The 72,089-nt window shown below is 39.1% G+C and overlaps 1 protein-coding gene across 2 annotated transcripts; it reads left to right on the plus strand.

Moving 5' to 3' along the window:
- The first annotated feature begins 3,890 nt into the window (after positions 1-3,890).
- On the plus strand, positions 3,891-35,203 carry TNFSF15 (TNF superfamily member 15). Of its 2 annotated transcripts, XM_020990620.2 has the most exons (4): positions 3,891-4,242; positions 20,198-20,240; positions 22,088-22,135; positions 29,633-35,203. In XM_020990620.2, the coding sequence occupies exons 1-4, from the start codon at positions 4,018-4,020 to the stop codon at positions 30,085-30,087; spliced, it is 771 nt and encodes a 256-aa protein (XP_020846279.1). In that variant the 5' UTR covers positions 3,891-4,017; the 3' UTR covers positions 30,088-35,203. The 2 variants fall into 2 exon arrangements, with proteins under 2 accessions (XP_020846279.1, XP_020846280.1); XM_020990621.2 differs by lacking the exon at positions 22,088-22,135.
- The last annotated feature ends 36,886 nt before the right edge of the window (positions 35,204-72,089 follow it).

A 72,089-nucleotide genomic window follows, 5' to 3' on the forward strand; every position in this document is an offset into this window, starting at 1 on the left:
AAACAAGCTATATATACAGGATAAATAGGAATAAATAAAAGAGGGAAGGTACTTGGTTGGGAAAGGCTTCCTGTAGAATATGGGATTTTAGTTGACTTAAAGAAAGCCAGGGAAGCCAGAGACAGAGATGAGGAGGGAGAGCATTCCAGGCATGGGGGACAGCCAGAGAAGATACCTGGAGCCAAGAGATAGAGTGTCATGTAGTTAAAACAGCAAGGAGGGCAGTGTTGCTAGTTTGAAGAGTAGATGGCAGAAGTGGGGAAGCAAGGTATAAAAAGACTGCAAAAACAGGGAAGACTAGGTCATGAAGGGTTTTGAATGCCAAATAGAGTATTTTGTATTTGCTCCTAAAGCAGACAGGGAATCACTGGAATTTACTGAGTAAGGAAGTGACATGTTCAAATGACTTTAGGAAAATCACTTTGGTGACTGACTGGAAAATGGGTCGGAGTGGGGAGAAACTGAGGCAAGCAGCTTTCCCCTTCCCAACAGGCTATTGTAGTAGTCCAAACATGAGGGAATGAGGGCCTGCACCAGAGTGGTAGCAGCATCAGAGGAGAGACAAAAGTGTATTCCATGTTGTAAAGAGGAAATCAATAGGTCTTGCTAATAGATGGAATATGAGAGTAAGAGATAGTGAGGAATCTAGAGTGACACTTGGGTTGCAAACCTGAGGAACTCTGAGGATGATGTTACCCAGGATTTAAGGGGAAAAGATTATGAGTTCTGTCTTGGACACATTGCACTTAAGATGTCTACTATACATCCAGTTCCAGGTGTCTGAAAGACAATTGGAGATGTGAGATTGGAGGTCAGAGAAGTTAGGTCAGGATAGTCATATTTGCAAATTGTTAGCCTAGAGATGGTAATCAAATCTATGGGAACTGATGAGATCACTAAGTGAACTAGTATAGAGGAAGAAGAGAAGAGGTACCAGGACAGAACCCTGAGGAATTCCTATAGTTAAAGAGTATGATCTGGATGAGAATCCAGTAAAGGAGACAGAGAAGGAGCCAGATAGGTGGGAGGAGTACCAGGAGAGAAGGGTATCCCAAAAACACAGAAAGAAGAGAGTATCAGGGAGGAGAAAGTGACCAATAGCGTCAAAGGCTGCAAAGAGGTCAAGAAGAATGAAAACTGAGAAAAGGCCATTGAATTTGGTGTCTAAAAGACCACTGGTAACTTTGGAAAGAGCAATTTTAATGAAATGTTGGGGGTTGGAAGCCAGATTGTAAAAGGTTAAGAAGAGAGAGAGGAAAGAAAGTGTTTTCTTTTGTGTGTTGTCTTCACCCATTAGATTGTAAGCTCCTTGAGGACCGGGATTATCTTTGTTTTTTCATATTTGTATCTCCATTGCTTAACATAGTGCCTGGCACATAGTAGGTATTTAATAAATGTTTACTAACTGACTGCTGGCATAATCATTGATAATTCAAGCTCCCCTCCCCACCATAATGAGACATTGAAGGAGGAAGAGGAGAGAAAGACTTTAACAGAAGACAGGATTACAAAAGAAGAAATGCCAAAAACTTTAAGCACCTGATTCACACACTTGAGTTTCACAGATCATGAGCTCCCTGAGTGCAGGGCCTGGGTCTTACTTCAGCTTTACATGCCTATCACCTCACAGAATGCCTTCCTTGCACATAGCAGGTGCTTAACAACTTGTTTGACCCCAACTTTCTAAATACAACTTTGTCAGACAGATCAAAGGTAGAGATCGATCAGAGACCATTTAGTCCTCCAAAACCTCCTCATTTTACAGATATGGAAAATTAGACCCATTATGACATGAAGTAGATTGCCAAAGTGATATAGAAAGTCAGCAAAAGAGGCACAGTTTGAACCCAGGTCCTCTGATTCCAGTATTCTTTCACTGTACCATGTTGCCTCCCCAACTTTAAATCACAATAAATAGAGTGCTGAGCCTGGAGTCAGGAAGACCTGAGTTCGAATCCAACTTCAGATACTTACTAGCTATGTGATCCTGGGCAAGTCACAAGTTTGCCTTAGTTTCCTAAACTGTAAAATAGAGATGATAATAATAGTGCCTACCTCCCTGGGTTGCTGAGATGATCAAATGAGATAATATCTATAAAGTGCTGGCACATTGTAGGCATTTAATAAATGCTTGTTCCTCTTGTCCCTTCCCTTCCCTTGTGTGGTGATTCTACATAAGCAGAATTGTTGAGTTGGGATATTTCTAAAGGCACGATAGTGCAGCACTACCTGCACACACTATCCTGTCTGTAAGGAGGAAGTATGGTACAGTGGGAAGAAATTATAGACTTGAGAAAAGAAGACCTGGGTTCCAGTTTGGGTCCTGGTGATTGTTAGTGGGCAATTTGTTTTCACCTACCTGGACCTCAACTGCTTGATCTGTCATAGTACTTGCCTGGTCTATTTCACAGGCCATAGTGAGGTTCCAATGAGATCTGACTCCAAATTCAGTGCTTTTCCTATCATGCTATCATGCAGCTTCTCTTAGCAGACCAAAGAAATTCATGAAGTGCTTTGTGATTACAAAGAGCTATGTAAATGTGAAATACTCATATTGGCATGTAACCCAGTCTCAAAGCACTTTGGTATCAAAACCTTTCCTTTCTGGTAGAAACCGAAACCCTGCACCTGCAAGAGGGACATGGAGGGGTTGTCAAGAATAGGAAAGAGCGAGAATCCTAGATCTTGCCCAAGGGGAAGTTCCATGGAGTCGCTAGAGTAATAAGCTGACTATAGAGACATGTTGGAGACTGGCTGCTCCTCTCATGTTTACGTCTTCCCAGACAGAGTCTTTTCCTTGAACTTGAAATGGTGTTGGCATCTTCCATCTTCTGTCTATAAGCTTGAAGCCAGAAGCCCCCAGTGCAATAGCTGAACCCAAAGAGTCTAAAGAAATTCCAAGAATCCAAAGAAAATTGAAGAGTTCTCTCTTAGGCTCTCACCAACTCTACCTCACCCCTCACATAGTCAAGAAGCATTGATCTCCACCAATAAGGAGAGAGGCTAAACCAAGTAGGCTTTGGGACTGGGGTTACAATAGCATTAGTAGAGGAAGTGGTTTGAGATTAAATGCCTTCCTCCACTCAGAATTTTGCTTTACCCAATCAACCAACAAGAATTTATCAGGTACCTACTATATGCCAGGAGCTGTTCCAGGCACTAAAGGACAAAAAAAAAACCCATCCCTGCCCTTAAGAAGTTTATATTTTGTCATGGAAGCCATCACTCTGTAGAGACGGCAGATAATAGGGGCAGGAAATTATCTCCCTCAATTGTTTTAGATGACTGAGCAGCCATGAAGTTGGAGTTACAGGACCCAGGTTCAAATCCCAAGTCTTCTCTTTTCCAGTTCTGTGCCTCTTGTCTAATCACTTAACTCCTCTGGGATCCTGAACCAGGCAATCTCTAATGTCTTTTCTAGATCTAAATTGTCTAATCTGCAGTTAGGCCATTCCTCTCCTTCCCTGACCTTCTTACCTTCTCTGGGCAGCTCCACCTTCCTAGTGAGAGGAGTAATTTCCTGTCCTTTTACTCCCACAAGTAACAAGTTCTCTCCTCTTGCTCACATGAAGCAATAGGGTAATCAGCTCAAGGGCTGACACAAGCTGGTGCCTTTTCATTTGACCAGCCTCCTGGGCCGGACTGATCCTCTTTCTCCTCCCTCAGGGACTTTCCTAACTTCCTTCTGTAAACTAAGGAAGCAGCACACACATGCCAGTCCTCTAACAAATATGCTTGGAAAGGCTTTTTTTTTTTAAAGCCTAACCTTGGTTTCTGTTGTAGGCGGTACATTCCCCAGCAGAGGGGGGAGGGTGTGTGTGTGTGTGTGTGTGTGTGTGTGTGTGTGTGTGTGTGGTGTGTGTGTGTGCTGTCAAAGGGGTGGAGGGAAGTGGGAAAATGGGAGGGAAGAAAAGGGGGAGGAGCAGGGAGATTCATTCATCCACTTTCACAAGTTGTTGGTATATAATGGGGGAGAAGCCAGAAGTTTCAGAGTGAAGGCTGCTGTAGGGGAAAGCCATGCCAAAGGGAGAAGGCCCAGCCCTGGAACCAGAAACAGGCATGGGAATGCTACAGGAAGGAGGCAGTGACTACAGGACCAATCACAGCGCCAGAAGAGACCTAAGGAAGATGAACTCGGCTGTCACTTTCTGTGCACTCTTGGCTTTCATTCTTGCTATACTCATGGCCTATCTTCTTGTAGACAACTTCAGATCACAACAGGACATGTGTGCAACGGGTCAGGTAAGGCAATCGATGCCTCTGACAGCAGTGTCAGATGGGGAGTCGGTCGGTACATTCAAAGCCCAGAGAGAGGTCCAGTTTGCCAGCTGTGGCCCTGGACAAGAAATTAAGAGTTGTAATATTGTGGAGAAGCAAACATTAATGCCACCTGATGGCCCTGAGCATGCCCACTACCTCTGGCTTCTTTTGTTAGTTCATGAAAGGAACTAGACTGCAGGAGAGTTTCTGGCTTGTGAAGCTTTTCAAGGTTATGGGGTTTTTTTGGGTTTTGGGGGGTATTTTTTGCTCCTTTACCTTGTATCCATGGGGGAAAAAATAATATCAAGTCCTTCAGCAGTTTGGGGAATCCATTGCTTTTAAATGTTTTCTGAGTCCCTTCCATATCTGATTCTGTGAGCTTATCTCTCTGTGTCCAAAAATTAAATAATTTCTCCTACTATGTCAATCTTTCTGGTTTCCCTTAAACCCAACCTAAAGTAAAGGAAGAGAAGAATCCACATTTAGGTGTGCAAATAGCAAAATCATGTCCCAACTCCAGAAAAAAAAAATGTTGTCATTTAAGAAATTTTGATCTTGAAAAGAAAAAAAAAAGCTCAACAGAAAAAAAAATGAAGTCAGCATGTTCAGGTGATGATTGATCTCATAACTGTTAAAAGCAGTAAATCTTGGTGGCAAACAATAAGGTTCAAAGAATTTAGAGATGGATAGGGTATCATTTAGAGTCCAATCCCTGGAATCTTCTTTTGCCACTTAATTGCTATGCAACCCTGGGCAAATAATTTTACCTCTTTTGTCCTCAGTTGAAAAATGGGATACATCATTCCTATAATACCTCCCCTCACATGATTGCTATGGAATTCAAATGGGAAAATGTACGCAAATAATTCTGCAAACTTTAAAAACCCATGTAAAAGTCATTATTATTATTATTATTATTATTATTATTATTATTATTATTATTATTGCATATAATGAAATTGAAGTCTGGAAAAAGAGTATGACTTCCTAGTCACATTGTGACCACAGCACAGGGATCCAAATCCACATCCCTTGTCTACTGTGTTGCATGTCCATGAATTTTCTCTTCTGAAAATTGGTCAGTTCTAGCTAAGCCTGTAAAACTTCAAAGCCAAGAAATGGAGGGCAAAAGCATCATTTGTTTGTGACTGCACCAGCCCAGACAGTGAAAGCAGAGAAAAGGCAGACAGAAAACCTGTGTCAAGTTCTTGTGTGTCAACCCAACACCCCCATTCACACTGATCATAACACCAGAATCAAACTTGAGATAAACCCAGTCTATGTTAAACAATAGACCCTATATATGGCAGGTCGGTTTCTGAGATGGCAAAAAAAAAAAAGAAACTGTCATTATATGAGCCATATCTGTATCCAGAAGCAATACTATAGTTAAATATTAACTTCTCAAACACTACACAAAAAGACACTGAGCTCATCCTGTAAAAAAAAAAAAAACAGATTGTAATACCTATATTATCCACCTCAGAGGGTTTCATGATAAATTTAATGAAGGGCATGTACAAACCTTTGGACATGCAGGGTGTCCCAAAAGTCTTTGTACGGTTTTAAGGTTTAGCGGCTTAATGTCAACAGTTATTATTATTTTATGATTATTATCATTATTATTATTATTATTATCAAGAAAAATAGTTTTCCCTCTACTCAGTTTGTCCATTGAAACTGAAAAGAGACACTGTTACATACAGCCTGAAGCAGACACCAACAGAAAGTTGAGCTAGAAGGGACCTGGCTGAAGACTATTTAGTTCATCCTTAGAGAAGAAGAAACTGAGGCCCAGAGTAGGCAAGGGCACATCAAGAGTTAGTGTTTAGTGGAAGAGTTGAGGGTAGGACCAAGTCTCTTGGTTCCCAATCTAGAGCTCTTTCTTAATATTAGCTTTACTTAGATGATGGGTGGGGAACCTGGGGCCTCGAGGCTACATGTGGCCTCCTGACTTCAACTGTGCACAAAACGGACTTGATGAGGTATATGCAGATTCTAACTATACTGATATGCTGTGATGCTGGCCAGTCCTTCATCCATAGCCCAAATCTCTACAAGGTTGAGTTGGGTGCTTTGGTTTGAAGGAAAAGGCAAGTGACAGCAGTGTTCATTGTGTGTTGGCAATGACCAGGGAGAGGAGGATCTATGAGGAAAGGTACCCAGGACTAGCACCTAGAAAAGTGACAGCATAGGGAAATTTTCAGGCTTTGGTTAAGCCAAGGAATATGACTGACTCTCCCTGAGAAAGGAAAAGTGAAAAAGACTTAGAGAGTTGACATATAGAAATGAAAGAGATCTTAGAGATCACCCAGTCCAACCTTCTCATTGCGGGGGGGGGGGGGGCGGGAGATAGCATCCTTCAAAGGGGAAGGGAATTACCCATATCTGAAAGCAGGAAGAGAGTCTGGAAAATGAAACTAGGTAAACAATACCATCTTCACAAATCCAAATCATTCCGAGAGAATTTGAACCAAAGCCTATTTGCCCATGTGCTGTGCACTTTGTTCTCAGACACATCACATAAATAAACTTATTTGATTTTCCCAACGATTGTGTGAGGTTGTTGTTATCGTTCAGTCATTTTCAATCGCATCCAACCCTTTGTAATCCCATTTGGGGCTTTCTTGGCAAAGATACTCCAGTGGTTTGCCATTTCCAGCTCATTTTACAGATGAGGAAACTGAGGCAAAGAAGGCTGTTACTTGCTCAACGTCACAGACCTAGTAAGCATCTGAGGCTAGATTTGAACTCAGGAAAGTAAGTCTTCCTGACGTCAGGCTCAGCACTCTCACCACTGTGCCACCTAGCTACCCATGAGGTAGGTGATATTATCCCTACTTTACACATGAGGAAACTGAGGCTAAGAGAAGTTAAATGACTTGCTAAGGGTCACACAGCTAGGCCAAATTTGAAATAAGATCTTCTTGATTCCAAGACCAACATTCTAATTCAGTTCGACACCCAGTTGCCTTCAATCAGTCACTACAATCAAAAGAAACCATTTATGCTTTGAACAAACACTGAACCTAAGAGTTAAAAGGACTAGGTTAGAACCCATCAACTCACTTCATTTCTCTTTGTCTTGGTTTCCTCATCCATAAAAATGGGAATAATCCCTGCATTGCCCTGGTTTGTCACAAAGATCAAACGTAATTTACTATGTAGACATGAGCTATCGTTACCTCATCAAAGACGGAGCCGGAAAGTCAACCGTCCAAATGTTGCCACTTACATGTGGGCAAAATGTGTGACCTTTGTTTCCCTGAGAACCTGATAAGGAAGCACACAGTCACAGCTCCAATTTCCACAGAGCCCTAAGGTTTGCAAAGAGCTCTCTTACAATAACCCTCGGAGATAAGTACTGCAAAGATGATTTTCGCCACATTACAGAAGAGGAAATTGAGGCCCACGGAGATTGAGAGGTTTACCCAAAATTATGCAGCTGGAAAGCAGCAGAGCCAAGATGTGAATGCCAAATTCTCTTTTATTAGCATTTTATCCATGCATAAATATTTATGTATGTTACTACAACATTAACGCTTGATCAGAATTATAGCTGCTGCTTCTCTCTGAGCTTCAACTTCCTCAACTGAAAAATGAAGATAATACTTTGCACTCCCTGCCTCTCAAGGTTACTGGGAGGAAAATAATTTGTCAAGTTCAGGAGCTACAGAAAAAATGCTGTCGCTGTTATTGTTATTGTTGTTGTTGTTGTTGTTGTTGTTTTAAATTTAGAAAGTGAGCTATAGAGATCAGCTAGGTGGCGCAATGAGTATAGCACTGGCCCCGGAGCCAAGAGGACCTGAGTTCAAATCCAGCCTTAGATGCTTACTAGCTTGTGTGACCCTGGACAAGTCACTTAAGCCAGATTGCCTCAAAAAAAAAAAAAGGGAATACACTTGGACTACAAAAGGCCTTTTTTTTGAATCCTGCTCCAGGTGTTTAGTGTCTAAGTGATCTTGAGTCTCTTAACTTTTCTAGGACTCAGTTTCCTCATCTCTAAAAGGAGGCTGTTGGACTCCATGACCTCTAAGGTCCCCTCTGGCTCTAAATCTATGAACCTATGATTTTGTAACTCTCTACTTGCTATTCTAGGTTTAAAACAATAACAACATAACTCCCAGTCATGCATCCTTTGCACTATGTTACACAGCCCCATTCCCCATCTTTCAGCAGATAGGAGCTGCCAAAGACAGCAAGTGGGCAAGAACTAGAGATGTCTACCAAGTCAGTGTCTCAGTTGTTTTTCCAAGCTAATTTTCACTCCAAGCCCCAAGGCAAGCCAACTCAAGCATCTGCAGAATCCAAACGGGGAGCTCATGCTTCAAAACCAAGGCTAAGATTTTGAGAGCCAGCTAGCGATTAGAATCATATCTCTTGATCACTCAGGGTACTTCCAGCATTAGGAAGTTTTATTTTCAGTCTAAATGAATGAACAGGAAAGAAATCTTCCTGCCCTTTCCTTCTTCTCTACTCCTCCCCACTATGCGTAGGTGGGGATTTAAATGTACAGTCATATTAATTTCTAAGGTAGGGGTTTTTTTAGTATCTAACTTGTGATTTCATAGTCTTGGGAAAATTGCCTGGGGCACTAACAAATAATGAACAGTAAAAGTAATTTCATGAGGCAGCATGACTATGTGTTAAGCACTGGATTATATCTTAGGAGACTTATTAAGTGCCTACTCTGAATCAGGCACTGCTAAGCACTTTGTAGATCTTATCTCATTGGATCTTCACCACAACCCTGGGAAATAGATTCTTATCCCCATTTTACAGTCGAGGAAACTGAGGCAGATGATGATCAAATGACTTGCCCAGGGTCACACAACTAGTAAGTGTCTGAAGCTGGATCTGAACTCAGGCTTTCCTGACTCCAGGCCAAGTTTTCTATCCACTGCACCACCCAACTGCCTCTCATATACAAACTGTATCCTCTAATCGAACATATACAGTGACTTTCATTTTTGCATTTGTATCTCCAACATCTAGCTCAGTGCCTGATGCGTTTCAAGTACTTAATACATGTCTGTTGATTAACTGATGACCTGATAAAACTCAAGTGGATATCAAAGAAGGAGCAGCAGGCTATATCTGTGGCAGAGGTTTATTGCCAAGAGTCTGACCCCACTCTCCGCTACACGATTAAAAAGTCAAGTTAATTGTGCCTTTCCTGTAAGTCCAGTGAAGTAAAACTTCACATCTTAGCTAGCCAGCCACCCACGTGAGATCAAAACAACGTCCAACTGCCTGACGTTCCCATATGATGGGCAAAGCCTGCTCCCTGTACGTGATGTTCTCATTCAGATAACTACGTTCCAGGGAGAAGCTAAGTTGGGGGGGAGAAGCCTTTAGTATCTTTAACCTACTTATTTGGCTTTTAAGTGAAATGACAGAACTCATCCTGTTGGACCTGTTGACGCATTTTAGCTAAGACTTCTTTATGTTGCAAATTATTGTATCATGCTTCATCTTACTAAATCAAAACAAAACAGCAAATAGATACCTGAATGGAAGGAATTTTAGTACATAGAATGCTGGAACACAGATCAGAAAATATTAGAGTGCAAAATGAAGAATGTAAGAAGAATGAGAAGGAACCCTACACTATAGGATGATAAAACTAGAAAGGACTTAGAACACAGGTTAGAACAAAAAGGAATCTTAGAATATAGAATGTCAAACATAGAACATTAGAACTAGAAGGGCTTTAGAATATAGAACATAGCATGTAAGATCAAGAAAGGATCTGAGAACGTAGAATGTTTGAACTAAAAAGGACTTAGAACACAGAATGTTATAACTAGAAGGGACCTTAGAACATAAAATGTCATCAGAGCTATAACTAGCAATTCTGGCATCTAGAGGAAACACCACAAGATGGTGAGCTGGGGGAAGCATGGTGTCAAATGGTGTCTGAAATTGACTTTTTAAAGACAAATTCAGTTGGGGGTGGGGGAAAACACTGGAACATAAGACCTTAGGGGAAGAGACCTCAGGATGCAGAGTCCATCCACTTAGGGATGTGGGCAGGGGAATGGGAGAAGATCTGTTGCTAAAGGAGGAAGAAGGGTGGAGGCAGACCAGAAAGGAACTTTCCTGGGATGTAGCAGCTTGGGGGACGAGGCACAGGAAGCATACCATCTGGAGGCTTCCTATTTTAGCTCATAATTTTTGCTAGCCGGATGCTAAATTCCTTTGTGGCTAACCTGATAAAAGAGAACAAGTGCTGCATACACTCTAAATTTTAGTATCTGTCCACCTTGATTATGGCTTTGAATGTCAAAACATCGGTTATTAGAACCATGAGGGCCCTAAGAGAAAGTGGAGCAGAGCATGTAGAGACCTGGCCTCGGAGTCAGGAAGACCTGAGCTCTAATATCACCTCTGGCACCTACTGGCTGTGTGACAGTGTCCCAGGCAGGTTGTAATCTACATTGGTGGAAAGAGATCCCTATATCAATGAAACCAGAGGTACAGTCCAAAAGGGGGGGCAAAGGAGGGTGAGGGAAGGGCAAGAACATACACTGTTAGACACCAACTACACAGCACATACCTTCAGTGGCACATACCTATAATCTCTGCTACCAGGGAGTCTGAAGCTGATGCATCTCTTGAGCTCAGGAGGTCTGGGTTTCTTAGGCTAAGGCAGCCAGTCAGGCATCTGCACTAATTTTAGCATTAATATGGTGGGCCTTTGAGAAGAAAGGCCCATAAAGTTTCCTGAGGAATGAACATGCCCAAGTTGAAAACAGAGCAAGTCAAAGCTCCCATGTCTATTAGAGTGGAATTGGGCCCCCACATTTCCAACACACACACACACACACACACACACACACACACACACACATGCCTATTACAACAGAACTTAAAAAGAATCTAATACTGTAGAATAGTAGAACACAAAACATTAGAGCTGGAAGGGACCTTAAGATATAGGATATTAGACCTGGATGAAACTTAACAATATAGAATGATAAATTTGGAAGGAAGTCAGAGATCATTTTGTCCAACCCCTTCATTTTAAAGATGAGAGATGGTAACTTGACCAAAGTGATACAGCACATTAGTCCAAGTCTCCTCATTTGCTGGCCTCTTGTTCTTCCCTATACCATCCTGTCTTTTCTCCCATATTCTGGGAAAAACTCACTAGAGGGAAATCAAGAACTCAATGACCAGAACAACCAAACTTTTTATCAAAAGCCTGATTTCTAAGTAGTAATAAACAGAGATAAAATGACATGGGTGAGGGAGGGAGAGGAAGAGAAAGAAAGAGAAGAGCAGGCTTTAAGGCAAAGGATAAACCAAGGTGCATTGAACATTTCCTCTTGGAATAGTCCATTCATAATTTAAAGGCAATGAATATGTGATCTATTAAGCTGACATATATCAGTCAGTTCATTGACCCCCATAAACACAGACAGCTCAAGAAGGCAGAATCACAACAATATTTACGCAACAATGAGTGTTTATCTCCTTAGCATACGACTCTATACAAAGGCATGGCATATGATTGGAGGGTGAGCCCAAACAATCCAATAAAATCATGTCTGGATTCCCACAGTCGTGTTCTGAGACAGCACAACGTCTATGAACAATTGCTTAACTGAAATGACTATTTAAATGCCTTGTGGTGGAAAGAAGTTAAATAATGTCCTTGATAGATTTAAATCTATCTTGAATGTAAACAGAAAAGATCACGCAGAATTTAGAAAGCTAAATTGCAAAGCTGAAGCCAAAGCATCAGATTCTTCCATCTTGTCTTTGTTCTAAAGCCAAATACAAAAAGAAAACAAAACAAAAACAAAAACAATTTAAAAAAAAAACTCAGACTCTGTGAACATGGAGAAGAATATTAGCAGTAATAAAAACTCATATCCTTGTCAATTTATCCTGCAGTGAAGTAGAAAAGGGACCTCAGAAGCCATCTAGCCCAATCCCTTAATTTTTTTAGATGAGGATACTGAGGTTCAGTATCTTCACAGAGCTTCAGTACTTTGCATACTGGTAGTAAAAATCAAAAGTGAGATGTGAACCCAGACCCTCTGATCCCTGAGCCAACGTTCATTTCACTCTACTACATGAAGTCAGAGGCCCAGGGTTTGAGTTCTGATTCTGCCATTTGTTGGCTGAATGACCTTGGGGTCATTCATGGGGGTTGGACTAAATCTAAAGTCGTTTGAGCTCTGATCTCCTGTGATTATGCTGTCAGTCCAGCTCATCAAATATTTATTGAGTTTATGCAAGCATATCCAAGGTTTTTGAGATTAACACTGGAGATATGACAGAGTCCTTAATTCCTAAATCTAATAATTCATTAATCTATTTTCTTTTTAATGAGTAATAAGCAAACATGAAGGACAGATTAAAGAGTACGTTGCTACTTAAAAACTAAATGAGAAAGAGTTCCTTGAAAAAATTAAGGTCAACTGCATCTCTGCACTAATCTAATGATTAATAACCAACCCAAAAGAGCAGAGATCATTTAATTATTCAATTAATAAACATTTATTAAGCCTCTACTATGAGCCAGGCATTGTACTTACTAAGCACTGGGACGTTTGATAGAAGTGAGTAGTGAAAATGCTAGTGCTGATTGAGGGACAAGGTTATTCTGAATTATTAAGCAGCAGTCAGCAAGAACCAAATAAGAAAAAAAAAGAGATTAAAAGTAAAGCAATGAGTGCCTAGATTGTTGGAATTAGTGGGTCAGGGAGTCCAAGCTATGTCTACTTGAGCTAATTAATCCTGACAATTAAGCAGATCTTGTGGATCCATTTCATGATGATTGCAACCTATCCTTGACCTTATAGAAGTGAAGTGAATGGGGGCAAGAGGGTTAGCATCCAGCCTGCTGGACTATCACTGACCATCAACAGAGCATGACCAATGGCAAACTCATGGTTGATATTCTCCCCCTAGGCCACTGGACATTAACCAGGTACTCATTCTTCTAGAACTCTCTACTGTGAGGTATGGCAGTACAAGAGACAAAAGAAGGAGAGACAGAGAGACACAGAGACAGAGACAGACAGAGAAACACAGAGAGAGACAGAGGGACAGAGACAAAGAGATAGAGACAGAGACAGAGAGAGGAAGGAGGAGGAGGCAGAGAGAAAGTCAGAGAGAAAAGAGAGGCTGAGAGACTGAGACAGAGAGAGATAGAGAAAAGTAGAGAGACAGAATGACAGAGAAAGGAAAAGACAGAAAGAAAGAGGGGAGAGAGAGAGAGAGAGAGAGAGAGAGAGAGAGAGAGAGAGAGACAGAAAAGGAGAGAGACTGAGAGAGAAAGGGAGAGAAACAGGTTGAGAGAATGAAAGGAAAAAGAAAGAAAGAGGGAGAGAGAGACAGAGAGACAGAGAGAGAGAGAGAGAGAGAGAGAGAGAGAGAGAGAGAGAGAGAGAGAGAGAGAGAGCGCGCATTATGGTTAATAGAAATTGGAGTGAAAGGATTTGGGTTCCAGTCCTGACTCAGTTATCTTATTTTACATGTGATCTTGATTAAGTCACTTCCTTCCTATGTACCTCAGTTTTCCTATGTATAAAGTAAGAAGGTTGAAGCCTTTCCTTATCCTCCTAATTGCCAGTGTTCTCCTTCTCCTTAAAATACCTTACATAAAAGCCAATATTTAGCACAACGTTTAGAATTCAGATCTATCAGCAACGCATATTTATTAGTTTTATCAAGTAATTAGCTATCTGGCACTGAGTCCTCTTAAAAGTCAAGAATTCCAGTGTAGGAGAGGCAGTCTCAGATTTATATCCATTATCAAGGAGCTTTCAGAGAATTTGAGGCAATTACCTCAAACCACAAAGCTTACATAATACATGGCAGCTCAAAAACATTGTTTATCTAACAGGAAGGGAAAATAAGTCAAAGACATATCTGCAGCATTAAATCATGACAAAGTAGTAACATATACCCTTGAGGACTCCAGGGTATAATAAAGATTTTGCAGATCATAGAGATTCCAAACAATAATAAATTATGAGAATAGGTTAATTCTATCTGGTCACATCCCAAGGATTATCTTCACCTCCTGATACCTTGAAACATATGCCAGTAATGGTACCTGGCAATTTATCTTGATCAAGAGTTAGTTGTTTAATTTAGCGGCCTCATTAATTCCATTACTGCATTAAGGCCTTTTAATTCTATTTATAAGCTTGAGACTTTCATTTTCCTCTTCTTCACCTGTATCGTGTACATTTGTCTACTCACTGTCCCCCAGTAGAATATGACCCCTTTGAGTGCAAAGACAGTTTTCTTTCTTTTATGTCTTCATATTTCCCTCAGGGCCTTGCACATAGTAGGCATTTCTACCTACCTCTCAGGGTTGATGTGAGGTACAAATGGGATAATAATTATAAATAATAAACACTACATAAATATTAGCCATTATTGTTAACTATTATTTCAGACCATTCAGGAGCAATGCTTGATGCTACACAAGTATCCGCATTAGTGGTACAGCATTTGTTTTCATCTTTGTAATGTCCTGACTTGTACAAAACTCTTCAATAGCATTAAATAATAATATTTAGCATTTACATAGCGCTTACTATATGCCAGCTACCATGCTAAGAGCTTTATAATTATTATGTCATTTGATCGACACAGAAGCAAGGTAGGTTCTATTGTTATCTCTATCTTACAAATGAGGAAACTGAGCCAAACAGATTTTTTTTTCTTCGAGTGACTTGCCCAAGGTCAAACAGCTGGTAAGTGTCCGAGGCTGAATTTGAACTCAGATCTTCCCGACTCCAGGCCCAGTGTCCTATCTATGTCACTCCCTACCTTACTCAGCAAAGTAACAGAGAAGAAATTAAGGCTCTGGTCTTAAGGAATTCATATCGGATTGTGGAGATATACAATGTTAGGTTTTTCTATTGAGCACCCATAGACAAAAAACTTTTAGAAGACTGATTGATTGAACTTTTCCCCCTTTTTCATTGGAACACTATGAGAGTCAAGCACAGGATGCTGGAAGTAAATTTCCACACCTACCACACACACACACACACACACACACACACACAACACACACACACACACACACACTTCAAAAAAAAGGAACCAAGGGGAAGAGGGAAGAAGGCATAGTTACAGAAGCTTGGTCCTTTTCCAAAAGTATTGTTCTGCTTCGTTTTTATCGTTGTGCCAGTGGAATGAGAATTCTGAGGTTAGAGAGGGAATAAAAGAAAGAGGAACTGGAAATGGGTGGAACGTCAAGATGAGAAGGAAGAGGACTAGAAAAGGGAGAGAATCCCAACCCATTAAGTGGTTATTAAACACCCACTGTGGAAAACACTGTGTTCAACAGTGGGATGAATGAAAAACAATTCCTTCTCAAGCTTATGATGTGCTGTTGGGTGGAGTTAAGAAGGAAGAGAAAGCTTTGAGTAACCAAAACTTAGAAATGAAGTTGACAATTCAAATGCTGCTTTGTTCCCATGGTTTAGACACAGGTTTTTCCAATTTTCAAAAATCATGAAACATTTTTTATTCATTTTCCAAATTGTGGAACCTTAATCCATGGTAAAACTGTACTATTTATCTTCTCAATAAGTCACTGACTGAACTGGGGAACAAATACACCAAAGAAAAGAAGAGAGTATGATTTGGAGGTAAAATAACAGGATTGAATTCAGATATATAAAACAAAATGAGAAACAGTCCTTACCTTCAAGAAGCTCATAGTCCACATTTCTTAAGTGTAGGTCTCGCTGTGTCACTTCCCTATTCAATACATGCTGGTGGTTCCTTAATACTTCTCTGTTTGGATTTTAAAGCTCTTTACAATCTGGCCTTGATTTCCCTTTCCAGACTCATTCTCCTTTACTCTCCTTCCTATACTCTACAGTTGGGGCAAATTGGCCATCTTACTATTCTTCACACAGAGCACTCCATTTCCCTGTGCTTGCATTGGCCAATCTTGGAATGCTCTCCCTCCTTACCCCTGCTCAGAGAATTCTCACTTTCTTGATGACTCAGCGCAAGCACTAACCGCCTTCTATGCTCTATGGGAGTGCAGTGAGCCCTCTAACTCCTCCCTCCCTAGCCACCTTGTATTTATTTTGATTTTATATATACATATATATGTATATATGTATATATATGTGCATATATATATGTATATATACATATACACACACACACACACACACACACACACACACATACACACACAGGTCTTCCCAACAAAATGTAACCACCTTAAAAGCATGTACTTTGCTTTTTGTCTTTATAGCCCCAGCATCTAGTGCCGAGTTCATAGTAGATACTTAATAAATTCTTACTGATTATTGACTGATTGATGGAACTGAACTCCATTTGTGAAATATCCTTATCAGAACTCTACACAAGAGTTAGGTAGACCTTTGTCTAGATGATCAACTTTTAAGCTTACTCTTTCAGACTTGGTAAGATGCATTCTAGAACTTGTTTTGGTTTATTGTTGGAATGATTTATTTATAATTTTAAATAAGAATTGAATATCATCTCATTGTTATTTTATCCAAGGCAGATTCATTCTGAGAAGTGCAATTCAATTGGACAAGCTTTTCCTAAGCACAGGCAAGACACTGTGTTCTAGGTTAGAAATACAAAGATGAAAAACATCATGGAGCCTCCTCTCAAAGAGTTTACACAGTCATAGAAAGGGTGCTGGTCAGTGAATGCCTATGATACATGGTAGATTGTGATAAGAACCACAGAGAGATGCAAAGTAGGGAAATTTGTGGGTGAAGAGAATATTTTCATTTGGGTTGGAGAAGGCAGGGATCAGAAAATTATTCCTAGAGTAAGTGGCACCTCAGCTAAGCCCTGAAGGAAGAAAAGGATTTTTAGGAGAAGATAAAGTGATGGGGAGCAAGGAGGGGCAGCCATGTGGAGTGTTTGTTTTCATTGTCAAAACAATAAATGGAGTCTGCGAGTGACTGGGTTTCACAAAGTGGTTCTATGGAACAGAGGTTTCACAGTCCCTTTTCTGGACCATGTAGATAGGCCCTAATTGGACATGCCTTACACATGGTATATAATGTAGTATGTAATGAATGTTGAATGAATGGGTACCTTTGAATCTACGTCTGTTTTGTCTTCATGATCAATTTAGAACAGTGGCTACTATAGGTAAAGCTGAGTACCACAGCAGCATTTTCTATAGGGTATTGTCAGTGCTTAACTCTGCCCAGGAAGACAGAACATAGCCACGTGGGAGGCAGGTGCTGATAACTCCAATCACTTCTGCATGAAGAGCACCAGTTCCAACACAGTGAGCCACCCAATTAAAAAAATATGAGGTTGGAGGAGCAAAAAGAAAAATCACCAAGATAAACCCAACTATAAATGTAACTCCAGAGATTTTTAATTCTCAAGCATATAGCTATAGTTTGGATCTAAGCACTGCTAGGCAGTTACCAAATAGAGCTGTCCAAAAACGAGAATGGCAGGCTTACTGTGGTGTACTTCATTTCCCAACACTGGAGATATTTAAACAGAAACCAGATTACTACTTAGCAGAGATATTGTAGAGGAAATACACAGGGCAAAGTAGGTTAAACAAAATGACCTCTGAGGTGCCTTATAACTCATGATCAAATGAGATATATACAAAGCATTTTGCAAAGCTAAAAGGACTTTCTAAATATTGGTTGTTGTTATTTGTTATTATTATCATTATTTTATGACTATCTCTCCCTAAATGATCAATAGAGGAGGAGTTAGAGGCAATATATGGGTGGATATGGCAAGATCATACCTCATGAGGATTAATTGAAGAAACCAGAGATATCTATCCTAGGGAAGATGAGCGCGGGGGCATGATATTTGTCTCAGAGTATTTGAAGGGCCATCATACAGAAGAGAGACTGACCTTACTCTGCTTAGCCTCAGAGGTCAGAAGTAGGAGCAATGTGTAAAAGTTGCAAAGAAGCAAATTTTGGTTTGATGGAAGGAAAATCACCCTAGCAAGGAGTGCAGTGGAGAAGTGGAATGGGCTGATTCCAGAAGCAGTTGTTTCTTATCTCTGGAAATCCTCGAGCAAAGGCTGGTTGAGCACTTTGTGGGTATGATGCGGAGGGAATGCTTGTTCAGGAACAGGTCGGACTAGATGATCACTGCTGATATTCTCTAACAAAGCTGGTGTTTGAAGGAAAACTGCAATACCTGTTATCTAAAGTGTGCCGCATCCAAAAGCAAGCCTTAGCAGGAAAAAGAAAGATGGGTGTAGTTCATGCTTTACTTTGTGACAAGGGTTGGGAGGAATTGAGACTTATCTGGAAACAACTGTGATATGAGAACAAAAGTCTTCAACCAAATTAAAAAGAAACACTTTGTTTACAAACTTTCAGGCACATTCAGTTTTCCACCAGTAGCCAAATGGAAGCAGGATTGAAATCTGGGGGTGTCTCAAAAATATGATTGCCTCTGGTTCACCCAACACATGGCTCTATCAGGTATAGAGGTTGTGGGGAGCTGAGCCATTTGTATTTAACAATGAATCTGCCTCCTCACCAATAAAGGAAGATCAAAAACACATTGATTAAGGTGGCTACTCCTTATTACCTGAGACCACAAGCAAGTTATTCAACTATTATATTTCCTCATCATTAAAATGAATGGGTTGGACCATCCTATGAATTCTATTTTGTTCAAAGTAACATATAAGATATTAGAAGAGATTCAAAGGAAACCTGTTTGCATGGAGCTTATAGTGTAGTAGGGGAGAATATATCTGAGTAGACTGGCATCAGGGACAGGTGAAAAAAGTTACATTACAAAGATACTGAAGATAAATTATGTCATGCTAAATTTGTGTTAATTTTTTTCCATAAGAAATTAATGTGAGCCCGTATTTCTCATAAAATATCTATAGCCTTTAGGAACAGTTAGTATTATGGTATTATCACCATTTATTTGGAATCGTGAGATCCAGGTTCAAATCCTAGGTCCAATTCTTGCTATTCCAGGAGCAAGTCAGCTCTCCTTTCTGAGCTTCATTTTCTCTATCTGCAAAAGGGAAATGATACTTGCACTACCTCACAGGATGATTAGGAGAAAAGCACTTTTGTCAACCCTAAAGCAGAATATGTCTGTGTTTTAAGGAGCTGTTTATCAGACAAGGAAAATAAATCAAATAAAGACAGGTCAAGTGATTTGCCTAACAGTTATCAGAACACACAGGTTCTGAAGTCTTGGTTTAAGTTACCTTCACTGCTAAATGATTCTGTCACTTACTGCCACAAGGAAGTACCAGGGTATTAGCTATAGAGACCATCATGCCTTTAAAAATTTACAGATGCACTGATTAAGTGCTTCTTGAATCTAAGTTGGTGGGATAAGTTAGGTAATAGATTGGATAAAGAACTCTGTAGTCAGGAAGATATGAATTCAAAAAGTTAAGTCAAAAAGTTAAAGCTATTATTATCCCCATTTTACTGGTGAGAAACTGAGGCAAACAGAGTTAAGTGACTTGCTCAGGGTCAAACAGCTAATACATATCTAAAGAAGGGTTTGAACTGAATCTTTGTGACTCCAGGACTCATGCCATATCCATTGTGTCCTCTACCCATTTAGAAAGATACACATACAACTATAAATCAGAATTAATCTAGCTTCATTACAGAATGTTTTAAAGAGTCGGAGGAATTATCAATCTAAATAAGAAAAAGAAAGCCAAGCTTACAACCAATGATCCCTACAGATGTGACTTCAAAGTCAGAAATCTAAGGTGCCAAAAAATACAGGCAAGTCATTTAAAGAGGAAGTTTAGAATTATTTACAGTTTGTAGAAGGGGAAGATCTGGGCACTCAGTGCTAACCAGGAACAACCTTTTAGTTATAACTGCCCGCACGCCATTGTAGCCAACCTGAACAGCAGCAGCATTTCTTTGTAGCTGAGAATAACTTTAATCACATCTGTCTTTTCCAACAGTTTCTGAGGGCAAGGGAATCTGACCGGTTACGCCAACGAGCTTGTAAGTCTATTTATCTTCTTTTTTCTTTTCTTATGCTTAAAAAAAATTATGGAGACAGCTAGGTTGCGCATGGATAGAGCACTGGCCCTGGAATCAGAAGGGTCTGAGTTCAAATCCAGCCTCAGACACATGACGCTTACTAGCTGTGTGACTCTGGGCAAGAAACTTAATCCCAATTGCCTCACCAAAAAAAAAAAATATGACAGTAGTAGCTTCGAGGCTGTTCCTCAAATATAGGGCATACACAGGGGGAAAAAAATTAGCAAATCCCCATCCCAGGTATTAGGACCAATGAAAATGTTTGTTGAGTGGATTCTGGTGGGCTTCATGCCCAAACTACCTTTGCTTCAATTTCACCAGGGGTCTGCACCAAAGAAATGATCTGCCCTATTCCCTATTCCCAGGAGGCATAGCCAGGGCATTGCTAGATACAGAGGACTAAAACAAGTGTCTAAGAGGTGGGCCTTTGCAAAAAGGGCAGCCGAATACAGAGGACAGAGCACTGGAGTAAGCATCAGAAAACCTGGGTTTGACTCTCAGCTCTGCAACTCGTCAAGTCACCACAGACAAATCTACAAAGCTTTATGAACCTCATTCTCTTTATCTATAAGGCAATTTGGCCTAAGAAGTAAAGTGACATAAAGAGCCATGGACTTTAGGAGTCACAGGTCCTGGGTTCAAATCCAAACCCTGCCACTTACTATCTGTCTGACCATGGACAAATCACTTACCCTCTCTCTGGACCTTAGGATCTTTATCTATAATATGAGGGTGTTGGGCTAGATGGTCTCTAAGTTCCTTTCCAGCTTTAAGTCTATGACTCTATTCAGATAAGTGGTTCAAGTGCGGTCAGGGGACCCTTTCAGGGTATCCACAAGGTCAAAACTATTTTCATAAGAATACTAAGACATTTTAATTTCCAACATGGCCAATATCACAAATATATAACAAAAATATAACAAAAACTCTTGTGGGGAGGGGTTCCCAATAATTTTTTATGAGTGCAAAGGGGTCCTGAGACCAAAAACTTTGTGAACCAAAAGGTTAAATGTGCTCCAAGTCCTATGATGTCTAAATTTTGCCCAAAGACCCTTTTTGGAAGAAAGGGTGGAGGGTTTATGAGTTGAGTCACCTCTCAGGACAATCAGAAAAGAGGTCACTCAGAGTAAAAGGTGTGCACAACGACCTTGATTCTGCTCAGCCAACGATACCTCATCTTTTTAGTGTCGTGAACTCCTCAGCATTCTGGTGAAACCCATGGACCACTCTCAGAACAATGCTTTTAAATACATAAAATAAAATGCACAGGATTACAAAGGCTATCAATGATATTGGTATTAACTTATCAAAACACTTTTTAGAAAGGTCATAGGCCTGAGGGAAAAAATTGGACTAGGCCTTCTGTGCCACAATGCCTAGAATTAAAGGAATCACAGGGTTAACAACAGAGGGAAACAACTCCTCTGAGGATCAGCAGGTACAGACCACTGAAATTCTCCATCATTGCCTCAAGCATACCACTCCTAGGTCACCCACCAAGTTGTCCAGTCATTTTTCAGTTGTGTCTGACTGTCTGTGACCCTATTTGGGGTTTTCTTGGCAAAGATACTAGAGTGGTTTGCCATTCCCTTCTCCAGCTTATTTGACAGGTGAGGAAATTGAGGCAAACAGGTTTAAGTCACTTGCCCAGGGTGACACAGCTAGATTTTAATTAAGAAAGATGACTGTTCCTGACTCCAAGCCCGGTGTCCTCCTATCATCACACTTCCAGGCAGAGCTACAAACCTCTACTGTTAGCCTAAGGTAAACTAGGACATGCATAAATTATGTTTTGTCTTCTGTTGCAGATATACCCCCCAGGTTTAATACAGATAAGCCGAGAGCACACCTGACAGGTAATTTTTCTTCGTTGGCAATAAGTCATTCCCTAGAAAACAATCAACTGAGATACATGGCCAGAGAGAAGAAATTTGGGGGTACTAAGCATTGAACATTCCCTGTGATTGGGACAGTATGACTTTCTTTGAGGGTTTAGGAGCAGAAGCCAGGTTTCAGAACTACAACATATCATCAGTGGAAAGGGGCTCCTCTGGGAGGACATACCCTCTATCAGTGGAAATCTACAACTACTCTGCATCTTACAGGCTCAGACAGTTGGCTTGTACATTGAGGTTAAGTGATTTGCCCAGAGTCGTACAGACAGTATGAAAGGTTTGGAAAGGACCTAAGAGGATATCAAATCCTACTCCTCCTTTCCACGGGGTTTAGGGAGGAGTCCTCTCTACATCTGCTCTTTGATGCCCAGGGCAAGCAAAAATATTTTAACTGCCCACAAATGTTTCTATTTTGCAAAAGGACCCCAGGGGAACCCTCTGAGTGTATCAGGGGCAGAATATGAAACCAGCTTTCCTGCCTTCGAGTTTCCTTTCTCATCATCTCACCAAACTGCCTCACATATGGTATAAATTAGGATGGAAAAATAGCCACGCCCTGAAATAGCCTCAATGTTTCATTTTAAGGATTTTCCAAAGTTGTAGGATATGAAGGATATCGGCTTCAAACTGAGAATCACATCTCTTCAGAAAAAAATCTTTCAAGTCTGGGATTTCCAGTTCTTCTGTCTTATGAATGAACAGGACAAAAGTGTTACACGAGAAAAACCCTTAGCATTTAAACTCTCAGGGCTTTGAGCAAATTATTAGTAGTAGTAGTAGTATTACCAAATGCAGAAGGGCAGAGGGATTTCCTGAGGGACTGAAGGGTACGGTTTTCCTATCCAATTCCAAGAAGTGGAAGTATGGGAAAATTAAAGCAATAGCCTTGGTTCTGCTAAGCACCACTTCACAAAGGCTAGGACCATGGCTTCTCTTCCTAAGTCCTTGGCACAGGGTTCTGTGCACAGTAGATAAATACATATCTAGTGAATTAGGGGGGAAAAAATCAAAATAACCTTAATACATATATGTACATATAGACACACATATAGACACATACTGTTACAAAATCAGCTTTTTTCCAGACACAAAAAAAATCAGGATTATTGGTATAGAGGCACAGTGCCTGCCCTTCATTGTGTTCTGCAATTCAGGACTCCAAATTTTGTCCCCAGCTTAGAAAGGTATCTTTCCAAAATCTTTCATTCTTGCTGAGCTATGAGGGTACATCTAACTTAGTGACTGTCACTTATTTCAATATAATAATAATAATAAAATATTATAATAATAATAATTAACAATTACACAGTGCCAACGTAGCACACAACAAGAGTTTATATAGTGCTTACTATGTACTAAGCACTATACTAAGTGCTTTACAATTATTATCTAATCCTCAGGATAACCTTAGGAGGTATTATCCCCATTTTACAGTTGAGGAAACTGAGGCAAACAGAGATTAAGTGACTTGCCCAGGGTCATACGGCATAATAAGTGCCTGAGTATAGATTTGAACTAGTCTTCCTAACTCTAGACTCAGTGCTCTAACCATGTTAATATGTTAACAAGCTATAACATCAGGGGCTTGGTAATGCTTCCACCCACACAGATTGCAAGCCACTGCAATTTAACCTAAATTCTTCAAGAATTACTACAGTCAAAAAACTCATCACCCTGAATCCCTGGTGAAAAGTCTCTCCAAAGTCAATGAGATTGTTCTCATACTCAAAGTCTTTAGTACTTGGAAGGAAGGACCACCACAAGTATAGACTTTAAGAGCCTAGCATGCCTTCCTCATCACAACAAGGCCTCACTGACCAGTGGGAAATTCTTTACTTCCACACCAATCAGCTGTTCTTCTGCAGACTACCCACATAGTGCCTGAGATGGAGAGCACAAAAAAAAAAAAACAGTAATAACTTGCCTCAGAAACACACCAGAGAAGGTTTTGAGTCCAAGCAAGACATGCAAAAACACATTCAACAACATCTACTTCCTCTCCAATTAATTTTGGGTTTGTTGGGGGTTTTTGCTTTGTTTTTGAGGATTGTGGTTGTTGAGTTGTTTCAGTCACGTCTGACTCTTTGTGATCCCATTTGGGGTTTTCTTGGCAAAGATATTGGAGCGGTTTGCCATTTCCTCCTCCAGCTCATTTTACAGATGAGGAAACTAAGGCAAACAGGGTTGAGTGACTCGCCCAAGGTCACACAGCTAGCATGTGTCTGAAGCTGAATTTGAACTCATGTCTTCCTGACTCTAGGCCTTGCACTCTATCCACTGGGCCACCCAGCTGCCTCTTATAGCGTTGCTTGAGGTTAAATAACTTGATGAAAAATCACAGAGCATTTATAAGAGGCCAAAGTTGAAGTCAGACTTCTCTGACTCTGAGACAGGATCTTTAGCCACCATACCATATTGCCTCTCAATGAATTTTGTTCATTTAGGACAATTTTTTTTATTTTTTAAGATCTAAGTAATTAGCTTTTGTATAGAATATTTTGTAACCAAAATATCCCTAAGGCCTCCCTGTGACCTTTTTCTGTGATCCTTCCTGGATGCCTTATCAAGGGGTGCATTCCTTCAGAATGAAAATCAGACACATTTAAATATACATGGTTGTTGCCACCTGCCAGAAGGAACGATTGAAATTGAGTAGCTTAGACACCATTACACATTAACCCGACCAATTCAAAGGCGATCTCAAGAAGCTAGTTACTTGTATTCAACGCTCTGACCTTCCTTCTGTGATTACTTTATAAGCATTAACTTTACTAAGCAACTGAGAGTCAGATGAAAAATATCACAGACAAAGAAAAAGGAGACTCCTATAGTAGCTAATAAGAATGCGTTCCTATTTTTTGTCGGACATCTCTTCTTTTGCAGGAGAGATATCCACAGATCACTTATCACAAGGGAAGACCCTCTCACACTTTGTGAGAATGTGTGTGTTTGTGCATGGGCATACGCATGCATGTCTGTTGGCTAATGACCAAATGTCAAATTGTCCCTGCAGAAGGAGAGCTGGCAAACAAGTGGAATAAGAGCTCTCTTTAAATTTCTCTGGTGAAGAATAATCAGTCACTTTAGGGAAGATTCATTGTGGATGTCAGTACATGAAAGTGTCAACTAAGCCTGGCTGCCTTTTACAAAATTGAAACATTCTTGTGGGAAGTTAAAATGTTTCTGCTTGTCCTGGGCCTTAAAGGCCAGATGTTGGGCATCTCAGGCCACATGTCATAGAGGGGATTCCTCCACAACCCCCATAGAGGAGATGGGTGGTGCCTCTAACTGAGGTTTAATGAGCTTGTGGTTCTGGTCATTTGGCTTCTATTAGAAGACCCACAATGAGGGAAAACACACAACCCTTGAAGCAGGCCATCCCCCTTTGGGACAGCTGTCATTTTTAGGAAGGCTGTCCTCACACTGAGCTCAAATCTTCCGCTCTGACTCCTACTCATTGCTCCTCACGCTTCTTCCATATAATAGCCCTACAAGTATCTGAAGACAGTCATCACGTCCCCTCCAGCTCACCCCTTCTCCCGCCGAACATTCCCATTTCCTTCAACCAATACTTCTAACACTCTCTCTCCAGTCCTCTCATCTTTCTGGCCCCTCTCTTATGGATGCACTGCAGACTTTCATTGTCTTTTTTAAACTGTGGTGCCAAGATTTGAACATTGCACTCCAGTTGTGGTATAATCAAGGTGGAGTACAGGGAAACTGGGAGTGTGCCGGAGCCAACTCATCCTCAGCTTTCAAGAGCTGATTGTTAAATTTTCAGTGTGAGCATTTGCTGATCAGAAACCAGCAACACTACAAATCAGAGCTTGATTTGTTTTCTTGATTTTCTGTATTTAAGAAAAGTTAGCCAGGTGGCATAGTGGATAGAGTGCCAGGCCTGGAGTCAGGAAGAATCATCTTCCTGAGTTCAAATCTGGCCTCAGACATTTCCTAGCTGTGTGACCCTGGGCAAGTCACTTAACCCTATTTGCCTTAGTTCCTTGCCTGTAAAATGAGCTAGAAAAGGAAATGGCAAACCACTGAAGTATCCTTGCCAAGAAAACCCTAAATGGGGTCATGAAGAGTCAGACATAACTGGAACAACTGAACAACAACAAAAAATTAAGAAAGCAATGCCAAAAATCTTAATAATGCAGATTTCACTTTAAAATATCATGGGTAGACTTATTTTTTTCAGAGACATACTTATTAAACATTTCCCAGCATACCACTGAATAGAAGTACTACCTCCCTTCTCTTTGCCCCACTTCATGTAACTATGGGGATTATAATTGTCCAACCTACAATAAAAGAAACTGAGACAGAACTCTGAGCCAATGGTACTTTATTGGTCCATGGTCCCCTCTAATGAAGTGAACCTCAGATCTTCCTCATGATCTGAGATGCTCCCTTCTTCCAGGGCCTGATTTTTATAAGGCTTGATGCCTGAACATTCTAAAGAGACACTCTACCCACTGAACCACTTATGAGTACCAAAAAGTCTCCCAGTCATCATGTTCAGTATCTCAGTCAAGAAGACATCCAAATTTATTGTCTTAGGATTACTCAGGGTTTTAACCCTGCCCTAGTTCTGCTAATTAGGGCAGATGCATTGGAAGCCTCAAAACACCAGATAATTGTGAGTCTCCAACTCTGAATCAAAAATCTACAACTTGAGGGGCAGCTAGGTGGTGCAGTGGATAGAGCACCAGCCCTGAAGGCAGGAGGACCTGAGTTCAAATCCAGCCTCAGACCAAACATTTGACACTTATTAGCTGTGTGACCTTGGGCAAGTCATTTAACCCCAATTGCCTTAAAAAAAATAATAATAATCTACAACTTGGTAAAACCTGCCCCAGCCCATGTTCCCCTGACACATCATTCAAGAAGCCAGAGTCACCTCCATGCCATAATGGGGGCAACAGAGGAGGATTTTGGTTAACAAAAGTGCTGTATATGTGTTATTGTTGTTGTTACTATTCTTATCATTACCTTATTTTTCATCTTATTCAATGGAGATCAGATGGAAAAAGTCCCAGCACTGATCACTATGCTGCTGGCATTCTTTTATATTGAATATTCTATAGAGTCTTGCAGAAGTAGGGAAAATGGCTGCTTTTTGTAATGAAATAGAAGTATTAGGATGTAGGCTCGCTAAAAACATCCTTAATGCAACTCCAGTAGCAAAGAAGAAGAGGAAGGGTAGGAGTAAGCACCTCATCTTTTTCCCACAAGTTTGATTTTTCCTATTTTAAAAGATTTTTATTCCATGTGGCTTTGAGATTATGAGTATTTATGTGACAATATCTAATAAAATCATTCATTTTTATTGAATTGATGTGATATCCAAGTGATTGTGGGCAGCAGCTCCATCTATAATAGCTCTATCTATGCTCTGATTCCAGTAAGTTTCTTGGTTAAATTCTCAAGGATATTTTGACATCTATATTTGTAGCATGTGTATTTATCATCATGACAACTCAATGAAAGATAGAAAGTTTCTGATATACAATTTGAACCACTGGGTCACATCTTGCTGGCATTCTTTTATTATTTGTACTTACATTTAGCACCCAGTTACGTGGTAGGTACTAAATCTTTGCAGCCTGCAGGGACGTGCTGTATAGTTTCTTCTGTTCCCTTGTATAATCTGCATTGATCACCAATGCAGGCTCCTTAAGGATAACTCTTCTGTAGTATCTGGTGGTGAAAATCTGGTCCTAAATTCCCATCATAAACAATTCTGTTTCCAGAAACATATCCACATCTCTCAGTGAACTATTTCACTCTTCTTTGTCAACATATATTTGACTGAGTTCATGGGCATGTCACTTAGGGAAGGATTTTTGATGACACTTAGATTTTAGCTTTTTCATCATCTCCCTAGGTAACTACTTCTGGTTACATTCAACAAATCCAATGCTGCGTACTAGTTCTCAACATTTACTATTGCTTGACAAAATAATGTCTGTCGGTCTATTCTAAAAACATTTCTATAGGTTTTGGACATGTTAATCATGTGCTCTGAGAATCCCTGTCTATCCTCTTCCTCCTTTTGTGTAAGAATTAGTCATTATTCCATAGTTGCGCTGCCTCACAATAATGAGTCCTGTGTTTTATTAATATTGTATGAGCTTTTATTAGGATATTTTTCAAATCAGCTATAGTCCATTTTATTGTTCAGAAGGCATACATTAAGACTTACATTGCCTAAGTATCATTGCTTTCAATATAATCTTCCTATTTATGATGAAGGAAGGAAGGAAGGAAATAAGAATTTTTTTTAAGTGTCTACTACAGTTAGCCCTTCCACATCGCAGGGGTTGGGGTGTGGCACCCCACAACCTGGAAAATCCGCATAAAATTTTTTTTGCCTTCCCTTCGTACCAGAGAAAAAGTCTGAATTTTTTTTCTTTTTCCTTTATGGAATATTTACAGTGCCTTACTATAAAACTGGGGTTGATATTATACAATACTATACACATATTTTATGCATTTCTGAATTTCTAAATTTTTTTCTGTGATATGTGTGGGCCTTCATGTGTTGTTTCCGGCTTCCGCAAAACTCCCCAAAATTTCCCATTTAATTTCTTATGCTGACCTGCGATATACTGAGATCACAATAGGGAAAGTTATGATATGGAAGGGACAACTGTATTTCTAGGTACTGTGCTAAGTACTTTACAAACATGATTTCATTTGATCCTCACAACAACCCTGGGAGGTAGTTGCTATTATTGTCCCCACTTTATAGTCGAGGAAACTGAAAGAAACAAAAGTTAAGTGTCTTGCCCAAGGCAGTGTCACACAGCTAGTAAGTGCTCAAGTCTAGATTTGAACTCAGGTTTTCCTGCCTTCAGATCCAAAGCTCTATCTACGGTGCCACCTAGCATATCTGATGAAAATGGTGATGAGTGTAGTTTTCTGAAAGCTGAACGATGTTGGTGCTATAGAAGAGGTGAGATGTACTTCCCTCTTTTCTTTGTAGTTTTGGGGGATTCTGGGTATAAAATATTTCCTATACTTTCAGACATAGTAGATGTGTTGGTTGGATTTGGTTTTTTTGTGTGTTTGTTTTGTTTTTGGTGAGGCAATTGGGGTCAAGTGACTTGCCCAGAGTCACACAGCTAGTGACTGTTATGTGTCTGAGACTGAATTTGAACTCAGGTCCTCTTGACTCTAAGGGCAGAGCCCCATGTGGATTTGTTTAACTGCTCTTTTCACCTTCTTTCTTTTTTATTCTTTCTTTCAAAGGATGGGTCCCTGGATGTGGGAGGGGGAGGAATATATTTGAAAATTAAGGCAGCATAAAATCAAAAGATGCCACTAAAAAATGAAAAAAAAAAAGAGTAAAGGTTCATTGAAAGGAAGGCTTTGTCCTTAATGACCTGTCATTTATTTTACAGGGGTCTGTTGATCCCATGTGAGTAAAGTGACCTTATTTTGGTTTCTCTCTAGCTGTTCGACAGAAGTCTATGACTCCCATGAAAGATTCATGGCCGGCGCTCCAGTGGGAACATAAACTTGGCTCTGCCTTCATCAAAAACCAAATGAATTACACCAACAACTTCCTGGTGATCCCAGAGTCGGGAGACTACTTTGTTTATTCACAAGTTACTTTCCGAGGCAGCACGCCAGAGTGCGGTAAAATCAACCAAAAGAATCGGTCCACCAAGCCCAATTACGTAACCCAGATCATCACCAGAGTTACTGACAGATACCCGGAGCCAACACAGCTTTTAACAGGGACCAAGTCAATCTGTGAGATAGGCAGCACGTGGTTTATTCCAATTTACCTGGGGGCTGTCTTTCCTATGCAGGAGGGGGATAAGCTGATGGTGAATGTCAGTGACATTTCTCTTGTGGATTATACCAAAGAAGACAAAACATTCTTTGGGGCTTTCCTGTTATAAGGACTAAGGAAGTTGTCGCTGTGAAAGAATATTCTGTTTTCATTGAATATTTCCAATTCCTAATTTTAATCATTTGTTTGTACTTAAACCCAGAATACTTCATGAAGGGGGAGGGGGGAGAAGGGGAGAGAAATTCCACTGTCTGTAGTTTAGGTGGGAAGTTTTGAGCTAGGAAAGCACTTTATAATATGCCTAAAAGATGAGAATTCTAAGCAAGATAGCAAGAGAAAGTGTCATGGAACACAGAACCTCAGAAGTAGAAGAGATCGTGGGGCATAGAATGCTGAGTTAGAAGTAACCTTAAAACACAGAATGTCAGGATTTGAAGAAACTTCAGAACACAGAATTCTTTAGCCAGAAGGAAACTTAAAATGCAGAATGTCCAAGCTAGAAGGAAGCTTAGATAACAAAATGCTAGAATACAGATCAGAACTAGAAGGGGCCGTTTTATAAATTATCTATTCTAACCCCTTGATGTTTTACGTGGGGAAACTGAGGTCTGAAGAAGGGAAATGACTCACTCAAAGTCACACAGTCAGCTGATAGAAAAGCAGAAAGATTACTACTTGAATAGCCCCTGAGGGGAAAAGTAGGTACTAGGGAAGGAAATAAGCACTTAAATAGCTCCTCTGTATTCCAGGCATAATATAAATATAATCTCATTAGATCCTCACAACAATCCTAGGGGAATGTACTATAATTATTATTCCCATTTTACAGTTGAGGAAAAAGGCAAACAGAGGTTAAGTGATTTGCCCAGCATCGAATAGCTAGGAAGTGTTACATGACAGATTTGAACTCAGATCTTCCTGACTCTTGACCCAGTACTCTATTTTCCACGCCACCATCTAGCTGCCCACTGAACAGAAGAGCAAGAGGAAAATTCATTAAGAGGGATGGTTTGATGTGTGCCCTCTCTGTCCCCTCTATCAATCTCTGATTCCTCATTGGTAAAGTAAGGGGGTTGGACTAAGATGCTTGACATATAGAATAAAACACTTGGTTTCAAGTCAGGGAGATCCAGGTTCATATCCCACTTCAGATACTTACTGTGTGACCCCAAGCAAGGCACTTAACCTCTCTGTGCCTGTTTCCTTATCTGTAAAATGAAGACATTGGCCCATAAGGTCCTTTTTAGTTGTAGCTCTATGGTTTAAGATCCCAGGATCCCTTTAGTCCTAAATTCTATGAGCCCCTAATCTTCAAGAAAATGGGTTTCCTTGATGTTCCGCTGTATAGATTTGTCATTAAGTAATTTGAGTTATTTCTTTCAGCTCAACTTTGTGAATCGCCATGCATTTTCTCAAGGTTTGGGTTGGATGACCTTTAGCAATCACAATGTTTTCACAATTGAACTTTGAGATCTCCTTGAAAGTGAAAAAGCAAGAAAACATTCATGAGGAACTCTGCCAAACAGGGATTTTTCTCATGCCAGATGTGGAATGCACCCAGAGTTGTGTTTTCTCATCATGACATGCATGCACATGACAATGAGTGAATCAAGAGGTGGACATGGGCAACAAAAAGCAAGCACCATACAAAGAAACCCCTTCTGAGTGCAGGAAAGGGCACTTGCTATGGCAGAAAAGTAATCTGGCCTTCAATGCCAAAAACATCAATTCACTAAATCCACATCTTCCACCGGTTCCAAGAACTAAAGAAATGACATCTAGACCTGTTATTCAAGTTGGCGACTTCTTACCTCACTCAAAGATGGTGGGAACATTAAAAATCTTCAGAAAGCTCACTGCAGAAATACCAGTGCCCACCTTGTTCCCACTCCAGCCAGGTATATTTAGCCTTTGTTACCTGGAAGTTCATAGAAGAAAATCAACTTAGAAAATGCATGGTCAGTCACCAAACCTGAAGAAAGTCAAAATGGAAGCTAAGTCTAAGTTGGGGCTGGATTTGGGTTATTTATTTCTTTGTTTAAATCTGTTCATATTTATTTTATCATCATTGTAACAGAGGACAAAGTGTTGTGGGGGGAAGGATTTATAATCTTTAACAAGGCTTCATATTATGATTAGGAACCCCTTGATAATGAAAGAATATCCCTTGAAGGAAAGATAAAAGAATTGAAGAATTTAGAGCTAGAGAGAATTTTAGAGGTCATATAGTCAAACACCTTCATCTCACAGTTAGGAAAACCAAAATGAAAAGTGGTTAAAATGTCTCATTTGAGGTGACTCAGATAGTAAATGGCAGGGCAAGGATTTGAACCCAGATCCTCCAGGTCCAGAGGTAACATACCTTCCACTATACCACAGAGCCAGGAGTGGGGAAATGCTTGCCTTTTCACTTCCCATCATCTCAGTTCCCATCCTGACCATAGCATTCTGTTGCCTTTGGTATGCCATCTCTCATGGATGAGTCCCAACAGAAGAAATTTGCTGAACTGAGCTGGGGGAGGGGTTGGCAGGACAAATACCAACCAAAGAGATATGGTTGAAGACAAAAATGTGAATTTACACTCCTGTTTGTGAAGCTGGTAAGTTAAATGTCCTTCTTGCATTATAAACATTATCCCCTCTGTTGACCTGCCTTTATAAAATAATGCAGATAGATTAGATCAGGTGTTCTTCACTTGGACCCACAGACCTAAGGTTTCAAGCGATACATGAACTTAGATGTGAAAAACAATGCCTCTAACTGAAATTTAGCATTTCTTTCAATTATTTAAAAACATAATTCTGAGAAGTCCATACTCTTCACCAGACTGCCAAAGAAGTCCATAACACAAAATAAGGTTAAGAATTCCTTACTAAGTGACTTCAATGGTTTCTTCTAACTCTAAATCCCATGAGCCCCTGATTCTCCTACAGTGTTTCTTGCTCTCTCTTGATTGAAGTGATATGGAAGGTTGCCTAAGGAGATTTCCTTAAAATGGGAAAATCTTCCCAAAATCTTAAGGGGAAATCACAAAAGAGGACTGCAAAGCAAGAGCCCTTGTATACATTTGCTCTTCTATGTCAGGTTTCACTGAATGGATCAGGCTAAGCAAAGAAATCTTGTCTGGACATGGATGTTTACAATAATAGGACTTCCCTACTACACATCAGGAAATGAGGCTCTGTGAAACCCCTACAATTAATTTATTTTTGTCTCATTTATAAGTTTAAGTTATTTGTCAGCCTTCCCCTTCCGTCTTTCATAGAAAGATGGAATTTGGCATCTAGCTTAGCTCAGGTATTTAACAGCCATTTCATATAACTATTCAAGATCCATTTGTCAGTGCATAAATGTGTCTGTGGTGTATGTACACATAATGGTAAGTGCTCTACTGTTTTAGTGTGGCATGGAGGACATTTCACAGGTGACCAGAAGTTGATTTTTTTTTCTACTCAAATAAGCAAGCATTTATCTACTATGCGCCGAGTGCTGTGCTAAGTGCTAGAAATAAAAAGAAAGGCAAAAATCATCTGTTCTTCAGGTGCTCACAGTTTACTGGGTGAGTCAAAGTGAAAACAACACCACGAAAACAAGATATATACGAAGAAACTGGAGATAATCTCAGAGAGAAGGCACTGAGATTAAGGAGGAGTGACACTGACTTCTTGTAGAAGGTGAGACTTTATCTGAGACTTGAAGGAAGCCAGGGAAGCCGGGAGGCAGAGATGAGGAGAGAAAGACTTCTAGTTGTTGGGAACATGTGACATCTACGTCAGCAATTAACCTGCCCCCAAAAAAAATGTACTTATAAGAATAAATTGTAGGAAAAGAGATTAAATCTAAGGGATATACTCAAGGCACAGATTTAGGAAATTAATTTGACTCTGCTACTAATGAATAGAACTCTCTATACATCCCTATAGATACATATAACTATATAGATATATTCATGCAAATGTATACAAGTATGGTCCCATACATCCGTGTGTGTATGTGTGTGTGTGTGTGTATGTGTGTGTGTATATACACACACACACACATCAAAGTGTATTTAGAAACTTAAACAGCAGATGTTTTGGTTTAGACCTGTGATTTTGTATGTGTTGGTAACTACAGGTAAAGGAAATTCCTTCCACCAAAAGAGATCAGTAACTCAGGGGCAGCTAGGTGGTACAGTGGATAGAGCACTAACCCTGGAGTCAGGAGGACCTGAGTTCAAATCCAGCCTCAGACATTTACTAGCTGTGTGACCCTGGGTAAGGTGAGTCCCTTAATCCCAATTGCCTCAAAAAAAAAAAACTGAAAAGATCAGCAACTCATACATACCTTCTAACATTGGAAAGTTGTCAGGTGAATAGAGCCTAAATAACTTACTAATGGTCACACAACCAGTGTAGGTCAGAAGCAGGACTCGAGCCTTGGCCTTCCTAACTACAAGGCTGTCTCTGTTCACTACTCCAGGCTGCCTACCCTGATTTTAGTTACTACTTGGGTTTACAGGGAATTCACTTTGCTGGTTCTGAGGATAGAGATAAAACAAACAAACAAACAAACAAATCCTCATCTATGGATACCTAGACATTATTCTACACATTTTCAACCCCAAGGATTCAAAACACAGTGTAATCCAACTATCTAAATCTCCTCTCTACTCAGATTCCTAGAATGTCAGAGCTAGGAGAGACCTTGAGAAGTAGACTCACAGAATTCTGTGATATAGAATATTAGAGCTAGAGAGGAGCCTCAGAACACAAAATGAGTGGATTTGGAAAGAGCCTCTGAGACCATCTTAGTCTGACATAAGCCCACCTACAGATAGGGAAACAGAGGATGAGAGCAAAAGTGATTTGGCCAACATCAGTCATTTTCCCACTCTACCTTTGCAACTGATTAAAGTAACTACAAATATAGCTATTGCTATTTTTTGTCACAAAACATATAAAGGTTAAGGTGGTACATGAGATCAGATAGTTGATAATAAAATCCATGTATTTTCATTGGTTTTATGTTTTATGTTAAAACGTCACATACCCAATGTAAAATGCATTTTATATATTGATGGACCTGTACCTCACTGATATTGTTTCCATATCTTCATGCACTACTGTACTAATGCTAATTAAAATAAATGTAATATTGTGTTTAATAGATAATGAGTTTTTTAAATGGCATTGAAACCCATGAACTATTTCCTGTTTAATAAATGCTTTCTTCTGTCTGTGGATCTGTGGAGTTTTAATGCAATGAGAGAACCTATTAGCAATGGAGATATTGAATCTCAAGATAGATTAATTATATGACACCAAAAGCTACATCAACCCAGACAAAGCAAAGGAGAGAATTAGACTAATGACCCTGATAAGAAATAATAATTAGGAATTAGCCGCTAATCATCTCTACTTTCCACTTTTACCAGGGGATAGTATATCAAAGAATATAAAGTCAGTTTTCAAACGAACAGACACAAGCTTTCAGCCACCATGTAAAAATTACTCCAAATCATTAATAATTTGAGAAATGCAAATTAAAACAACTCCAAGACGCCATCCCACATCTATCAGATTGACAAAGATGATAAAAGAGGGGGAAAAAAGTAATTTTTCACAAGACTGTGAGATGGCAGGCACACTCATACACTCTTGACAAACCTATGAAGTAGTTCAACCAATCTGGAAAGCAACTTGGAACTATCCCCACAAAGTCACTAAACTGTGCATGCTCTTTGATCCCGTGATACCACTACTAAGAATATACCCCCAATAAGGTCAAGGACAAAGGGGAAAGGGGCCCACATGTACAAAAATATTTATAAGAGCACTTTTTGTTGTACTGAAGAAACAACTTGGGTGTTCATCAAGGTGGGGATGGCTGAACAAATTGTGGTATATGGATATAACGGATATATTATGTTATATAATATAATACAATACAATACAATATATTGCACTATAAGACAGGATCAGTATTAGAGAAACTTGGAAATACTTATATAAATTGGCACAGTGAAGTGAGCAGAAGTGAAGTAACCAGGAGAGTAATTTACATGATGACTGAAATACTGTAAATGAGTACAGCTTAGGAAGATTTTGGAAAATCTGACCAAAGAAGGGACCAGCCATGACTTCAGAAGACTAATAATTAAGCATGCTAACAACCTCTTGGCAGAGAAGTAATGGACTAGAGAAACATACATTTGCAGACATAGCTAACGTGTAGATTTGTTTTACTCAACTAAGTTTATTGGTTAAAAGAGGCAGCTTCTCCTGGGAAAGAAAGGGAATTAGAGGGTGGTAATGAGCTGAAATGCCAAGAAAACCATGGACAGAGTCTATGGGGTTATGTAAAATCAACCACAACTGAAAGACTGAACAGAAACACCAAGCTGAAACGGGGCTCTAGGCCCTAGCATAGAGTAGGGACTATGTCAGTCCTGGATTACTGAACGACTGGTAGACAACCAGCATTTGGGGCTGAACTTTGAAATTCCTTCCTTAGATCCCAGTAGGTGATGCCAAAAAAAGAAGGAAAGAACATCAATGAAACATTTTTTAAAATACACAGATGATAGCAGAAGGAAGTTCAGAAGGGTCAAACACAAGCAGGGAAGGTGTTTTGTTTTGGGGTGGTTTTTTGCTATCATTTTAAATGTAATATGCACTTTAAAAAACTACATATAACAGAAGTTCAGTCTCTTTTCTCATTATGTACATTGGAATGTTCATGTTTGTTGATGTTTATTAAGCTCATCATTGTTTAGTCATTTCAGCTGTGTCCACCTCTTCATGACCCCACTGGGGTTTTCTTGGCAAAGATATTGGAGTGGTTTCCCATTTCCTTCTCCAGCTCATTTTACAGATGAGGAAACTGAGGTAAACAGGGTTAAGCGACTTGCCCATAGTCACATAGCTAGTAAGTGTCTGAGGCCAGATTCAAACTCAGAAAGATGGGTCTTCCTGGCTCCACGCCCAGCATTCTATTTACTGTGCCACCTAGCTGCCCATTAAGTTCATAGTAGAAAATAAAATTTAAAGAGAACCTGAAAAGGAATGAAAGTTAGGTTGTCATGGTAATTTATTGGGTGGTTTTGAGGAAGATCATTGAGTTTTGACATTTCTTCCAAATCTGAGATTGAATGATCCATGAAGTTCTAGTGTGAGCATGGAGGAACAGAGGGGAAGGTAACCAGAATGATGTCTGAAGGACCTAGGGATGTTTAGCCTAGTGAAGAGAATACTTAGGGGAAACATGATAGCCATCTTCAAGTGTGTGAAGAACTATGGAAGAGGGTCTAAATTCATTTTTTTTCTTGGCCCCAGAGGACAGGACAGAACTTGGTGGAAGTTGCCAAAAGACTTTGGTTTGAGGTGAGGAAAAACTTCCTAAAAACAATTATAACTGTCCAAACGTAGAATAAGCTGCCTTGGGACATAATGGGTTTCTCATTGCTATAACTCTTCAAGGCAAAGCAAAAAGTAAAAACTTGTCAGATCTTAATAAACATTAATCCCATTCCAACTAACTGAAAGGCATTGTACTAGGTGGTGGAGATATCAAAACTAAAAAAAAAAATACTGTATTAACTACCTACTATACTTAACAAGATGTTGAACTATGCACTCCAAGGTACCTTCCAATTTTGAGATAATGCAAAATTGAGGCTCAAAGATGGTCTCTAAGGATGCTTCAAGCCCTAAGTCATTTGTTATACAACTAGTGTCCAAGTGAAGACTTGAATTTAAATTTTTAATTCCAAATCCAGCATCCTTTCCACCACACCACACCATCTTTCCTATGTAAATGAACAGTGTTTCCTTCTTAATGCAGAAAACCATCAAGAAATCCTATGCAGATTTCCATTTTCTGCCTTCCTCTACCATCATCCCCAGTCCCACCCAACTACTCATAGTGCCAATCCCCCACCAATCCTTCCCTCCAGAATTAAGGAAAGGAAATCAAGTTTAGAAAAGCATGAGATTTGTTTAAAATGGCCAGAGGATTCCAGCACAATCATACCATATGGCTTAGGATTTTTTTAAAGTTAGCTAATACTGGGACATGTAATATCCCAGAGTACATCTTTTATGAGCTAAGGACACAAGGGAAATCCTCATGATTCATTTTGTCATCTAAAAATTCCTACTTCTTGCTTTGAATTCCTGAGATCAAAGGAAGTGATTTCAGAATTCAATACCAGTCATCTGCCAGTTCATCAGTCAACCAGTTTCCTAGCATCTACTCTATTTAGTGGCCACTTCAGTGTTTTGTTTGGCACATCCCCATGTCTGCACACTGCCTTAGCTCTCCACCTCTCAGGAAAATTCTCCTACTGCAGCCTGGGAGTTAACAAATCAGGGTTTTTCCATCCTTCTCTGTGACATTTTCTCTGGTACTTTCCAACATATGACAATCTTGTTGGACTACTCCCATTGTCCATGAAATCTCAGATTTATCCAGTCTATTCACTGGTATATTGTGGGGCCTCTTTGGCACTTCTCCAATCCCACTCCAAGGATATGTACTTCTGATTGATGAAAGATCATGATTAGAAGGTCCCAGATCCACCATGATACTCTCTGGCTATCTTCCTGACATACCACCTCCATATACCTCACCCCCAGCTTCTAACCTGAGATATTCTGAGAATAATTATCCAATAAAAATCAATACCATTCCTGAAAAAGACAAGTCAATCAACTATCTTACAACTTTGCTCACCATTCCTTTGACCTCTCAGACCAAAACACCCTTCCCTTGCCAACACTCTCACATATGTGTTGCATTCCCCTATTAGAAGGGAAGTTTTTTAAGGGCAGGGACTGTCCTGTGTTTTGGTTGGTTGGTTATTTTTGTATTTGTATCCTTCTCCCTTCTCCTCACCACCTCCCTCTACTCCCAGCACTTTGGCACATCATACACACTTAATAAGTGTTTTTTCCATTCATTCATTCTTTTCCTCACACTTGCATACCATATAACATATATTCATGTGGAAAGGTTGTATAACATACAGTAAAAGCCTCAATTGTACATTTATATTACACTTAGTACAGAGAGTTAGGCTATCCAGATTTTCATCCCATTCTTTTTTTTTTTGGGGGGGGTGAGGCAATTGGGGTTAAGTGACTTGCCCAGAGTCACCCAGCTAGCAAGTGTTATGTGCCTGAGGCTGGATTTGAACTCAGGTCCTCCTGACTCCAGGCTTGTACTCTACCCACTGTGTCACCTAGCTGCCCCTCCGATTTTCATCTCCATAGCTAATAAGCCTGCTAATGAGTGCTAATACTAATCAATCCTGTATGTATGTACACATTGGTCAAAAAGCCAGAATTATGGGTCTAGATATGAGAAGAAATGGATTCTAGTCCCAGCTTTGCCAAGAGGTCCCTAGGCCAGTCACTTTTCTTCTCTAGGTCTCAGTTCCCTCAACTACAAAATGACAGTATTTTAATGAGTGATCTCTAAGGTCTATTGGTAGTTCTAACATTTTACATTCTATATTTAACATTCTATGTCCTATGGTAACTTCCAGTTCTAACTGGCCATATTCTAAGTCATTTCCAGCTCTAACATTCTCTATCCTGTGGTCCATTTCTAGGTCCAACCTTTTACGTTCTTGGCTCTCTTCCAGCTCTAACATTCTATTATACTATAAATATGTGCATACTAATGTATACACAAATGTACAGAGGAATATAAAGGTGTCCACTCTACCACTGGACTGTGAGCTCTTTGAGAATAGAGACTGTTTTATTCCTTTATTTGTATCCTCAGCACTTACCACAGTGCCTAGCACATAGTAGGCCTTAGAAAATACTTATTATCTTGGCTTGACTTGAAAGGCAATATAATGGAATAGAAGGAGTGCTGACACAAATACATTTTTGGAAAAGCTAAGAGTTTACCCGATAATTTTTGAAATCTATTTGGAATTATGAGAGAAGAGTTCCTAAATTGTTTATCTCTTTAGACTCAGGAATCCCAGTCCTTTATAGCGGAGGTTAATGACGGAAAAGTCTCAGTTGCCAAAATATTCATAGTAGCATTTTTGTGGTAGCAAAAAAATAGAAATAAAGTGGGTACTCATCAATTGTGAAATGGCTGAACAAATTGTAATATATGAATATAATATGATATTGTTGTTCCATAAACAGTGATATGCTGATAAATATTTAACAGCTGGCTCTCCAGGGGGAAAAAATAGTATGCAGGACAGACTTTTAAGTTCAATCTGCATTATCTAAATTTTCTCCACCACTTTCTCAAGTCTAGACTATCACAAAGCAATAAATAAAGCCCTGATTTCATACCATTTCCACTTAGACCATTTAAACCATTTATAACATTTTCAAGGTGTAGATGTTCACATTGAAAATTTAACAATTGGCTCCTGGTTGCAGGAACAAATGGCTCCAGTATGTCCCTAGTCATAAGAAACAATGATTACTGGTACCTCAGAGAAATATGAGAAGACTTGTATGAATTGATGAAGAGGAAAGAAAACAAAGCAGAGAAACAATATATACAATATCTACAGTTAGTGAAAGGGGGAGAAAAGCACAAAAAGACAGAATTCAAATTACGAAAAATGCCTAATATTAGTCCCAGAGTATTAATAATGAAACACACCTTCCTCTTCTTATTAAAGTAGTAGTAGGCTACGAATATGAAATGTTGCATGCACTGTCCATCATAGACATTGTCAGGTTTTTTATCTGCTTTTTCTCTGTTATAAGAAGGAGTACTATGAAGAGCAGTAACTGAGAATTGATAGGGGGGGGGGAAGCATGAATAAAGCATTTTTAAAAGAAAGAATGCTAGACTGAGAATCAAGAAGACCTGAATTTATTATTTTTATTATATTGTTTTAAAATAAAAACCTGCCTTTTCTCCCTCCCATATAAACTGTGCCACCACTGAAAAAGAAAGAAAAACTAAACCCCTATTATGAACATGTATAGTAAAGCAAAGCAAATTCTCGCATTCACAATGTCCCATACCACCCCCTCACCACCATCAGGAAAAAATTTGCAATCTGTACTCTGAGTCCATTAACTCTCTATAAGAGGTAGGTAGAATGGTTAATCATGAATATGCTAGAATTATGGCTAGTCAATGTGTTGATCAGAGTTCCTAAGTTCTTTCTCTATGCAATATTGTTATTGTATAATTTGTTCTCCTGGTTCTGCTCACTTTTCTCTGCATCAGTTCATATATGTCCTCCAAGTTTTCTCTGAAATCACCCCCTTCATTTCTTACAGTAAAGTAGTATTCCATCATATTCATGTACAATAACTCATTCAAGCATTCTGCCATTGATGACTGCACCCTCACTTTCAAATCATTTGCCACTGAAAAAAAACTTGCTATAAATATTTTTGTATGGATGGATCTTTTTCCTCTTTCTTTGATCTCTTAGGGAGTACAAACCTAGTAATGGGTCAAAGGGTATGCACATTTTATGTTTGATCTTGGTGTTGATAGGAAGCCACTAGAGTTTATTGAATGAAAGGGGGGTAGGGAAAATGTTAATATGGTCAGACCTGCAGGTAAGGAAGAGCAGTTTGACAGATGAGTGAAGAATGGACTGGACTAGAGAAAGTCTTGTGACAGACAAACCAACCAGAAGACTATTGCAGCAGTCCAGGCCTGAGGTAATAAAAGCCTATATCAGGGTGGTAGCAGTGTAAGAGGAAAGAAGGAGTTGTATGCAAGAGATGTTTTTTGTCAGTGTTCCCAATACAGCAAGTATGAGGTGGAAATAAGAGTTGCTTTAATTTTTATTTCTCTAATTATTAGTAATTTAGTGCATTTTTCATATGGCTATTGATAGCTTGTATTTCTTCCTCTGAAAACTGACTATTCATATCCTTTGACCATTTATCATTTGAGGAATGGCTTTTATTCTTATAGATTTGAATCAGTTCCATATATACTATAGAAATGGGAAATTCACTTTATCAGAAAAATTTGCTACAAAGATTTTTTTTTCCCATTTACTCACTCTATTGTAATTTTGGCTGCATTGGTTTTGCTTGTAAAAAAAAAAGCTTTAATTTTATATAATCAAAATTATCCATTTTACCTTCTATGATAGTCTCTTGTTTGACCATGAGCTCTTCCTCTATCTACAGATCTGACAGTTAATTTCTTCCTTGCTTCTCTAATTTATTCACAATGTTACCCTTTATGTCTAAATCACATACTCATTTGGAGCTTGTCTTAGTATTTGGTGGGAGTTGTTAATGTACATCAAATTTCTACCACACTGCTTTTCCATTAATGTCAAACAGTGGGTTCTTGTTTCAGTAGCTGTGATCATTGTGCTTATCAAACATGAGGTTACAGTGGATTTTTTTTTTGCTTCCATATGTTGTATACTTAATCTATTCTACTAACTAACTTCTCAGTGTTTTACCAGTATCAAATTGTTTTGATGATTATTACTTTGTAGTATAGTTTGAGATCTGGTACTAGTAAGTCACCTTACTTCACACTTTTTTTTTAATTAATTCCCTTGATATTCTTGACTTTTTGTTCTTCCAGAAGAATTCTGTTATTATTTTTCTAGTTTTATAAAGTAATCCTTTGATAATTTGATTTGTGTGGAACTGAGTAAGTGACTTAATTTAAGTAGCATTAACATTTTTATTATATTGGCTCAGTCTATGAGTAATTCATATTTCTCCAATTATTTTGATCTGTCTTTATTTTGGGAAAAGGATATTTACTTTTTTATCTTTCTCTTAACTTCTATGTTTATACTTCACAGTTTCTATACATATACCGTCTTTTCATCAGGAAATCTTCTATTTTACTAATGCTCCATTTTTCCCTGTAGTATTATACTGTTTTTGCTAGGCAAGTTTTTGTTGTTGTTGTTGCTGTAAGCCTATATCCTTTACCCTTTGGAATATCATATCACAGTCTCTCCACCACTTTATATGGGTAGCTAAATCATATATGATCCTGGATATGGCTTGAATTCATTTTTTGTAGCTATTGGCAGTATTTTTTTCCTTTGACCTGGAAGCTCTGGATTTTGGCTATAATGTCTGCAGATGTGTTCTTTTTGAGGTTTCTTTCAGGAGATGACCATTAGATTCTTTATATTTTCACTTTGAGCTCTGGTTTTAAGATATCTCAACAATTTTCTTTTATGATTTCCTGAAATATGCCTAAGCTCTTTTTTGGTTATGGCCTTCAGTTAATGTAATGTTTCTTAATCATTTTTTTCCTCAATCTCTTTTCCATGCCAGTTCTTTTTGCCATGAAATATCTTACATTTTCTTCAATTTTTCAGGCTTTTAATATTTTGTTTAATATTCAATGTTCTACTATTTCTTGTTTTCTCCTGTAAATATTAGCTTTTATTTAGTCTACTGCTCTCCACACAGAGTTTTTTTCTGGGGCAAATTTAGTACCTCTTGTCCTAAGCTATTAATTGTCTTTCCATTTTTTTCTTCCACAACTCTCATTTCTTTTCTATTTTTTTCCTTTAGTGTTCTCACTTGATTTTTAAATAATTTTAGCTCTTTAAAAAGAAAAACTCTTGCTTCACTTCTTCCAGTAATTCTAGTTGAACTTATATCCAAGCTGTATTTTCCTTTGAAGTTTTGTTTTTAGATATTTTATAGTCATTATCTTCTTCTAGGTTTTCATTTTGAGCATTCTTATCTCCACAATAGCTCTTCATAAGGGGATTCTCTTTTCTTTGTTTCTTTGTTTACTCTTCTTCCAATCTACTTTATGAGTTTGGAATTTATATTAAAGCTAGGCTCTATATACTTCTAGATGGAATTGTATGTCCTCTTGGGTCCTTCTGCTGATTTCTTGAAGTATTGGGTGTTACTTCAGGGTCGCAGGGACAGTTCAGGCTAGGAACTTGAAAACTTTCAGCTTTCCCCAAGTGGTTTGATCTGGGACAAAACCTTCTCACTACCTTTCTGGTCGGAGCTCTGTAAATTCCTAATCTGGGTTTAGATCTGAGAAACACGCCTGTGAGCTTGCCCCTCATTGACATACCAGTAGACTACTGCTCAATTTTGTGTAGGTTCAGAATAATAGAGCTGTAGGTGCTTCTTTGTTCTCACATTTCTGCTCTGGTTATTCCACCACAGGCTTCAGACTGAGCTGGAGGCTGGACCTTGGACCTTCCTCTACTCCTGATATCAGAGACATATAGTTAGTGTGTGACTTCTGAACTTGCTCTTTGTTTGGTACATAGCCTAGGACCCACAAACACTCTTCATCCTTGAATGCTACCTCATCATCAAAGAGAGCAACTCTTATGGAAGAGGGGTAAAATATCCCTGCCAACAACAACTTCAACCATCAGCCAACTGCCACTAGTGAGCAGGTAAGCCCAAGAGCTCTGAGCTAGCTAGATCGTGCCTCCCAGAAGAGTTATATCTCTAGATTACTGACTCTGCATCCAGCCTGGCCCTACTAAAAAAAGAAAAGCACCATCTGCCTGAGGTGGTTTAATCTACCTGGTGGCGTACTATCTCTCGCTCAGGGTACCTTATTGTTTTAGCTAGTCTGGCTTGCCCGTCCTATTGGGAGCAGTCTGTGTTGATGGTAGAAAAAGGAGAATTTCAATTTCCAAGTCCAGAGAAGCAACCCTGATGCAGATGCAACCTGGCAATTTCCTGTGCAGGTGCTACTGGCCCCATCTCTTTAGAAACCATAATTACTAAAGATGGAGAAAATGACAGTTACAGTCACCAAAATCCTTGGCACTGTCAGCTGGTTCAACATTACAAAGAGATAACACTTTATTAATGGAAATAGCAGTAAAGAAGATACATTACCATCTGCTTTTCCTTTGCCCCCTAAAGACCATAGAGTCTTTCCATTTGACTTGAAACTGAAATCTTCTCTAGGTATTATCTCTCCCATTAGAATGTGAGCTCCTTGAGAGCTAGAACTGTCTTCTTTTCTATTTGCATGTCCAGCACTAATCACAGTACTTGAGCACGTAGCAGGCATCTGCTCAAAACTTTCCTTCATTCAACATCAACAAACATTTATCAAGCTCCTACTACGAGCACTGTATTAGTCTGAGCAAGATTAACCAGCATATAAAATTATGTATTACAAATGTACAAGAAGTTTACAACCTTTATGAAGTCTGAGGGCAGAAGGATTGTATTACTGGGTTGTGATGAAGGGACCAGTGAAAGCTGTATGAAGGAAATGGCACCGGATTGGGACCCTAAAGTTCAGGGAAGGTTTCAGCAGAGGAGGCTATGGGAGAGAAAAAATTCCAGGTACAGAGAACACCATGATCAAAGGCATAGAAATAGAACAGCATGGGATACCCATAGAGGATGGCCAGTAGTGCAATTTGGCTAAAGCAAAAAAGGAGTACTGAGAGGAAAGGTAGGAAAAGTAGGGAGATATTAGACTGTAGAGGACCTTGAATGCCAAGACCAGGGTTGTGAACTTTCCTTGGTGAATAATAGAAAGCCTCTGAAGGATTTTGAGCTGAGAAGTGGCATGATAAGATCTATGCATAACAAAGTTATAACTACGAATACTGACCTCTGGGGCAAATTTAGTGGGGGTAGGAAGGAGGAAGATATGGGAAGGAAGGAGAGGGAATAGTATATAGCAGCATGGCCACACATGAGTGAAGTCATCCACTTCACTGCTGAAGGAGTTGCCAGGAAAGGACAAGAGGGTCCCCACCATGAAAAGACCCTGAAGGAACATGAAGCATGGTGCAGAGATGTCAGTAACCCCTGGGAAGAATCAGAGAAGGCCTATGCAGGCACCAGATATTGGCTCATTGGGAGCAAAGCCCCATTTACTCCTCACCAGTTATGGCCCTGTTCTGTAGTAATACATAAGACTTCTATATTGCTTAAAAGTTTGCAGAGTTCTTCACATAGATTATCTTATCTAAGCCTTACATGCATGAAGAAGTTACTACAGAAATTATTATCCCCATTTTGCAGGTGATGAAACTGAAGCTCCAGCAAGCTATAAGCAGTGTATCCACAGTCCCAAAGCTGGTGAGTATGAGAGGAAAGCTGAGCATGGGTCTCTTTGAACTCCAGGTCCATCACTCTATCCACTACACCACATTGCTTCTCACTGTGTCAAAAAAGGATGTGTTGTAGATAACAGAATCATGAGAGCATAGATTTTGAGCTAAAAGGCATTTTAGAATTCAGTTAGTTCAATCCCTTCATTGCGCAGATGTGAAAACTGAGGCCCAGAGAGATGACATGATTTGTTCAAAGTCACAGAGTTCGTAAGTGGTGGAATCAGATTTTGAACTGAGGTCCACTGACTCCACAATCCAGTGTTCTTTCTACTCAATACATATTTACACACACACACACACACACACACACACACACACACACACACACACACACACACATACACACTTTAAATAAACATCTGGAGTTAGAGAGGACCTATTCAGATAGAATGCATGTACAGAACTAATGAATACTTCATAGCATGATCTTAGGGAGCATTGAAAGCCGACTTGACCAAAAACAGAGTCAGAGGACCTGGGTTCGGATTGTGACTTGGTCATTAATTAGCCATATGACTTTGATCAATTCATCTAGCCCTTCTGATCTTCAGATTCCCCATCTATAAAATGATGAAGTTGAACTGCATGATGCCTAGGGTCTCTTACCCTTCTAAATTCTGTAATCCTTAAATCTCCCCACCAGCTTGAAACCCCCAACATTTGAGTTATTCTTTGGAGTTGAAAGGCCTTCAAAGCCCCTATGAAAATGCAAATAAGTTACCTGAGATGAGTGAAGATTATTAGCTTAAGATTTCATGGAGAAGGAATTTGAGCAAGGCCTTAAAATGAGTAGGATTTTCAGTCCTCAGAGATGGGGAAGAGAAGCATTTGAGATAAAGAGATTAAGGCAAATTAATCCTCCACCATAGGAAGAATTCTTGCACCAGGAGAGGAATGGGATCAGACTAGATAACATTCAATCGGCCATTTTCTACCCTCCTTATGACCCTGGGCAAGCTGCTCGAGCAAGGCCCTTTCTGGGCATCAGTTTCACCATGTGTAAAATAAGAGGGTTAGACTAATTAATCTCCAGACTCCATTCCAGTTCTGCTGTTCCATGAGTGAGTCCAACTATGAATGCAATTAGGTGTATTTATTATGTAAGCTTAGCAGCTGTATCAAAATTGAACTCTGTGTGCCCTATCCTGCTATTGCTCTGATCCAGGATTTTCAAATATTCAAAGGCTAGGCCAGAAGATTACAAGTTCTGGCAGACTCTTCCTAGCTGGATAGATTTGAATGGAAGCATAGTTAGCTTCATATCCAGTTGTCAAATAACAGGAACTTAAGACAAGTAGCTAGCACATTGAGCAAGCATCAAAATCTTAAAAAGATTTCAACAGGACTAAGAGATGAGCTAAATCGAGTAAGACAGAATTCAGTTACAATTATGCAAGCCCTATACACAAGTTCGCAAAAATCAACTGTACAAACACGGGGATAGGGAAGGCATGGCTGTCACCATGCCTCGGTGAAGCAATGTGGATTAGGGGGGAGGGGGCACTGCACGCTCAACACAAGTTAACAGGGAAACATAACATCCCCCCAAACGTAAGTCTTCATTCATTGACAGTGTCTAGAATAAGGAAGGCGATCTCATCATACTTTGTGCCTAGACTATATGTGAAATGTTATGTAAAAGACTTTGACAAATTCAAGCGTGATCAGATGAGGATGACCAGAATGTTTAAAGGCCATGCCACATAAGGATCAGGGGCCAAGAAGAAAATAAGCATTTCTATATGCCAGGTGCCATGCAAAGCACTGTTTTTGCAACTAGTATTTCACTTGATCCTTGAAGAATCCCTAAAAGGTAGGCACTGTTATCTACTTTTTGCAGCTAAAGAAACTGAGGCAGAGGTTAAGTGACTTGACCAGCATCATAGAGCTAGTAAATATCTAAAGCCAGATTTGAATTCAGGTCTTCCTGACTCCAGGTCCAGTGTTCTATCCACTGTGCCACCCAGCTACCTAGCTGGATCAAATGAAGTAATAAGGGATGTTTAGAATAGAGCAGACAGTAAAAATACCGTAATATTCTTTAACTAATTGAAGGGGTATTATGCAGAAGAGTGGTTAGATATGCTCTTCTCAGCCCCAGAAGAAAGAATTAGGAGTGACAGTAAAATTTGCATTAAGGCATCTTTCAGTTCCACATAAAGAAATAAGCCCTAACAATTAGAGGTGTCCAAATGTGGAAGACCATCCTCATAAGGTGTGAGTTCAACATCACGACATCTTCAAATAGATACAAAATGCCTAGTAGTAGACAGAATTTCCTTGGTTACATGCTAACCTGGATTACCTCCTTTCTAGTTCTGAGATTCTCTGACCAGCAATGAACATCAGTTATTTCCCAAGAACCAATCTGGCTGAGAAGTCAAGGGAGAGAAGCATGTGTCAGTACAGAGTGCAATCAAGCTGATTAAATCACAGATCCTTATACTGAAAGCTCTACCTCCCTTAGTGAGGGGTCTTTCACACAACAAAAGGATAGTGCATAGTCTCTGTCTACAATGTACATACAGTCTAACTGGAGAAAAAAGATATATGGGAGTAAGGGAAGGGAATAAGCATTTATCAAATACCAACTATGTACCAGAAACTGTGCTAAGTGCTTTAAAATTATCTTCTCATTTGATCCTCACAACAATCCTGGGAGACAGGTATAGTTATTATCCCCACTTTACAGCTGAGGAAAGTAAGGCAAACAGAGGTTAAGTGACTTTCCCAGGGTCACACAGCTAGTAAGTGACAGAGGCCAGATTTGAACTCTGATCTTTCTGACTCTAGACCCAGCACTCTATCCGCTGTGCCACCAAGCTGCCTACATATACATATGAAACCTTTAAAATGTAGGATTCTAAAAAGCACTTCATCTGTGCCATATGGATAACTGGGCAACATATGAGAAGTTATTAATCATGGGGTACATAAAATGAATCCAGAAAGAATTAGAACAATCATTTTGCCCACAGACAATTAATTTGCTTTTATCCAGAAAGATTTAAAATGCATGTCAGCGGGAAGCCATGGCAGTGTGTTAGGACCTCGAGGGACTCAGAATCCCCACAAACACCTCAATAAAGTTCTCAGACTGCACCATCATGAACAACGACAATGAAAACCAAAGAGAAGCTGTCCTGAGAGCCTCCATCCAATCCAGGATTGAGCAAAAAGACTGTCAGAACTCTTCAGAGACTCTGACGTAGGTGAAAGACAAAACTCACAACCCCAGTACCTAGGAAGCTCTTGCCCACAACAGTAGATGGACCAGACCGGTGTCCAGGCAGCACAGAGTCTAGATAGCTCTGCTGAGTCATAGGAGGGCATAGGGCCAAAACAACGCTCTGTACCGGGTTTAGGCAGTGCCTCCTGTGTTCTGTAGGGGGCAGGGCCGAGGCAAGACCAAACCAGTGCCCAAGTGGAGCAAAACCCAGGCAGCCTGCAACTGGACACGGACAGAGGCACCAGGTAAACTAAGGCAACACCTGTAAGTGAAACATCTGAAGTTCTGTAGGAGACCAGCTGCCAGAGCAATGCACAACAGAGAGCTATCACTGGGGCCTTCCAGAGTCATAGTAAGTGATGAAGGCAATTCTGTGTTTGGGACTATACAAAGGAGAGGACTGAGAAGGAGCCCAGGCCAAAATCCAAGCTGAGCCACAGGGTGATACACTTCACTTAGGCCTACCCAATAAGGTCTAAGAATATAGGAGAGATAGTGGCATCTGACCCAGAGTCTGAGGCAGGAGATTTTTTTTAAGGTAATTGGGGTTAAGTGACTTGCCCAGGGTCACACAGCTAGTAAGTATCAAGTGTTTGGTCTGAGGCCGGATTTGAACTCAGGTCCTCCTGACTTCAGGGCCAGTGCTCTATCCACTGTGCTACCTAGCTGCCCGTCCTGAGGCAGGAGATTTGAGCAAAGAGAGGAAAATAATGAACACAATGAAGAAATACTACGGACTCAAAGAAATCCATGAGGTAAAAGCAGGAGAGAGTAACTTCTTCACAAAAATCCAAATAAAGCTTCAAAGGAAAATAAAACCCTGCCCATAATGACTGTAAGGGTCCTCTGAAGAAATGGAACAAGAATATTCCATCAATGTTCAATGAAATGACAGCTAAGGAAGAAAGAATGTCAAGGAGGATTAATAGCATAGAACAGAAGACAGTAAACTTCACTGAAGAATTGATCTCCTTGAAAACCAGAATATTCCAAATAGAAAGTAACAGCACCATAAGAAAATACATTTTTTAATTGAAAGATTAAAAAAAGAAGAAAATGTCAGGTATACATTATTACAAACAATGAACCTGGGAAACAGGTCAAAATAAAATAATCTAGGAATGATTAGACTACTTGAAAATCATGACCAAAAAAAAGGCCTGGATACTTCAAAAAATCACTGTCTAAATCTATTAGAACCCAAATACAAAATGAAAATAGAAAAAAAATCTGCTAGTCTCCTCAAAGAAATCTCACAATGTAGAAATTATTTTCCTCATTCTGCCTATTCTTCTCTCCATCATTTCATCCAATTGTTACCAGGTGCTTTTAATTGCCCCCATTATAATTTTTACAGTACAATAACATTCTCACATTCATGTACCATAATCTGATCCTCAGCTGATGTATGCTCCTCCCCTTAGTTTCCTGTTCTTTGCCACTATGAAAAGAACTGCTAAAAATATGTTTATACAGTTGGTTCCTTTTCTTCTTTCTTTGAACTCTTTGGGGTATAAGCCTATTAGTGGTAGAAGCACAGTTTTGCACCTTTGGGACATAGTTTTAAATTGTTTTGCAGAATGACCATACCAATTCACAGTTCCACCAGCATTAATGTGCCTGTTTTCTCTTAGACCTTCGAACACTCTCATTTCACTTTTTTTTTTAATTTTAGTCATCTCTGTAGATCTAATGTGTATGAAGTGGACCCTCAGAATTGAGCTAATTTGTATTTCTCTAATTAGTTGTGACTTGAAGTACTTTTTGAATATGGTTATTGGTAGCGTGGATTTCTTCCTTTGAAAACCGCCCATACATATCATTTGACACTCCATTACTTAGGACAAATCCCCTCCCCCTTTAGCCTATCATCCTCATAATTCTTTCTTCCCCCTTCTCCTCTTTCCCTTCTATTTCCCTGTTGAGTGAAATATATTTCTGTACCCAAATGTGTGCATATTCTTCCTTCTTTTGACCAGTTCAGATGAGAATGAGGCTCAAGGGTCAGCTGCTTCCACACCCACTTCCTCCTCTATTTGTATAAATATCTACTAATGCACCCTAATTATAATATAATTTTTCCTAACCTCCTTTCCCTGCCCTCACCCAACAGTGTATTTTTCTTCTCTATTTCCATTTTTTTTTTAAGATCATCAAGACATAGCAAAATGGCTACTGGCCTGGAGTAATTAGATTCCCTCTACGAACTCTGATGACAGTAGAATTCAAAAGAGACATAGGTATCATCTCTCCAGATTTGAATAGAAGCCATTTATTCTTTTTTAGTCCTTTTTCATTATTTATTCATATTTACTTTTTTATGCTTCTCTTCACTCTTGTGCAGACTTCAAAGTTTCTCTGCCACTCTGGTCTTTTCATCAGGAATGCTTAGATATTCTCCATTTCCTTAAACATCCATTTTCCCCCTGTAGCATTATATTCAGTTTTGCTGGATAAATTATTTGTGGCTATAAACTCATAACCTTTGCCTCCTAAAATACTGCATTCCAGGTGTTCTGCTGCCATATGTTAGAGGTTGCCAAATCATGTATGATGTCAACTGTGGCTCCTTGGTACTAGAATGCTTTCTTTCTGTCTACTTGAGTACACACACACACACACACACACACACACACACACACACACACTTTTAATGTAGCAGCTCTGGATTTTGACTATAATGTTTCCTAAGAATTTTTGTTTTGGAATTTCTTTCAGAAAGTGACCAAATTCTTTAAATCTTCACTTTGCTTTCTGGTCCTAAGAGATTTGGGTAGTTTTCTTTTAGGATTTCTTAAGACAAAATGTCTAGGCTCTTTTTTTGATCACGGTGTTTAGATAGTCCAGTGATTCTTATTTTTTTTCCTTGACTTGTTTTCCATGTCAGTTTGTTTTGCTATAAGATCTTTTACATTTTATTCCATTTTATCAGTCTTTTGACTGTTTTCTTATTTCTTGTTACTTCATGAAGTTATTGGTTTCTATTCAGTCTATTTGAATTTTCAAGGTGTTTTTGTTTGGAAAAATTTGTGTACATCTTGTTTCAAGCAATTAATTCCCTTTCTAATTCTTCCTTTTATAACTCTCATTTCTAATTTTTCCCTCAGTCACTCTCATTTATTTATAAAAACATTTTAAACTTTTTTTAAACTCTGCTTCATCTCTTCCATGACTTTTAGCTGAGCTTGTGCCCAGGCTGTTGTCTTTCTCTGAAGCATTGCTTTTGGATGTTTTGGAGTCATTTTCTTCTGTATTTTAAGCATCCTTGCCACCATAATAGCTCATTATTGTGTAGTTCTGTTTTGGCTTGTTTGTTTACTCATTCTTTTAACATATCTTGAATTCAGACTTGATGTAAGGGCTGGTCTCTGCCATGCTTCTAGAGAAAAGGTCTAGGTTGGTGTTGTTGCTGCTTTCTTGAGGTATTGAATGTTGCGTTATATCAGGATCTCAAAAACAGGCTGAGGACTTACAAACTTTCAGTGCTCCCAAAGGGGTCTAATCTGTGGCAAAGTCTGATTGCTGTCCTCTGGTCTTAGCTCTCCAAGTTCCTGGGTCTGTGCAAGAATATGATACTGGACTCTGCCCCTAAACAGCCAAATGGAAAGCTCTCTTGATTCAAAGTGGCAGAATTACAAGCTTCTTTTTGGTATGGGTTTTCCTGTTGGTTATTCCTCTACAGGTTTGGCTAGATGCTCAAGTCAGACCTTGTTCTATGCTTAGAGTCTAAGTCACACCACTAATGCTGCTGGCATCTGAACTTCCTCTTTTCTTGGAAAGGCAACACCCCACCTGGAAAGGCAACACAAGCCACTGCCCCTTATCCTTCACCCTGAATCTATGACCCAGGATTGTGTAGTGGACAATAAAGCTGCCAGCTGGCACTTGTCCACATTGCAATGCCCCAGTATGGGGAGGAGTATAGCACTCCTTCTGTGCTAATGTGTGGCTTCTCTCTGGGTACTGGAGTGTTTCACATGCTGTGTGTTCTTCTCCCACTCTGTCTCCCTATGCCAGTCTGGGCCAGACAAAAGACTTACTCTGGCTTTTTCTGGACTTCTCCATAAAGATTCAATATGATGTGCTTTATAGGTCTGTTTGGGAGGAATTGTGGATGGGAGCTCAACTGCATTGCTTTTTTCTACTCTGCCATCATGACTCCACCCCCAAAGGGTATTTTTTATAGCAAAATATTGTTGGGGGTCTACATTCTAATAATTCTTTCATTCTCTTAAATTTTATGGGTGACTTCATCCCATTTACGTCCAAGGTTTTGATTGTTAACTATGTATTTCTATTCATCTGTCCTAGTATGCTTTTTCCTCTCTTTGCTCCCAACTCCCTTCTTTACAAAGAAGAAAAAGAAGGTGATAGGAGGAGTTTGCTTAATATTCATGTTCTTTAGCTCAAGTGATCTGTTTCCTCTTCTCTTGCATGAGTCCTGCCCCCAATCACAGGCTTTTTTCAAAGCTTTTGTTTTTCTTTTTTTTCTTCAATATTTTTAGGATAAGAGGGAGCTAGCCAAAGTGCTGCCAAAAAAAAAAAGAAGGAAGGAAAGAGAAAAGAAATAAAAGAGAGTCATGGAAACATTTTTTTTAATGTGCAGGTAGGAGTAGAAGAAAACCATCAAGCAGGACAGTTTTGAAAGCTATGTTATATGAATGTTATGAAACACTACTATGATTTCAGAAATGAGGAGGGAATGGTTTCAGAGAAAACTGGGAAGACTTGTATGAACTGATGTAAAGTGAAGTGAGCAGAACCAGGAGAACAATATATATAGTAACAACAATACTGTAAACACTAACAACTCAGAAAGATTTAGAAATTCTGATCACAACAATACCAACTACAATTCCAGATAACTCATGATGAAATATGCTACCTACTTCCAGGAAGAAAGATGATAAATTTAGAGTTCAGTCTCAGGCTTTTGAGGGGCATACCATATGCAAGAATTTGTTTTGTTTTGATTATATATGTTTGTAAAAGGTTTTGTTTCTCTTACTTTCTGTGAGGATAGTGGGAAGAAGTAGAATGGGGAGAAGGCAGACTTGAAAATAAAATAAAATTGAATTAATTTTGTAAAGGTATGTGTTGAGTTTATTACACATGTAAAAGAAAACTATTCATCACAGAGATTCACAGTTTGATTCTAATCCTGTTTTTCTATTCTACTTACATGTGCAAATGTTCATTTTATTTTGTGCTCATTAATTTCAGAATAAAATTAGAAAGGATTTTTTTAATTCACATCAGTACTAAACTTCTTTATTGGTTCAAATACCACTAACAATTATCTATGTGACTTTGACAAGTCATTCCATTCCTCTGACTTGTAGTTTGCTGGTCTTTAAAGTGAGGGGATCGGATTAGATTACCTCTGAAGTCTTTTCCAGATCTAAATCCAACAAAATAAAGATGAAATCCATATGGGCTATAGTAGTCAGGAAACACTTTGCTTCAGTGTTAGAACATACACCAGGCTTTGAAGAGAGGGTTGGAAACTATTGGGTATAAATAAGATGATTGTAATTTGAAATAATATTTTAAAAGCTCCAGGGGAGCATGCTATTTTAAAGGAACTCTATAGTTCACACTTTTGTACAGTGAATTCTTCTTTTGTCACATAAATTATTCTCTCCTTCTGTATCAGTTCTGTGTGCTCAGATTTCCATATGTTCATCTGTGTTTCATGTAACCAGAATGTCCTATGATGAGTTCATTTGAATTAATTTAGCTAGAATTTCTGCTCAACTTAGTGGTTAACTTAAGGGTATAGTCTTATGTTTTTTATCTACGCCCAGTATAACAGTCAGATTTGGAGAATCAAGAATTATATGAGGCTCATGGATGTCCTTTAGAATATCCATTCTCACTATCTAGACTTCCCTTGGGACCAAGGAGACTTGAGGTCAAGTCCAGTCTCAGATTTGTACTGGCTCCAAGACCCTGAATATGTCCTTGAACCTCTCAGTGTCCCAGTGTCTCTAAATCTACAAGTTACAAAGTGATTATCTATTTGCATAGGTAAATGGGAATTTCCTCACTGGGAGGTCCCTATACCAAAGATGTCTTCCATGCCCATTTAAAAAAATTAAATCCACTGCACTCCTCTTCTGATGCCTCCTTTCAGTGTTGGGGAGGATAATTCTAGGTTCTCAAAAACTGTTCCAGCTCTTGCTGATTCTCCCAAATTCTATCAAAGTGCTTTTCCTAAAATACAAGCGTGACCATGTCATTCTCTATTCAATAGACTCCAACGGCTCCCTATTATGTTCAGGATCAAATATAAAATCCTCTGTTTGGCACTCAAAGCCCTTCATATCCTGTCCCTTTACAACCTTTCTAGTCTTTTTACACCTTAATTTCTACCCTCCCTACTCTTCTAATCCAGTGACACTGACCTCATCACAGTTTCACAAACAAGATACTCCATCTCTTGACTCTAGCATTTTCTCTGGCTGTCCCCCATGTCTGGAATGTTCTCACTCCTCATTTCTGCCTACTGGCTTTCCTGGCTTCCTTCTAGTCCCAGGTAAAATCCCACCTTCTAAAAGAACCCTTTCCTGATTCTCCTTAATTCTAGTGCCTTCCCTCTCTTGATTATTTCTTATTTATCCTATATATAGCATTTTTGTACATAGTTATTTGTGTGTTATCTCTCCCATTAGACAGTGAGCAACTTGAGAACAGGTACTGTCTTTTGTCTTTCTTTTTTATCCTCTACTCTTAGCACATCATCTAGCATAGAGTAGGTGCTTAATAAATGCTTATTGACTGGCTGAGTAGTAAAGATCCTGTTTAGATTAATTATAGAAAGATTGATAGCAATATACATTGTCTAAGACTCAGGAAGAGACCTATGCTTGAAGAGGTTGCTTACCCAATTGGCTGAAAAGTGATGAATTTTCCAATGACATCAATTCTAGCTCATAAAAGGACAGAGATGTCTTTATCTGTGGAGTGGCTATCCACATTGATGAAATCACAGATCTTTAATGTATTATTATACTTTTCTAGCTACCTTACAGAGTTGCGCTTTGGACTTTGAAAATGTGGATCATTCTTGATCTTAGTCTCCTATTTAAAAAAAATAATAATAATAATAATAAGGCAGGAAAATTATGGTTAGTGAAGAGTTCCAATCAAGCTTTTATGGTGAGTGGGCTTTCTCAAAGCATGGTACCCTTGTATTTAACTCCCTACATATTCCAAATTATTTATATTTCTTAACTTGCAAACACTAGTGGAGGTCAGAAATAATGACTCTGGGAAGGACTTGTTTTTTTTTTTTAATAGTCAAAAGGTTTCCATAGATGTTAAATTAACACACTTACATCATGTCCATCTGACCTATGTAGTTCCCTTGGGAGGGAATCACATAAAAATTTCTCCACTGATGAAGGAATTTTTAATATCTCTGAATTATCAGAAATTCACTTAATATTTTTCAGCCCCTTGCCAGTACGCTCACCAGCTAACTCTCCATCCACAAACCTTTTAAAGGGTCTGCTTTTTATTTGTTCAATAGCACCTTTCTCAGGCTTGGGGATTAACAACTCCTACTCCAGGTCACTGAAGGAATTTTCAATGGCAATATATTTTGATATAATAATTATTATACATAATAATTATAATAATAATATAACTATTATATTATATGTGTTGCTTAAGAATATAGATATTTAAACATATTTAAGAATACAAATTTTCTCAATCTGTCACAAAAACCTTGAATTCATAGATGAATCTAATGATGATCAAACTTGAAGAATAACACAATTTTAATTCCTCTTTAGCAATCCAGCTATGCACTATGTGTAAGGCCAATGAGTTAAATGAAAAAGATTGAAGTTACCATCAACTTTCACTGAGCAACTGCTATGGGCAGGGTTCTATTCTCAGTGGTTGCAGGGCTGGGGGCGGGGGGAGCAAAGAAACATGGAACCAATGGGCAAAGAACAGAAAGACGCAGAAATATAACTTAGGATCCTTCCATTCGAAGAATTCACAGGATATTTGAGAACACATACATGAAATGTGTAAACTCACAATTCAAGGCAGGTCATATGCCAAATGAAAGGTATAAACAACAAATACTATGAGCGTGCATAGAATGAAAAGGCTTGGACATAGAAGGGATCATAGAGATCATTCCACCCCTTTGTTTTACAAATGGAGAAACTGAGACACAAAGAGTATGAATGACTTACCCAAGGTCACATAGCTAGAAAACAGCAGAACCAAGCATTTAACCCAGCTTCCCTTGTCTCCAAGGTGAATACTCATTTCACTATTCCATGTTGCCTCCTCTAAGGAAAAAGAGATTACCAAAAGCTGGAGTAAGTCAGAGAAAATTTTATGGAGGCTGCATGCAAAATATTGGGAGCCAATATGGCAGAGTGAAAGCAGGGACTCACCTTAGCTCTCCCCCAAACCCTTTCAAACACCTCTAAAAAGTGATTCTGAACAAATCCTAGAGTGGCAGGACTCACAAAGAGAGAGTGAGGCAGATTTCCAGTCCAAGACAACCTGGAAGATTGACAGGAAGGGTCTGTTGCACCAGGCTGAGAGAGGAGTACAGTTCAGCACAGGCTGTGCCAGCACAGACCCGGCCCCTGCAACAGGCCTCAGGAGACTAGAGCGCTGGAGGCAGTGTTGGTTTCCAGACTTCTCAGCCCACAGACGCCAAAGACAATTTAGAAGATCAGCAGGAGGGGTATGTCACAACTGGGTGAGAAAGAAGCACAGTTCAGCATAGGGCATGCAAATACAGCCCCAGCCCTAGTAAACCAGAAGCAGGCCTTGGGAATGACTGAATCAGCAGCAACAGTGGCAGTGGCTGCTCCTGGAGCTATCAGCCTACAGACAGAATGTTTAAAAGTCACCTATTTCGATTTCCAGTATCCAAGATGGCAGAGTAAGCAGTAAGTCACTCTCACCCTCCCTTACTGACCTTGAAAAACCCAGAGAATATTACCCCTAGGAAAAATCCTAAAATAGTGGAGTCAGAAAAATGAAGTGCAGCAGTCTTTTACCTCAGTAGGCTAGAAGGATTAATAGGAAAGTCCCTCTTGGTGTGGCTGAAGGGGATCAGTACAGGATGGGAAGCATCCCAGCAAACCAGTGGCAAGCCCTACTTCAGCAAACCAGCAGGAGATTCTGAGCCCCAGGGTGGTGGAGGAGGCAAGTGCCAACACTAGGCACACACCAGCCACCACCACCAGCTCCAGATCAGCACCAGGTAAACTACCAGACTGCTATAGTCTCCAGCTGCCAGCACCTGAGGCCCCGGCATACAAAATCAATAACCAGGTCCCTAGCCCCCAATACAAGAAGCTTGGGACAGTGCCCCCTGCGCCCCAGAAGAAGAGATCAACTTTAAAAGCTAGAAAAAAGGGAAAACAGCTGAACTAAAAACAACAAAGAAAAACAATGACCATAGAGAAGTATCTTGGTAACAGGGAAGATAGAAACACAAATTCAGTAGAGGACAAGATTGTTAATATACCCACATCTGAAATCTCAAAGTGGAATATGAACAGGTCTCAAGCCCAAAAGGCCTTCTTGAGAGAGCTCAAGAAGGATTTTAACAGTTAAATAAGAGAGGTAGAATAAAAAATGAATAATTCCTTTAACAATACAATTGACAGAATGGGGGAAAGTACACTGAAGAAAACATCTCCTTAAAAATTAGAATTGGGCAAGTGGAAGCTAATGACTTTATGAGACATCAAGAATCAGTCATACAAAATCAAAAGAAGAAAAAAAATAGAAGAAAATATAAAATAATTCATTGGAAAAACAACTGACCTGGAAAATATATCCAACTGAGATAATTTAAGAGTTATTAGTCTACCTGAAAACCACAGTCAAAAAAATAAAAAGAGCCTGGACAGCATCTTTCAAGAAATCATCAAAAAAAAAAAAAACTACCCTGAGGTCCTAGAACCATAGGGTAAAATAGTAATCTGAAGAAATCACTGATTCCCTCGAGAAAGAGATCCCAAATTGAAAACCCTGAGGAATATTGTAACCAAATTCCAGAATTATCGGGTCAAGCAACCAGAAAGAAACAATTCAAATATCATGGAACCAAAGTCAGGATTATGCAGGACGTTGCAGCTTCTACATTAAAAGATTGTAGGGCATGAAATGTGATATTCTATAAGGCAAAGGAGCTTGGATTACAACCAAGGATCAACTACCCAGAGAAACTGAGTATGAACTTTCAGGGGAAGAGATGGACATTCAACAAAAATAAGGGACTTCCAAACCTTCCTGATGAAAAGACCAGAGCTCAACAGAAAATTTAATCTTCAAATACAAAACTCAAAAGAGGCATAAAAAGGTAAACAGGACAGAAAAAAACAACATGTTATTAAGAAGAGAAAACTGTTTGCATCGCTACTGTTGTACTGAGAAATCAGCAAGTGAGACCCAGACGTAATTTAAGATGTGGATTTTATTAGTGCTCGGCTGCAAGGGGTATGTACATCCAAATCCAGCAGCCCCAATCAGGGGTCGAGCTAGGGTTTATATGGAAAAGAGTATGGGAAAGAAATGCTAGGAACACTGATGAGGTAATCCAAAGATGCAGGTGTCTTTGGGGGCTATGGATGGGAAAGTACAGGGAGTATACCGGACAGGGAGGGGGATGGATCTTTGGAGTCTGGCAGGAGGAAGAGTTCTTGGGCTGGTCAAGGACACCCTTCTCCCTCTGTCTTGATGAGACAATGCTCTGCAATAAAGGAAAGCTTTCTCACAACTAAGGAATTGGGAGACTTCCAGAGACATGATCTGAGGGCTGGGGCCTGAGAAGCCAGATAAGGGTTGTGCTGAGGCCCATGCATGAATAACTGCTAGGCACAGTGTCTTTGGGCTGGGGAATGGTTGTTAGAGACAGTGTTTCTGAGACTAGGGAGAAATTGGGGCACAAGTACAAGCACAAGCACCCAAGCACCCCATTATTACGGGTCAGAGATCACACAAACCAGACCAGGTGTCCTAGTCTCTGGTATAAACATAATTATCTAAAGCAATTATATTGCAAGCTTTCTCATCCATTTGTGTTGGAGGTACAGGCTATGCTGAGCTATGCAAGAGTACATTTCACTATTGTTTAGATTTAGGAGGAAAGAGGTCTGGGGCAAGATTAAGCACCAACTTTTGCTTTCCATGGCTTAAAGGGCCCTACTACCTAAATGGCAATATAATGTTCTGCATTACACTACATGGGAAGATGATACTTATAACTCTTAAGAACTATATCTTTATTATGACATTTAGAAGGGACACACATAGACAGAGGGGGTGGGTTTAAGTTGACTTTGATGTGATGATAAAAAACCTAATTAAGTGGTGAAAACAGATTGTAATGAGAGAGGAGAAAAGGAGAAAGCAGAAAAGGGTAAATTACATCACATGAAGAGGCACAAAGATATATTACAGTAGAGGGAAAGAAGGGAAGGAGAAGAGCATTGTTTGAACTTTATTCTCATCAGATTTGGCTCAAGATGGGATCAACATACTCAGTTGTATAAAAATCTAACTTGCCCTACAGACAGTAGGAGGTAAAAGAGGAAACAAAAAGGAGGGGGCTGATAGAAGAGAGGGCAGATTGAAGGAGGCAGTGGTCAAAAGCAAAACTTTAGTGAGAAGGGAAATGGAGAAAGGAGAAAGAAAAGCATAAATAGAGGGGGAACAGGATGGAGAGAAAGACACAGATAGTAATCAAAACTGTGAATGTGAATGGGATGAACTCTCCCATAAAACAGAAGTGAATAGCAAAATGGATTGAAAAATATAATCCTACAATATGTTGTTTACAAGAAACACATTGGAAATAGAGAGATACACACAGGGTACAGGTAAAAGGCTGGAGAAGAATATACTATCCTTCAGCTGAAGTAAAAAAAAAAAGCAGGAGTAGCAATCCTAATCTCAGACAAATCAAAAGCAAAAATAGATCTAATTAAAAGAAATAAGGAAAGAAACTACATCCTGCTAAAGGGCACCATAGGTAATGAAGTAATATAATTACTAAACATATATGCACAAAGTGGTATAGCATCCAAATTTTTGGAGAAGAAATTAAGGAAGTTACAGGAAGAAATAGACAGCAAAACTATACTAGTGGGGGACCTCAACCTCCACCTCTCTGAACTAGATAAATCTAAACACAAAATAAACAAGAAAGTAGTTAAGGAGATGAATGGAATTTTACAAAAGTTAGATATGGTAAACCTCTGGAGAAAACTGAATGAGGATAAAAAGGAATATACCTTTTTCTCAGCAGTACGTGGTACCTACACAAAAATTACCATGTACTAGGGCATAAAAATCTCACGATCCAATGCAGAAAGGCAGAAATACTAAATGCATCCTTTTCGTATCATGATGCGATAAAAATTACACATAAAAAAGGGCCATGGAAAGATAGACTAAAAATTAATTGGAAACTAAATAATCCAATCCTAAAGAATGAATAGGTCAGGGGCAGCTAGGTGACACAGTGGATAGAGCACTGGCCCTGAATTCAGGAGGACCTGAGTTCAAATTTGGCCTCAGACACACAACACTTAATAGCTGTGTGACCTTGGGCAAGTCACTTAACCCCATTGCCGAAAGAAAGAAAGAAAGAAAGAAAGAAAGAAAGAAAGAAAGAAAGAAAGAAAGAAAGAAAGAAAGAAAGAAAGAGTAGGTCAAATAACAAATCATAGAAAGAATCAATAACTTCATCCAAGAGAATGATAACAATGTGACAACATACCAAAACTTAGGTGATACAGCAAAAGCAGTTCTTAGGGGAAGTTTTATATCTCTAAATGCTTACATGAATAAAATAGAGGAGGAGATCAGTGAGTTGGGCATACAACTAAAAAAAGCTAGAAAAAGAATAAATTAAAAATCCCCAATTAAATACCAAATTAGAAGTTCTGAAAACCAAAGGGGAGATTAATAATTGAAATTAAGAAAATTATTAAACTAATAAAATTAAGAGCTGGCTTTATGAAAAAAAACAATAAAATACATAAACTTTTGGTTAATTTGATTTAAAAAAAAAAAAGAAAACCAAATAACCAATATCCAAAAGGAAGAGGGTGAATTTACCACCAATGAAAAGGAAATTAAAACAATTTGCCCAACTGTATGCCAATACATTTGACAATCTTAGTGAAATGAATACTTACAAAAATATTAACAGATCAAGAGAAGAAAATAAAATACTTAAATAATACATTTTAAGTATTTAAATTTAAATTTCATAAAAAGAAATTTTAAAAGCTATCAGTGAAATCCCTAGGGAAAAAAATGTCCAGGGCCAGATGAATTTATCAAACATTTAAAGAACAATTAATTCCAATACTATATAGACTATTTGGGAAAATAGGTGGAGTCCTATCAAATTCTTTTTATGATACAAATATGGTACTGCTACCTAAACCAGAAAGAGTCAAAACAGAGAAAGAAAATTATAGACTGATTTCCCTAATGAATATAGATGCAAAAATTTTAAATAAAATATTAGCAAATAGATTACAGCAACTTATCACAAGAATAATATACTATGACCAAGTAGGATTTATACCAGGAATGCAGGGCTGGTTCAATATTAGGAAAACTACCAGGATAATTGACCATATCAACAACAAAACTAACAGAAACCGTATGATTATCTCAATAGATGCAGAAAATACTTTTGACAAAATACAACACACATTCCTATTAAAAAACACTAGAGAGTATAGGAATAAATGGAGTGTTCCTTTAAATGATAAGTAGCAGCTACCTAAAACCTTCAGCAAGCATTATATGTAATAGAGATAAGCTAGAAGCATTTCCAATAAGATCAGGGTTGAAAAAATAATGCCCATTATCACCAATATTGTTCAATATTGTACTAGAAATGTTAGCTTTAGTAATATGAGAAGAAAAAGAAATTGAAGGAATTAGAATAGAAGAAACAAAGCTATCACTCTTTGTAGATGATATGATGATGTACTTAAAGAATCCTAGAAAATCGAGTAAAAAACTACTTGAAATAATGAACAACTTTAGCAAAGCTGCTGGCTATAAAATAAATTCACATAAATCATCAGCATTTCTACATATCACTAACAAAGCCCAACAGCAAGAGATAGAAAGAGAAATTCCATTTAAAGTTACTGTAGACATTATAAAATATTTGAGAGTCTACCTGCCAAAACAAACCCAGAAACTATATGAACACAATTGTAAAACATTTATCACACAAATGAAGTCAGATCTAAATAACCGGAAAAACATCAGTTGCTCAAGGGTAGGCCAAGCTAATATAATAAAAATGATAACTCTATCTAAATTAATTTACTTATTCAGTGCCATACCAATGAAACTACCAAAAAATTGTTTTATAGAGCTAGGAAAAAAATTGTAACAAAATCCATCTGGAAGAACAAAGGTCCAGAATATCAAGAGAATTAACAAAAAGAAATGCTAGGGAAGGTGGCCTAGCCATACCACATCTTAAATTGTATTATAAAGAAGCAATCATCAAAACTACTTGGTACTGGCTAAGAAATAGAGTGATGGATCAGTGGAATAGGTTTGGTACACAAGACACAATAGTCAATGACTATAGTAATCTACTGTTTGATAAACCCAAAGACTCCAGCTTCTGAGATAAGAACTCATTATTTTACAAAAACTTTTGGGAAAACTGGAAAATAATGTGGCAGAAACTAGGCATAGCCCAAGATCTTACACCATATACCAAAATAAAGTCAAAACAGGTACATGATTTACATATAAAGGCTGGTACTATAAGCAAACTGGGAGAGCAAGGAATAGTTTACCTGTAAGATTAATGGAGAATGGAAGAATTTATAACCAAACAAGAGATAGAGAACATTATGAAATGCAAAATGAATAACTGTAATTGCATTAAATTAAAAAGTTTTTGCACAAACAAAGTCAATGCAACCAAGATTAGGAGGGAAGCAGAAAACTGGGAAAGAATTTTTATAACCAGTGTCTCTATTAAAGTCCTCATTTCTCAAATATATAGAGAACTAAGTCAAATTTATAAGAATACAAGTCATTCCCCAGTTGACAAATGGTCAAATGATATGAACAGACAATTTTCAGATGAAGAAATTATAGCTACGCATAATCATATAAAAAATGCTCTAAATCACCATTGATTAGAGAAATGCAAATCAAAACAACTCTGAGGTACCACATCACACCTATCAGATTGGCCAAGATGACAAAACAAGAAAATGATACATGTTGGAGAAGATATGGGAAAATTGAAACAGTAGTGCATTGTTGGTAGATTTGTGAACTGATCCAACCATTCTGGAGGGTAATTTGGAAAGGGCTATAAAAATGTACATACGCTTTAACCCAGCAATACCACTTCTAGGGCTATATTCCAAAGAGAACATAAAAAATGGGGAAAGGACCCACATGTACAAAAATATTTATAGCTGCTCTTTTTGTTGTAGCAAAGAATTGGAAATTGAGGGGATGCCTATCAACTGGGGAATAGCTGAGCAACTTGCAGTATATGAATGTAATGGAATACTATTGTGCTATAAGAAATGATGAACCAGTGGACTTCAGAAAAACCTGGAAAGACTTACATGAACCGATGCTGAGTGAAGTAAGTAGAACCAGGAAGACATCATACACCATAACAGCCACATTGTGCAATGACTAACTTTGATAGACTTAGTTCTTCTCAGCAATGCAAAGATCTAAGACAACTCCAAAAGACTCAGGATAGAAAATGCTATCCACATCCAGACAGAGAATTATGGAGTCTGAATGCAGATTGAAGCATACTATTTGCTCTCTTATTTTTATTTGGTTTTGTTTCTTCTTCATCGTGGTTCCTCTCATTGGTTCTAATTCTTCTTTACAACATGACTAATGTGAAAATATATTTAATAGGAATGCATATGTAGAGCCTATATCAGATTGCACACTGTCTTCGGGAGAAAGGTAGAGAAAGTTTAAAACTCAAAAGCTTATGGAAGTGAATGTTGAAAACTAAAAATAAATTAATTAATTTTTAAAATGTCTTCCGAATGAAGGAAGGTAGGGGAAACTTGAGCTGGCTCACCCATCAAAGAAATCAGAAAACTTTAAAATAATTAATATTTACATATGATAATAACATATATTATCTGAGGTTCCATTCAACTCTAAGATTTGGTGATTTTTGTAGGCCTCTACTGTCTCTACCAAAGAGAATGTAAGAAGGAGACTAGTAGAACCATGGAATTCTGAGCTAGAAAGGATTCTAAATTCCCTAAGGGCAGGAACTATTTTTCATTTTGTCTTTGTGTACCTGGTACCTCACACATAGCAAGTGACTAATAAATATTTGTGGGCTTGGATGGAATTAGAATATAAGAAGGGCCCGTTCAACATAGACTGACTATCAGAGCTCAGACAGGAGTGGGGTGGGGGCCTAGGAGAGCAGGGAGCATTAGAACAGAGAATGTTAGGACATGGAAAATATAATATTAGACTTAGGAGGGACCTCTGACCATAAATGTTAAAGCTGGAAGAGAATCTTAAAACAAAGACTGTCAGGCCTCTAAGTGAGGAGTCTTAGAATAAAGCATGTTTTAACATAGAATATGGAATGTGAGAGCTGGAAAGGGCTTTTGAATAATTAATAATAACATAATAACTAACATTTATGTAGTATTTACTATGTGCAAGGCACTGTACTAAGTCTTTCACATTTATTATTTCATTGATCCTCACCACACTGGGAAGTAGATATATTATTCCCATTTTCCAGAATAGGAAACTGAGGTAAACAGAGATTAAGTGATTTATCTAGAATCACACAGCTAATAAGTGTCCAAGGCTAGATTTGAACTCAGATCTTCCTGATTCCAGGGTCAGCCCGTTAATCCACTATGCCACTCAGCTGCTCTAGATTATAGAATATTAGATCTACGAAGAGCTTTGGAGATAACATCTAGGTCTTACATATGCAACACATCTCTTACCAAACTCATAATGTGAGCTCACTCTCAAACCCTTCAGTATATGATCAACCTCAAAATATAAGAAATGCCAATCTGGAAGCCAAAATTATCTCCAGTGGAGGAATTCAAAGCAGTAAACTACAGTAGAATAGATAATTGTTCTCCACCACTTTAATCTCATACTTTGAATGGTGTGATTTTTATCAGCGTATCCTCTCTTGATTGATAAACACAAGCCCTCTATACCACTGGCAACAATTTCATGACTTGTGGTAGCTAAAAACCTTCATCTCCAAGTGGCTGAACTTCTACAGATGAGCTTCTCTCTCCTTAACTAAGCTAGTTCTTAGATAAGATAGACAGTCCATTGCCAAGACCATTTACACCCCGATACCGAACCAAAAGGTTGAGATGTGGTCATCTATGCCTTCTTCCTTCAGATCCCTTTGTGGACCCATTGTCTGTTAAAATGTAGATGCCATGGGGCAACTAGGTGGCACAGTGGATACAGCACCAGCCCTGAAGTCAGGAGGATCTGAGTTCAAATCCAGCCTCAGACCAAACACTTGACACTTACAAGCAATGTGACCCTGGGCAAGTTACTTAACCCCAATTGCCTTAAAAAAAAAAAATTTTAATGTAGGTGCCACTGTCCTTTCATCCCCTACCTAACATGTGGCTTCATATAATGGCCTCCATAAGGGAGACAAATTCTTCTTTCTAGGTAAAAAGGATATCCTTGCAAGTCATCCTAAGGTAAGAGAAGCCTTTTGCTAATATCCCTTAGCTGCCTGTTTTTACCTGCAGAGAGTATCATCATAGTAACTCTTACCAAAATGTCATGCAAAACAGATGCCTTTGGGCAAGGAAGCCACCTAATTAAGTTTGTGCGTCATTTTGAGTAAAAATTCTGGAAGGTACATGTCCTAATTTCATCTCAGGTGGGTCATTGCTGAATTTTTCACAGGTTCTCCCAGCTTCTTTTCACTGATGCAATTCTAGTTCTTTCTTCAGGAACCAGCTACAAATTCACTGCCTCAAAGAAGCCTCCTCTAACAGGGGTTCTTAATCTTTTTTGGGTCATGGGTCCCTTTGGCAGTCTGGTGAAGACTATGAATACTTTCCCTTTTCTCCCTCCAAAACTGTCTTTGGTGTTAACTATTATTAATGTTTTTACATGCATAAAATAAAATACATAGTATTACAAAGAAAATGAAAGGTTGGTAAAAATAAACATGCAGTTTTTTTCCTATCTAAATTCACAGCCTCCCCTGAAATCTGAATCTCAGATTAAGAATGCTTGGCCTAAACTCTGGCCCCACAGATTATACTTAAATTCCACAATCTCCCAGGAATTAGATGTTTTATGCTATGTTTATATTGCATTTGTTTACATTTTACTCTCTGATTTTTCTCTATGTAGGCCATGAGCCTGTCTCAACAACTAGATTATGAAGTCCTGACTCTCATTTCACCTGTATATGAATATAGAGATGGCCTCAGTTTCCTACTATGTCCAATAATGAAGGTGAAGATGACCCTGGCTGGCCCAGATCAGTTGGTATATTACTGTGCTACCCACAGCCCACTCTGTGAAGCTGCGGAGTGCTTCTCCATCCTGGTGAGCGATGAGCCATCTGTCTGAGTGTGACCTGGGCCCTCTCATCCACCACTCCAAGTTGGACCCTGCCTCCAATGAATGCCTTTCTTATATTCCTGTTGTCTCTTGTTATCTATTAGCCAGAGGCCTTTGATTTCTGTTGCCTGGGGAGTCTTGAAAGCCATCTGGGAACATTAAGCAGATCTTTGCCCTCCTCCACCACCAATTCCTCGTCTATCTGTCTCTCTGCCTAGTCCAGGGCTGTAGGACCCAGGAGCCTAGACCTAGGACAAGGTAGGGGTTTATTGTTTGTACAGGGATGATGGAGAGATGGGACCTGGACCCCTAAAAGCCCCTGAATTTTCCAACACTGGCATTTTACCTGAGGCATCTGGTCCATCCCAATCCATCTAGATACTCAATAATCCTTTTAACTGTGATTTTATTGTGGCTCTCTGACCACATAACCCCTTTCATTGTCTGTACCTGGACCGTCCCAGGCTATTTACCACTCCTTAATTCCACCCAAATCTTCTCACAGTCCTGATAGGAGTATCAGTTCCATCCTCATCCAATTCACAGACTCACCAGGAACTCTGCCTCCTCCTTTTGGTGATATAATAGCAGATTTACTAGGAATCTTGCTCACTTTTCAATTGCTCAGATTCACTTAGAATCTAGCCCACTTCTATTGGTGTCACAAATAAACCTCACTACTTTTACTGAAAGAAGACTTGAGTGGTACAATTCTTCCGAGGTAGAACTCCTGTACTCTTTCATACTAGGGTTTCCAGCACCCCAAAGCGTGACAGGGGTATGGCTCCTTGGGGAAAGGAAAAGATGTGGAGGGACTGAAGTCTGTAATGGGACTGTAGACAAAGAGTACCTCTAATCTAAGCTGGAAGAGGGAGAGAGGCAGTAGCCTAGAAATGGACACAGGATCTTGTAGCACTACTGGGACCTTAGCAATAGGAAAAGACTGAAATTGCCCTCAGACCAGAGGCCCCTTTGTGAATGTCCCATTTCACACATGGCCAGCACAGAACAAGTCATTTGTTCAATGATTAAGAGAGTGATCATGAAATTTATGAAAAGGCACAAACAATCATCCCTCTTCAAGCTAGGACAGTTGAGGGAGCCTTTTAGGAGGAGGTGAGAAGTTTGGCCTTGAATAATAGATAGAAGTTGGTCAAGGTGAGAAAAAGCATTCTAGACATGGGACAGAATTAGCAAAGGAGAAGAGAAGAGAAGAGAAGGTTTGGCAATTTGGAGAAAGTGGTCAACAAGGATAGAAAAGAGGTGGTAGGGCCAGAAGGAGGGACCTCAAAGGCCAGGCTAAGGGGTGTGGATTTGATTCTGTAGGCAGGGAGGAAGCTATGGAAGGGTATAACAGGAGGTCAGAAGCTGGACTTCAGTCCCAGCTCTGTGCCTTACTTTATGAGTGACAGTTTCTTCATCTGTATGATGGGGAGAATAATCTTTACATAACTTACTTAAAGTACTTTGGAAATATGAGTTTGGTCAAAATGTAATAAAGATGTATGAGATTCAGACTTCTGACTCCTTGAAACATGCAGTGATTTCAGCACAAACTGGCACAACTGCACTCACCTCTCATGTAGAGACAGAGTTGAGTAGGATTAATTTATTTTTAAATATTTTTATTCTGAACTTAAACAATAACAAAAAATGAGCATTTTCCACATACACAGGAGAACTAAAAAAGAAATCATTGGGGTTTTTTTCAAATTATGTAATAAATTTAACTCATTAATTTCAAAAAAAAGTGGGCAGGGTTAGCTAGAACACACTGAATGGCAGAGTCAAGATCCAAAGAGATTCTGACAGGTGAGAGCATTGGGTCAAATCTGAGAAGATAATGAATATAAAATGTTTACTTAGGCTCAAAATAAATCAACTTCACAAATACAAGATGAGGAAGGCATGGATAGAGAGCAGTTCATCTGAAAATATCCGAGAGTTTTGGTGTATTAAACGTGTGAGTCAAAATAGTGATCAATAAAATTTATTAAGTGCCTACTATGTGCTAGACATATAAAAAGAGGCAAAAATAGTCCCCACCCCCAAGGAGCTCACAATCTAATGGGGGAGACAACAATGTCTAAATAAACGTCTATAGAGAAGCTACAACTGGATAAATAGGAAATAATTAACAGAGGGAAGGCACTAGAATTCAGAAGGGTTGGTCAAGGTTTCCCATACAAGGTAGGATTTTAATTGAGACTTGAATGAAGCCAGGGAAGCCAGAAGGAAAAGATGAGGAGGAAGACCATTGTAGGCATGGGGGACAATCAGTAAAAATGCCCAGAGTCAAGAGTTGGAGTGTCATGTTCAAGGAACAGCCAAGAAGCAAGTTTCACTGGATCAGAGAATATGTAGTAGAGAGTTAGGTATAAAAAGACTAAAAGGATGTAAGGGTAGGGGGAGGATGTGAATGGCTTTGACCATTAAATATAGGATTTTGTGTGTGATTCTGTAGGTACTAGGGAACCACTGGAGTTTATTGAGGGGGTTTGGGGGTGGGAGGATGGAGTGACATGGCTGAAATGGCCATCCAGAAAGCTAAATATCATTCAGGCTCCCCTAAGAGAGGTAAGCCTGGTCTGAAGTATTGAGAATTGTTTTGTTCATCACCTTTTTTAAAGACTTTGATGAGCTGAAGGATAACTGGAGGAGAGAAGCCAGGATGGTGAAGGAACTTGAGATCAAAGCACATGAGGATTAACTGAAGAACTGAGGGTGTTTACCAAAGGAGTTCTGGAAAATGTTTAACAACCATCTCAAAAAAGGGCAGGGGAGGGATTCACTACATGCCTTTAAGTTTGATCAGCATTGACATTTTCTTAAGCCTAGATGACCAACAAAATAACAAAAAGAGCCCTGATCTGTAGCATTTACTGATTGGGACTGACAATTTAACAGTCACTTAATCTGAGCTGGCTCCAGCCCACCCCTGACATTGTTTTCTCTGAAAAGAAAAAGCAGACTTAGCAGGAACACAATAGCAAGATGTCACATGACATCTTCATATGATACAAGACGGATTCCATTTGGTGTCAAAAGGATAGAAATTACAAAGAAGCAAATCTAAACCAGATATAAGGAAATGTTGTCTGACAAGTAGACATATCCATTAAGTAGAAGGACTGCTTCAGGAATTGTAGAATCCTCCACACTAGAGGTTTTCAAGCAAAGATCAGATTACCGGTTAATGAATATGCTGTAGAAGGCATTCTTGTTCAGTCTGCGGTTGGCCTACATGGTCTCAAGGTTCTTTCCAACTCTGAAAATCTGGGGCTTATGGAGAAAGGAGCTACAGATACTGCCAGCTGGTCCTTCAACAGAAACCTGAATCTCACATATGTGCATCTATTATCACCACAATTGGCAACAGAGATGCACCTACATGGGGCAGGCTGCGTGGCAATAAGTGCCCCTTTCACTTCTACATATTTGCTTCTGGCTACCCAATGCCCTTTTCCCCCTTCAAAAGTGTCTTCGGTGTTTATCATACCCAGACTTTCCCTGAATGACAAAGATGATGTACCAGGTATTACGCTAAGTGCTTTATAATTATCCTCACAAAAACCCTGGGAGAAATGTACTATTATTATCCTCATTTTACAGATGAGAAAACTAAGGTAAACTGAGGTTACTGATTTGGGTCCTGGATCACATAGTTGGGAAGTATCTGAGACTAGATTTGATTGAGCTCAGGTCTTCCTGATTCCAGGCCTGGTGCTCTATTCACTTTGCCACCTAGCTGCCCCTATATGATGGTGATAGTTTGATAAAATCATGAGCTCAATAATATGAAGACTCCCTCCAATGGTGCAAATTATAGCCCATTAATACCTTCTCACCCTGTGCAAGTCTTCCTGAGACCCTTCTTAGGAAATCTACCCATTTTCCTGGAGGCCTTCCTTTAGTTCATTCAACCATTCTAGGGATATTATTGCAACATCTGAACTACCCATCTATTATACCTTGCTCTCATAATTTTTCTGGTTCATAATATTCCTGGATAACACCTCTTATGGCACTTCTTACATTCAAATTATCATTGACAAAATGTTGATGTCCCCTTAGGTACAATGGATGAAAAGAGCTTGACAAATCTTAAAGTACTATATAAACACCTACCTTCATCATCATCATCAATCATTATCCTCATCTCTTTATTGTTCTTTGGATCACCTGTGCAATTTAAAT

This window comes from Phascolarctos cinereus, unplaced genomic scaffold (genome assembly GCF_003287225.1).
Source record: "Phascolarctos cinereus isolate Bilbo 61053 unplaced genomic scaffold, phaCin_HiC Scaffold_2;HRSCAF=192, whole genome shotgun sequence".
Classification (NCBI taxonomy): Eukaryota; Metazoa; Chordata; class Mammalia; order Diprotodontia; family Phascolarctidae; genus Phascolarctos; species Phascolarctos cinereus.

What these genes read in the sequence shown, in the direction of transcription:
- TNFSF15 (XM_020990620.2), top strand. Translation starts at nt 4,018, where the DNA reads ATGCCAAAGGGAGAAGGCCCAGCCCTGGAACCAGAAACAGGCATGGGA. An exon ending in ACATGTGTGCAACGGGTCAG is followed by an intron (nt 4,243 to 20,197) that starts GTAAGGCAATCG and finishes CTTTTCCAACAG; the next exon opens with TTTCTGAGGGCAAGGGAATC. An exon ending in CCGGTTACGCCAACGAGCTT is followed by an intron (nt 20,241 to 22,087) that starts GTAAGTCTATTT and finishes CTTCTGTTGCAG; the next exon opens with ATATACCCCCCAGGTTTAAT.